The following is a 72,089-nucleotide window of genomic DNA, read 5'->3' as shown; positions in this document are numbered from 1 at the left end:
ATGCAGAGTACATCATGAGAAACGCTGGGCTGGAGGAAGCACAAGCTTGAATCAAGATTGCTGGGAGAAATATCAATAACCTCAGATATGCAGATGACATCACCCTTATGGCAGAAAGTGAAGAAGAATGAAAGAACCTCTTGATGAAAGTGAAAAAGTAGAGTGAAAAAGTTGGCTTAAAGCTCAACATTCAGAAAACTAAGATCATGGCATCCGGTCCCATCACTTCATGGCAAATAGATGGGGAAACAGTGGAAACAGTGGCTGACTTTGTTTTTGGACTACAACATCACTGCAGATGGTGATTGGAGCCATGAAATTAAAAGACGCTTACTCCTTGGAAGGAAAGTTATAACCAACCTAGACAGCATGTTAAAAAACAAAGACATTACTTTGCCAACAAAGGTCCATCTAGTCAAGGCTATGGTTTTCCCAGTAGTCATGTATGGATGTGAGAGTTGGACTATAAAGAAAGCTGAGTGCTGAAGAATTGATGGTTTTGAACTGTGGTGCTGGAGAAGACTCTTGAGAGTCCCTTGGACTGCAAGGAGATCCAACCAGTCCATCCTAAAGGAAATCAGTCCTGAATATTCATTGGAAGGACTGATGTTGAAGCTGAAACCAATACTTTGGCCACCTGATGTGAAGAGCCGACTCATTTGAAAAGACCCTGATGCTGGGAAAGATTGAGGGTAGGAGGAGAAGGGGATGACAGAGGATGAGATGGTTGGATGGCATCACTGACTCAATGGACATGGGTTTGGGTAGACTCCAGGATTTGTTGATGGACAGGGAGGCCTGGAGTGCTGCAGTCCATGGGGTCCCAGAGAGTCAGACACGACTGAGCGACTGAATTGAACTGAACTGAACTGGGTTGATTGTATACAAGAGAAGTGAATTTTACCTGCATATGCTTTAGTGACCTTATGTACCTTTATGCTTTTATAACATGTGTTCATAAATAATCTCTTAGGACTGTTGTAAATGATTTCTGTAAATCATTTAGAAATCTTTAGGAGTCAGTAAATTATTTCTAAAGATATTATCTCTCACTTTGCAATATCTTTGTCTAATAACAGTTGTCAGGGCACACATTTTGTGGGAGAGATGATGAAATTTGAAAACCTTGAGATTCACTGCCTTTAGATTCAATGATTTCACTGCCCACCTCTCCAGAACAAAAAGAGGGCAATAAAACATCAATATAGAACTTAAAAAAACAAAATGGCCCAGGGTTGTGTCAGTTTATTTATCCAAAGCACAGTGGCCAGATGTTCTGTCCATAACTTTAATGAACCTGAATGTTATATAGCAAATAGAAAGCTAGAACTCTTCCCAAATGAAATACCAATGGGTAGGCCCATGACAGGTCTGGTCACTCATGGCCACAACTGGCCATATATGATGGATAATGTGGCATTAAATTATTATAAGGTGTTAAGGCCAATTCATTCACAGGTTTAAGAAGCCCTGACTCAATAGGTTCAGATCAAGTTGCATTTTCAGAGGACATTGCTTGAACGTTGCAGAGAGCTTTCAACTTTAAAAAAATTATGGATTTATTTATGGCTACATTGGGTCTTCATTGCTATTCGAGATCTTTCTCTAGTTGTGGTGAGCAAAGGGTACTCTCTAGTTGGAGTATGTGTGCTCCTCATTGTGGTGGCTTCTCTTGTTGCAGAGCATGGGTTCTAGGATATGCAGGCTTCACTGGTTGGGGTAGGTGGGCTTAGTTGCCCTGTGGCATGTGGAATCTTAGTTCCTGGACCCTATGGTTTATTGAACCCATGTCCCCTGCATTGGCAGGTGGGTTCTGGGTCACACCAGGGGAACACCAGGGAAGTTCCTCTACTTTTCTTTTGTTGGAAGTCTCATTTTTGACTTCATTTATTTGTTCCTAAAGTGTAATCTAGATTGTAACTAGATTCATTTATTTATTCTTAACTAGACTGTGTACCTATTTCTGCCCTTGAACAACATTTGTACCACTATCCTCCACTCGAAAGTTAATTGTTGTTGCTGTTCAGTTGATCAGTCATGTCCGACTCTTTGCGACCCCATGGACCACAGCATACCAGGCTTCCCTGTCCTTCACCATCTCCCGGAGCTTGCTCAAACTCATGTCCATTGAGTCAGTGATGCCATCCAACCATCTTGTCCTCTGTCGTCCCCTTCTCCTCCTGCCTTCTATCTTTCCCAGCATCAGGGTCTTTTCTAATGAGTTGGCTCTTTGCATCAGGTGGCCAAAGTATTGGAGTTTCAGTTTCAACATCAATCCTTCTAATGAATATTCAGGATTGATTTCCTTTAGGATTGAGTGGTTTGATCTCCTTGCAGTCCAAGGGACTCTCAAGGGTCTTCTCTAACACAGCAGTTAAAAAGCATCAATTCTTCGGTGCTCAGCATTCTTTATGGTCCAACTCTCACATCCATACACGACTGCTGGAAAAACCATAGCTTTGACTTATACAGCAAAGTAATGTCTCTGCTTTTTAATATGTTGTCTAGATTTGTCATAGCTTTTCTTCCAAGGAGAAAGTCTCCTTTAATTTTATGGCTGCAGTCACCATCTGCAGTGATTTTGGAGCCCAAGAAAACAAAGTCTGTCACCGTTTCCATTGTTTTCCCATCTATCTGGCACGCAGTGATGGGACTGGATGTCATGATCTTAGTTTTTTAAATGCTGAGTTTTAAGCCAGTTTTTTCCACTCTCCTCTTTCACCTTCATCAAGAGACTCTTTAGTTTCTCTTCACTTTCTGTCATAAGGGTGGTCATCTGCATATCTGAGGTTACTGACATTTCTCCCTGCAATCCTGATTCTGGCTTGTGCTTCATCTAGCCTGGCATTTCGCATAATGTACTTTGTATATAAGTTAAATAAGCATGGTGAGAATATACAGCCTTGACATACTCCTTTCCCAATTTGGAACTAGTCTGTTGTTCCATGTCTGGTTTTAACTGTTGCTTCTTGACCTTGCCACAAACTTAGTACCACTATCCTCCACTCAAATGTTAATACTTTATTGTTTATCCTTCCAATCTTTTTGTATGTCTAGGAAATACATTTGTATTTTCTTCTCTGCCCACTTTTCATACAGATGATAATCTACTGTATCTAAAATGCTTTTTATCCTGTGTGAAGACACAAAACAGATAAGCTGTATGATAAATTTCACTGCATTAAAATAAAACACCTTTTGTTTGTCAAAAAAATTCCTTGAAGAGAGTTAAAATGATGTGTCATAGATTAGGAGTTCTATTTGCAAGTGTATACTTGTGTTATATAAGGGATATATATGTATATAAAAAGTGAAAGTGTTCATCACTCAGTTGTGTCTGCCTCTTTGTAGACCCCATGCACTGTAGCCCTCCAGGCTCCTCTGTCCCTGGAATTCTCCAGGCAAGAATGCTGGAGAGGGTTTGCCATTCCCCTCTCCAGGGGATCTTCCCAACGCAGAGATCAAATCTCGGTCGCCCACATAGCAGGCAGGTTCTTTACTGTGTGAGCCGTCTGTGAAGCCCATATACATATGTGTGAGTGTTAGTCACTCAGCTGTGCCTGACTGTGTGACCTCATGGACTGCAGCCTGCCAAACTCCTCTGTCCATGGAATTCTCCAGGCAAGAATGCTGCAGAGGGTTGTCATTCTCCTCTCCAGTTATATGTATATATGTATATAAATCTCTTATGAGTCGAGAGAAAGAAACAATTTATTTAATTAATATTGGGCTGAAAAGTTGACTGGAAATTCATAGAAGAGGGACTTTAAATGCCCAATAAACTATTAAAAGATCAGAGAAATACAAACTAAAATTGCAATGTGAATTAAAGACTCATTTCACACTCATCAGCAAAAACGGAAGTCTGACAATGTACTGGTTATTAGTGTCTAGCCAATACTGGTTAGAGATGAGGCAACAGGAATGAGAATTGCTTCAGTTATTTGGAGAACAATTTCATAATATTTGATAATCCTGTTGAGGTCCCCACATGATAATCTTGTAATTCTGCAGTTAGTAAGAGGGCCTAGAGAAACTCTAAATGTGTACACAAAGAGACATGTGCAGTTTCAGTCTTCTTTTAAATAGAAAAGCAAAGCAAAGGGGGAAAAAACCCCTTAATTAAGTATCCAGTTATGACCAACCTAGACAGCATATTAAAAAGCAGAGACATCACTTTGCCAACAAAGGTCCATCTAGTCAAGGCTATGGTTTTTCCAGTAGTCGCGTGTGGATGTGAGAGTTGGACTATAAAGAAAGCTGAGTGCTGAAGAATTGATGGTTTTGAACTGTGGTGTTGGAGAAGACTCTTGAGAGTCCCTTGTACTGTGAGGAGATCCAACCAGTCCATCCTAAAGGAGGTCAGTCCTGGGTGTTCATTGGAAGGACTGATGCTGAAGCTGAAACTCCAATACTTTGGCCACCTCATGCAAAGAGCTGACTCATTTGAAAAGACCCTGATTCTGGGAAAGATTGAGGGCAGGAGGAGAAGGGGACGGCAGAGGATGAGATGGTTGGATGGCATCACTGACTCAGTGGACATGAGTTTGAGTAAACTCTGGGAGCTGGTGATGGACAGGGAGGCCTGGCATGCTGCAGTCCTTGGGGTCGCAAAGAGTTGGACACGACTGAGCGACTGAACTGAACTGAACTGATTGTGGTTTATTCATATAGTGAAATACTACACAGCAGTGAAAACAAACTACAGCATCATGAATAAACATGAATGAAATTTTCAAACACAATATTGTTAAAAAAAGAAAGTTATAGAAGAATATATGTGGTATACTACTTGAAAACATGGATCATAACAGTTTTTTGAAAGGTATTATGTAGTGAAAATATTTTAAAAATGCACAGGTATAATAAGCACCAGTAAATCTGGCAAGTATACTTTACATTTTTAAGAAAAGGTGATTTATATGGTAATTTTAATTTATTAAACTAGGTGTTGATTACTTAGATGTTTATTACTATCCCTTAAAGTTTTCATTTGTCTGAAATGTTGAAAAATAAAATTTGTGGTTCTGTGTAGTGTTGTTAATTTTGTTGAGATCCAAATGTTATAATATTCAAATATTCATGCTAATTGAATGTTTGAATAGCACTTTAAAATTTCCAAAGCATTTTCTTATTTTATTTAACCCACACGTAATTTTTGATCCTTGGTGGTAAAGAAATCTGCTAACTCATGTAATTTTAGCAGAGTTAAAAAGAAGTTTGCCAATGTAGGGAGATTCTACGTGAGCTATGGAGCCTGAGCCCAGGCACCAGCTTTCCCACATGCATCCTTCTTTGTTCCCCATTTGCCTTACCCATGGGTGCTTTTCATTTATGTTTTTATGACCCAAAAGTGGACTCACAAATTTCCACTCACTTCCTCAGAGTATGGCCAAGACCTTCCCTTCAGGCAAAACTTGACTCTTGCCCAAAAGGGTGAGGTGTTTCCTTGGTCCCTCAGCAGGCCCATAAGTGCAATGTGTCACAGACAAAAGAGCTGGAGGGGTTGACATATATTTAGCAAATTAATGGATAAATACCTTACTTATCTCTGTGGCCCTCATCCACTGCAAGCTAAAGACTAGCCCAAAATAACAGTGCATATTTCTATGGGACCCCTGAAGTGGTCTGAAGGAGGGTAGCTGTCACCAAAATTTGCCAGATTTCCCATCACTTGCAACATGTCATTCTAAGCTCAGCAGTTGGACACCCATCAAGTGATTAATGGGATAATACCTCAATTTTAGCTTCATGATTACTATCTTGGACTGGAATAAGAATTTAATAGACAGACAAGAATCTTCTTCATATGCTGCTATGTCTGTAGCTGGACCATAGTATTCACTCAGTGTTAAACACTGGAGTTGGTCTATGTGAGTAACAGCAGAATTGGACCAACGTGAGTCTTGGCCAGTGCAACTGAGGAGCGAAGGCCTTTTTCATACAGGCTCTAGGACTGAGAAGAATCCCTACAACACTTTCATACTGATTACCTTTGTAGGTGGTCCTCACAAGGTAACTCACCACACAGCAGCAAAATCATCCACAAGTGTTCACTTCGGGCCATGCTTGGTGGGGTTTGCCAGCTTCACATGAAGTAAGTAATCATTGATGGCTGGTTTCACCACCGCAACTCAAGTCACACATACCCACACAGGTTTCCTTGAGAAGGGCATCTTCTGAGTAAAAGGTAGTGTAAGCTAAATGTGGGAAGAGTAATATGCATGTTCAGTGTAAGTATTTATTTTCATTTTGAATTAAAAAAATTAATGTTTAGGTTTCTTTAGAGTTTCTGAAATAGTATTGGGCCATAATTTATAGTGGGGGTTACCAAGGGGACTTTTTGTATTATTAAATGATTAACTCAAGAACACAGAGGCCCAGAGATTAGATGTTAGATATCTGTGACACCACAGGCTGAGGATATCTTAGGAATTTTTTAAAGGATGAAGCTGGGCACTTGGCTCTAAATTTTGGGAAGCCCGTTGTTTTGTCTTAATTTAAAAAAAATTATTTATTTATTTCTTGGCTGTGCTGAGTCTTTGCTGTTGTGTGGGCTTTTCTATAGTTGTGGTGAGCGGGGGCTGTTCTGCAGTAGTGATGTGCAGGCTTCTCACTGTGTGGCTTCTCTTGTGGAGCGCAGGCTCTTGGCTCATGGGCTTCAGCAGTTGCTGCACATGGGCTCAGTAGTTACAGTTCCGGGGCTCTCAGGCAGGGCACAGGCTCAGTAGTTGTGGCATACAAGCTTAGTTGCTTCGGGCGATGTGGGATCTTCCCTGACTAGGGATGAAACCTGTGCCTCCTGCCTTGGCAGGCGGATTCTTTACCACTTAGCCACCAGGGGAGGCCCCTTTGCTTTGTCTTAATTCACTTGTGAGTACCAACCAAACTCTAAGTTAAACTTGATGTCCTTTCCTGAAGTTTGAAAAAGAGAGCTACACTATGTTTACACTTCTGTATAACCGGACTTCTTTCCATGTGCTTTTTTGTTTTAAACAGCTGGTTGAAACAGAATATAAAATAAGCCAGAGATTTTAAGCTTTCTTCTGGTTCCAGATTTCAACTGAACTTCCAGTCTTTGGTGCCTCTTGATGATGGGGAGTGGGGTGGGGTAACTTATGAAGATGGAATGTGGACCATTGGCAAGGTCCATCCTGTTTTTGCAGTGGCTACCTCCCACTTCCTATTTATTTTTTAATGTTCTATACAGAATAGCACAAATCCAAAAAAAAAAAAAAGAGTTTCAGAGTAGAAAAACCAAGCCACCTGCTGACTCTGATGAGGCAGAGATCCACCGTGGTCCGAACAGCCTGTGGCTCTGTTTGAAAAGGGACCCTGGGCTCCCGCGCTGCTCCCCTGGAACTCTCGGCTGACCAAGCCTCAATGGCACAGCTGGGTCTCCTGGAAAGATAGGTTGGCATTTGTTGTAGATTCCTTTCTGGGCTTTGGTTTTTTGTGAATTGAAGGGATTCGACTGGTTGACTTCTAGGTGACTTTTTGAAGCGTCTTGTTCTATTGAGTTCAAGGATCTCGATTTTGCACTAGGACATTGGGGTTAGGAAGAATATGATTTAATTCTCTCTTGAGAAACTCCAGTGGTGTGTTCACATTTACCGTGAAGGCAGCGGTGGCCCTGTCCTAACTCCTAGTGGCTGCTCTGCCTTCAGTGCCGTCACGGTGATCAACGATAACGGACTAAGGTGGGCATGCATTGGAAATGTGCTCTTTAAAACATGTTCACATAATTTTTTGTAATGTTTCTGAAATTTTCTGAAGAAATATGAGGAAAGAGAAAGGGATTCAATAATATGACTAACATCAGTTATTTCCAAAGTGCCAGGCATTGTGTTAAGCTATTTACATACAATGTTAACACCTTCTTCATTTAAATTTATGTATATACTTCATGCTTGTGGCAGTCATCTTGGCTCGTCTCAGGTCAGATTTGGAGAAGGAAATGCAGCCCACTCCAGTATTCTTGCCTGGAGATTCCCATGGACAAAGGATCCTGGCAGGTCATGGTCCATGGGGTCGCAGAGAGTCAGACACGACTGAAGTGACTAAGCACGCACATATACTTCACAACAGCTTTGTGAGATAGGTGCTACTACTACAGCTGTTTTACAGATGAGGGAATCAACACCTTAGTAACTTAGTCAATCAGGCTACAGGGACGCAGCTTGAGAGCAGGCGGAGATTTAAACCTAGGTCTGTCTGACTGCAGAGCCCCAGTGCTTGCCCACTCAGGCTCTAGGGTATGTAGGTTTCTGTGGTTGCGGCACACAGGCTCAATAGTTGCAGCTCCTGGGCTCTGGATCATTGGCTCAATAGCTGTGGTGCATGGGCTTCATTGCTTCGGGGCATGTGGGATCATCCCAGACCAGGGATGGAACCTGAGTCTCCTGCATTGGCCGGCAGATTCTTTATCTCTGAGCCACCAGGGAAGCCCCGCATTGTGTCTTAGCTGGGGCACATGAGAGCCTCGCTGTGTCCTGCAGGATCTTTCATTGCATCGCATAGACTCTCGAGTTGTGGCTTGCAGGCTCAGCAGCTGCAGGGGGCTTAGTTGCTCCGATGCATGTGGGATCGAGCCTGCATCCCCTGCATTGCAAGACAGATTCTCAATCACTGGACCACCAGGGAAATCACTCTTTTTTCATTTTTTATTGTGAAATATATCCTACACAGATTGTATTGCATAAACCATATACATATCTGTATTGATGTACATATGTACATATCGAACCATGTAAAATGTCAATATTTGCTCAGATTTGACAAATAAGTTGGCAATTTCACGATTTAACATACTATATAGTTTTTTAATGAACTAGTTTAAAGTTAAAGCAAATTCTAGCATATACACCATCCAGTTTAAAAAATAAAACATTGTTTTCTGTGTCGCTCCTTGGTACATGCTCCTTCTTCCCCTTTCTAGGTAACACTGTCCTGACTTTACGGCAATCATTTTTTTCCCTTATGGCTTAACAACTTCTAAACTTCAGGGTTGCTGAGTCAGTGAGTCAAAGTGGCTCAGTCGTGTCCAACTCTGCAACACCATGGATTGTAGCCCACCAGACTCCTCTGTCCATGGAATTTCCAGGCAAGAATACTGGAGTGGTTTGCCATTCTGTTCTCCAGGGGATCTTCCTGACCCAGGGATTGAACCCAGGCCTTCTGCATTGCAGGCAAGTTCTTTACCATCTGAGCCACCAGGGAAGCCCTCAGGGTTGTTGGCATCCCTAAAAAATATAGCTTCTTTTTGTTTGGTTATATCTTTATATAAACAGATCATACCACATATGTTATTTTGACTATCTTTTTTCATGCATCACTATGCCGAGATTGAGCTAGATTGATGCCTTCAACTATAGTTTTTTTTAATGTAGTTACTTATTATTATTAATTTTTGTAAATTATTTATTTGGCTGCTTTGGTCTTGTGTCATGTAGGATCTTTTCTTGCAGTGCACGGACTCTCTAGTTGTGGGACAGAGGCTTAGTCGTTGCAGCACACAGGCTTTGTTGCTCCATGGCATATGGGATCTTAATTTCTCGACCAAGGATCAAACTCAAGTCCTCTGCATTGCAAGGGGGATTCTTAACCACTGGACCACCAGGGAAGTCCCCTATAGTTTTTTTTTACTGCTGTTGTATAATATTGTATTATGTGAATAAATCACAGTTTATTTATGCATTTTATTGTTGAAGAGCATTGGGGTTGTTTCTGGGTTTGAGTCAGTAAGCACAATGCTTCTGTGAATATTTTCCAATGTGTCTTCTGGTGCACCTGCCAGGGATTCCTTCAAGTTTAGGTGCACATTTATGAGTAAAATTTCTAAGTGGAAGAAAAGGCAAAACTATTTATACCAAATTTCTCTGCATCCAGCATGTATAACTTTTACCAAGTTTCCACTGCTATGTTCTCTTTTACACTTGATATTATCAGGCTTATATATTTTTGTTATTTGAAGGTGTGTAATGGTACTTCACTGTGGTTTTAATTTGCATTTCTGTGATTATTAAAGAGGTTGGGCAATTTCTCATGTCTTCACTGAACATTTGGTTTTCTCCTTTGCCCTTTGGGAATTGCCTGCTTTTATCTTTTATCTCTTTGTCTTATTGTTTTTCTTTCTCTTTCTTCATAGGAGGTCATTATATATTTCCAGATATTAGTCCTTTGTTAGTTATATATGTTAAAAATATCTGGCCCCAGTTTTTGACTTGGCTTTTTACTTTCTTGGTGATTCCTTTAGGTGAGCAGATTGAAAAAAAATTTTAATGTGTGAGTATGATTAGTGCTTTTCATGTTTTGCTTAAGGAATCCTTTCTTTTGCCAAGATCATCAATATGTTCTCCTGTATTATCTTTGGAAATCTTTATATTTTTGCCTCTGATATTAAGGTCTTTAGTATTCCTGGAGTTATGCTTGTGTATGGTGTCAAATAGGTGGCAAGGGTCTAGTTGTTCCATTGTGATTTATTTAAAAAACTCATCATCCCAGTGATATGCTCCACCAGTTTTCACTACAGGTAATCAATGCCATCCTGTTCCAGACTTGGGAACAATGTAATTATTAACTTTGTAAACCTGCTGTTTCTTCCTCTCACTTTTTTCCCTGGTGTTACTTCACAGGTGTACTATTATGAGAATACTACAGTGTAATCAATTTTTAGTACCTCTTAACTTTGCTGCATTGAGGACTAACACAATCATAACGACCTGTAAATTCCCCTGGATCCTGTCCCCGTCTGTCATCTTGCCCCAAACCACATAGACTGAGATGCTGTGTGGTGACTGTTGTCAGTAGCTGACCCTCAGGTTTACAAAGTAACCAAGCAAAGAGTTTGGGAAGGGAACCAGGGGAGCCAAGTTGCATTCTGGGCCTGGAAGCAAGAAAGCCTGGGTCCCCTCCATAACTGTTTTCTGTGTGACCTTGGGCTGACCTCAATTTTCTTATTTGTTGGGCTACATGAATCACAATGACTGTTTCACTTCTAAAATTCAAATAGACTAAGTCCTATTTGAATTATCTTTCTGTGTGACTATATGTATATATGAGGCTTTCCAGGTGGTGCTAGTGGTAAAGAACCCTCCTGCCAATGCAAGAGACATAAGAGATGTGGCTTTGATCCTTGGGTCAGGAAGATCCCTTGGAGAAGAAAATGACAACCCACTCCAGTATTCTTGCCTGGAGAATCCGATGGGCATAGGAGCCTGGCGGGTTATAGTCCATAGGGTTGCAGTGTTGGACACTACTGTAAAGACTTAGCACACACGCATATGTATATACACATATATAGATTTTAGCTTCTTTTTCTATAGCTCTAGTTTTTCTTGCGTGCTTATTCAGTGTGCGTGTTTAATAAACATCTGATTTCTTACCCATTTGGGGAGAATAGCGCTGGTGTATCCATGGCAGAAATGGAAAGAAGGTGTCCCACATGGTGAGAGATGATCAGAAGTAGGGAAGGCCCACCATTCTGCCCCCTCAATCACTATAAAGCTCTTTAACAAAACATTTGCCTCTTTGAAACTGTTCCCTTCACTTGCAAATGAGAATAACAGTACCAGCTTCATTACTTTATATACTTATTGAGAAGATCAAAGGAGATACTCCAAATGTAAATAATGGTGTATTTTAAAAATGGAAGTAGTTATATACACACTCTCTGGGTACTCTCTCCAATCCTGTAAAAACAATACGTAATCATTCAGTCCTCTGGCGCTCACAATCCACAGACACAACAGGGTATAGTGGCAAAAATACTGTAGAAAAAGAACCCTGCTCCCAGTATCATATATGTTGTGTAACCTTGGACAAATCTTTAACATCCCCAAACCTGATCTCTTTTATCTACAAAATGGGCAGGGAAAGATTAAACCATACAATTGATAACTTTTAAATCCCCTGATTCTGGGCCCTTGGAGAAGCTAAAACTATTCCTCCTCTTTTTTTTTTTTTCCTTCTTAAAAGAAACATTGTGAGGGTCAAGCAAGATGTGCAGAGACTTTGAAATCTTAAGGGCTGTGTGAATGTGATGTGTGGTTATTTCCATCTTCCCCACTTCCTACCCCTGGTGTGTGTGAGTGGGTTTCATGACCAGCTATGTAATTTGCAAGGCCTGTTGTAAGATGAAAGCAGGATCTCTTATTAAAAAGTTATTAAGAATTGCAGGACAGCAACCAAACAAAGGGACCTTCTCGGTACGTGGCCCTGTGACTGTAAAGGCCACAAGCTTGTGAAGCCAGCCCTGGTGGTTTTGTAATTTCCCCAGCATCTAGCTCTCCTAGCCCCTCTTGGTGGATCATGACATATCCACTCATCTTTTTACTCATCAATGTAATACACAAGGACCAATCATACAAGTTATTACTTAGTAGAAAGTGAGGGAAGTAATGGCATGGGGTAATATACCAAAATGTAAATATTCTTAGTTTCATTTAAAATTATACAGTAGTGTTTTTGATCTACTTTACTGACGCATCTCCTTAACTTGGTTGACTTCAAAATTTTGCCTTGAATGGTTTTAAACAATCTCTTGGACTTTTCCTTTGGTGTCACCTAACTTATTCAAATAATTAAGATCATGGCATCCGGTCCCATCACTTCATGACAAACAGATGAGAAAACAACGGAAACAGTTACAGACTTTATTTTCTCGGGCTCCAAAATCACTGCAGATGGTGACTGCAGCCATGAAATTAAAAGATGCTTGCTCCTTGGAAGAAAAGCTATGACAAACTTAGACAGCATATTAAAAAGCAGAGACATTACTTTGTCAACAAAGGTCTGTCTAGTCAAGGCTATGGTTTTTCCATAGTCATGTATGGATGTGAGAGTTGGACTATAAAGAAAGCTGAGCACCGAAGAATTGATGTTTTTGTACTGTGGTGTTGGAAAAGACTCTTGAGAGTCCCTTGGACTGCAAGGAGATCCAACCAGTTCATCCTGGGTGTTCATTGAAAGGACTGATGTTGAAGCTGAAACTCCAATACTTTGGCCACCTGATGCGAAGGGCTGACTCATTTGAAAAGACCCTGATGCTGGGAAAGATTGAGGGCAGGCAGAGAAGGGGATGACAGAGGATGAGATGGTTGGATGGCATCACTGACTCAATGGATATGAGTTTGGGTGAACTCCGGGAGTTGATGATGGACAGCGAGGCCTGGCGTGCTGCAGTCCATGGGGTCGCAGAGAGTTGGACACAACTGAGCGACTAAAGTGAAATGACTGAAACCTTCCCTGGTTTTTCCCTTGGATACTAGTTTAATGCTCAGCTCCACAGATCCCAAACTTTTTCCTAGAATAGAGATAGTTTTGATTTTTACAGTCTTAAGTTTTCTGGAGTTAGGACTTATTGAGGTTTTTGAGCTGAGGGTTGGGGCTTATGGGAGGCAGCCCATGTGAAGCTTCAAAGCTTTAAAGAATAACTGCAATAAATCAACTTGCCCAAGAATGAAATGGGTTGTTAAGTAAGACAACCACTTCTCACTGAAGGTTGTCCAACTAGGCTCAGTATCTATAGAGGCATTTGAGCATGTGCGGGAAGTGTGAGCAAGATGGACTTAAGAGCTTTACAGTGCTGAGAGCCTGGTGATTCTGTGTTAGCAAAGTCGTTATCAGGTTGACTCCTCCTCCTCTACTTTTTTGAAAATGCCTTAAACTGCAAATGGCATAAGGGATCTTTTTGGGACAGTGGAATGTTTTAAAATTAGATTATAGTGATGATTGCACAAGTTTGTAAATTTACAAAAAATTATTGAAGTGTATACACTTGAAACAGATGGATCTATGATGTGTAACTTACCTCAATAAATCTGTTTTTTAAAAGTTTCTTGAGAACATACACTGTCATATTTTAAAAACAATGTATTTATTTTACATTACACATTATATATGTTTGATATATTTAAGAGACTAGATTTTCAAATAAGAAGTTAAATCTAATACCTGGAAAGTTACCTGGAATATGTTAAAATGATGCAAACTTTAAAAGAAAGAATGTGAATCACCACTGAAATTATTCACTCATTCTTTAAATAATTATTTAATTAGTTTTAAATTTACATATGGTAAAAATCAATCTTTGTGATATATACGTCTGTGGGTCTTCTCAAATGCATATAGTCATATAACCACTACCACACTCAAGATATGAAACAGTTCCATCACACTCAAAAATCCCCTTGTGCTGCTCATATGTAGTCAGCCTGTCTCCCACTCTCAAACCCTGGCAACCACTGAGCGGTTCTGTCTCTGTTTTGCCTTTTCAAGGATATTAAATGATATATAAAATTTGAAAAGATTTTCAAACTTAACAATTACTAATTTTAATTTTTAACTGAGACATAACTGACATATAACATTATATTAGTTCCAGGTGTACAAAACAATGATTCAATATTTGTTTGCATTGTGAAATGATCACTACAATATGTCTAGTTAACATTTGTCACCATACAAAAAAAAATAGTTTTTTTTTCTCATGATGAGAACTTTTAAGAACTACAGTTTTAGCAATTTTCAAATATACAATAAAGTATTATGAATTATAGCCACCATGCTGTATATTGCCTCCTGACGACTTATTTATTTTACAACTGGAAGTGTTTATTTTTTGACCCCCTTTCATCTGTTTTGTAGCACTCCCATCAAATGACACCACCACATCTCTGTTCTGTATCTGTAAGCCTGTTTTTTGCTTTCGTTCTTTGGAGGGGGGTGAGGGGAAAGTTTAGATTCCACATGTAAGTGAGATCATGTGATATTTGTCTGATTTATTTCACTCAGCATAGAGCCCTTAAGGTCCATCTAGGTTGGTAAATTTTAATTTTTGAATTAAAAAAATAATGGCTATTTTGGGGTTGTGGGAATTTCCCTGCTGATAACGAGTCAGACTGAGAAGGCCGAGATGGTCACAGACAGGATGAGGTTAGCCTGAATTCAGCTGTATGCATAGATTCACATGCAGTTAGAACTGGAAGGAGTTTTAGAGACATTTAGCCAAAATCCTAATTTTAAATGTGAAGAAACTGAGATCCAGAGAAAAAAGGTTTCAAGTTTATGTAACTAGCTGTAACATCAGCCTGGCAGTCAGTTTCTTTCTTTTTTAAAAATTTAATTTTAAAAATTGAAGTATAGCTGACTTACAGAGTTTCAAATGTACAGCAAAGCTATGTATATGTATATAATTCAGATTCTCTTCCATCATAGGTTACTACAAGAAATGGAATATAATTCCCTGAGCTCTTCAGTAGATCCTTTCTGGTTACTTATTTTATATAGAATGTATCTGCTGATACCAAATTCCTAATTTATCCCTCCCCACTTCATAATCATAAGTTTGTTTTTATGTCTGTGAGTATATTTCTGCTTTGTAAATAAGTTCATTTATATAATTTTTTTTAGATTCCACATATAAATCACAGCATATGGTATCTGTCTTTCTCTGACTTCTCTTAGTATAATAATCTCTAGGTTCATTCATGTTGCTACAAATGACATTATTTCATTCCTTTTAATGGCTGAGTCGTATTCCATTGTATGACTATACCACATCTTTATCCATTCGTCTGCTGGTGAATATTTATGTTGCTTCCATGTCTTGCCTATTGTAAATAGTTCTGCTATGAACATTCAGAATATCTTCTTGAATTAGTGTTTTCATCTTTTCTAGATATATGCCCAGGAGTGGGATTGCTGGATCATATGGTTACTCTATTTTTAGTTTTTTAAGGAAGCTCCATACTGTTTTCCCTAGTGGTTGCACCAATTTGCATTCCCACCAACAGTGTAGGACAGTTTGCTCTTCTTTATACCCTCTTCAGCATTTATTATTTGTTGACTTTTTAATGATGGCCATTCTGACTGCTGTGAGGTGATATCTCATTGTAGTTTTGACTTGCATTTCTCTAGCAATTAGCAATGTTGAACATCATTTCATGTGCCTGTTAGCTATCTGTATGTTCTTCTTTGGAGAAATGTCTGTTTAACTCTTTTGCTTATATTTTTTTTTCTCTTGATACTGAACTATGTGGGCTGCTTGTATATTTTGGAAATTAAACCCTTGTCATTGTATTATTTGCAAATATTTTCTCCCATTCTGTAGGTCGTCTTTGTTTTGGTTATGGTTTCCTTTGCTGTGAAAACCTTTTAGGTTTAATTAGGTCCCATTTGTTTATTTTTGCTTTTGTTTCCATTTCTCTAGGGCGAGTGTGTGTGCTAAGTTGTTTCAGTCGGGTCTGACTCTTTGAGACCCTATGGACTGTAGCCTGCCAGGCTCCTCTCTCAACGGGGAATACTCCAGGAAAGAATACTGAAGGGGGTTGTCACGCCTTCCTCCAGGGGATCTTCCCAAGAAGGGGATTGAACCAGTGTCTCTTATGTCTCCTGCATTGGCTGATGGGTCCTTTACAGTAGCACCACCTGGGAAGCTCATTTCTATAAGAAAGTGAAAGTGTTAGCCACTCAGTCCTATTGACTCTTTGCAAACCCATGGTCTGTAGCCCACAGGCTCCTCTGTTCTTGGGATTTTAAAAAATTATTTTTTATTGGAGTATAACCAATTAACAGTGTTGTGATAGTTTCAGGTGCATAGCAAAGTGACTCAGCCATTCATATGCGTGTATCCATTCTCCCCCAAAGTTTCCTCCCATCCAGGCTGCCACATAACATTGAGCAGAGTTCCCTGTGCTATACAGAAGGTCCTTGTTGGTTATCCATTTAAATATAGCAGTGTGTACATGTCCATCCCAAACTCCCTAACTGCCACTTCCCCCATCCCTTCCCCAAGGACACTCTAATTTTATTCTTTTAAATGTAGCTGTCCAGTTTTACCATCACCACTTATTGAAGAAACTTGCCTCCTTTGTTGCAAGTTAACTGGCTCTAAGTGTGTGAGTTTATTTCTAGGCTTTCTATCCTATTCCATTGACCTATGTGTCTATTTTTGTGCCAGTACCGTACGTACTGTTTTGATTATTGTATGCTGAAGTCAGAAAGCATGAATCCTCCAGCATCATTCTTCTTTCTCAAGAGTGTTTTGACTATTTGGAATCTTTTGTGTTTCCACATAAATTTTAAAAATTGTATTCTAGTTGTGTGAAAAATGCCATTGGTAATTTGATAGGAATTGCATTGACTCTGCATATTAGCACTCAGTTTCTTAAGAGTCAGATCTCAGTATGCTTTTATCTGTTACATAACATGGTTTTTACTATTGGTGTTGTCTGACTTCCAGTTCTAGCACAAATTCTGCCTCTTTGTAGTTCCTCTGCCATATTCCCCATTGCTGATGATCAAAACAATACTTGGTATATATCTCTAATGCTGGAAAAGGATGATTTTAGACTACTATCTCATTGCTAATTCCTGACTCTTTGCATTGTAAAACTGCATTTCGGTAACTCACTCACTAAAAAACATAAATATTTATTTATATTATCTGATGGTTGTTCATTCTGCTTGTAGGAAAAGTGCCCAAGCGAAAACACAATCCAGAATCAAGTCACGTTAAGTGGTAAGGACTAGAAAGACCTTTCTATATCGCTTGCGGTGGTACTGAGGCATTGTTCGGCATCTCTCGAGTCCCCACCTGGAGCACCTTAATAAAGGGATAAAGAGGGGGACTGAGTGGTAACTGTGCTCCCTCCTCTGATTAAACCATTTGGTATCACTGTCATTGTTCCTGAAAGGCTTTCTTTAACATGTCTTGTGGTGCCAGTCTGCTGGTAATGAACCAGCTTTTGTATGTCTGAAGAAGTCTTTATTTCAACTTTGTTTCTGAAGGCTATTTTCACTGGATATAGAATTTTAGGTTGATGGTTTTTTTCCTTTAAATTATTTGTGTATTTTTGGTTATGCTGGTCTTTATTGCTGGGCTTTCTTTAGTTGTGGTGAGCAGGGGCTATGGCTTACTGTGGCGGCTTCTCTTGTTGTGGAGCATGGGCTCTAGAGTGCATGGGTTTCAATACTTGTTGTGTGTGGGTTCAGTGATCGTGGCACGGAGGCTCAGTTGCCCCGAGGCATGCGGAACCCTCCCAGGCCAAGGATCAAGGCTGTGTCCCCTGCGTTGGCAGGTGAATTCTCAGCCACCGGGCCACCAGGGGGGTCCACTGGGTTGGCAGTTTCTGTCTCTCATGCTCAAGGTGTTGTACCACCACCTCTGTCCTGCATTCTTTTCAGTGAGAAGTCTGCTTTTGTTCTTATCTTTGCTCCTGTGCACATGATATGTCCCTTTTCCTTTGGCTACTTCTAAGCTCCTTTCTTTATAGCAGTGGTTTTAAACAATTTGATTGATATATCTTGGCAGAGTTTTCTTAAGTCTTTTTTGTATTTGGAATTTATTGACTGTCTTGAACCTATGAGTTTATAGTTTAATCAAACTTCAAAAATTTTACTGCTATTTCTTCAAACTTTTTGCTCCTTCCATTTTCCTGGACTCAAATTACCTGTATGCTAGTCAATTTGAAATTGCCCTAAATGTCAATAATTCTTGATTATTTTGTTTTTAGCCTTTTTTCTATGTTTCATTTTGATAGTTTCTGTTGCTACGTCTTTAAGTACCCTGGTCTTTTTTAAATGCAGAGTTTAATAAGTTCTTAATTTCAATCAGTGAATGTTTTCATATCAGATATTGCACTTTTTCATATTTAGAAGTTCAATTTGGGCCTGTTTTATATCTTCCAGGTCTCTCTTTTTTTGGCTATGCCACATGACTCACAGGATCTTAGTTCTCTGACCAGGGATTGAACCCAGGTCATGGCAGTGAAGGGCCTCCCTGATGGTGCTAGTGGTAAAGAAACTGCCTGCCAATGAAAGTGATGTGAGAGACTTGGGTTCGATCCTTGGGTAGGGAAGACCCCTTGGAGGAGTGCATGTCTACCACTTCAGTATTCTTGCCTGGAGAATCCTTTAGATGGAGAAGCATGGGGGCTACAGTCCATAGGGTCCCAGAGTTGAACATGACTGAAGTGACTTAGCACATACACACATGGAAGTGAAACTGCTGTGTCCTAACATGGAATTCCTTTCCATGTGTCTCCTTAATATACTCATGCTTTTTTCTACCTTCTTGGACATGTACAATATAACGGCTGTTTGAATTTCCTTTTCTATTGTTTTAATGATCTGTGTCATTTTTTGTATCTGTTATTTTTTTGTCCTCATAATAGGTCATATCATTGCATGCCTGATAATCTTTTCTATTGGATGTCACATACTGTGAATTTTAGGTTATTGGAAGTTTTTGTATTTAAAAAAAAATAATTCTAAGTTGTGTGTGCTATTAATTTACTTGGAAACAGTTTAATATTTTGAGTTTTGCTTTTGAGCTTTGTTAGGCAAGATCAGAGCCTGTTCACTTTATTCCTTAGTATGTACCCAAATTTCCATCTAAAATCTTTAAGTTTTAGCCTTAAGAACTGCTTTTGAAATTTCTTGTAGTGTAGGTCTTCAGGCTGTGAATCTTATCCTTTTTTTTTTTCTTAAAACTCTATTTTCTAGGCCTTCTTTTTTTTTTTTTTTTTCAATTTATCCTTTATTTATTTATTTATTTTTCCAGTGGGTTTTGTCATACATTGATATGAATCAGCCTAGGCCTTCTTTTCTGAAAGACATTTTCTCTGGATAGAATTCTAGATTTAGTGTTTTTTCTTTCAACACTTTTAAAGATGTTGTTTGCTTGCTTGCAATTTCTTTTTAAGAGACATCTGCAATAGTTTTTATCTTTCTTCCCCTGTATGTAGAGCTCCTTTTCCCATGGCTGCTTCTAAGATTTTCTTTCTTATCACTGGTTTTCAACAATTTGGTTATGATATCACTTTTTGTGGTTTTCATGTGTATCTTGCTTGAGGATGACGGAACTTCTTGGCTCTGTAAGTTTATATCAATAGTTTTATCAGATTTGGAATATCTTTGTCCATTATTCCTTGAAATAGTTCTTTGCCCCTCCCTTCTTGGGTGTCTGATTACATTTATGTTATTCTGCTTAATGGTGCCATACTTCACTGAAGTACTGTCTTTGTCTCTTTCTTAAAGTATTTCTTCTCTCTAATAATAAATTTGGATGGTTTTTATTACTATGTCATCAAGTTCACTGATCATTTATTTTGTAATTGTTAAGCCCAACAAGAGAAGTGTCATATCAGATCTTGTATTTTTCAACACTACAACTTCCATTTGATTGTTTCCTGTGTCTTTCATTTTTCCCCACATGAACACTATAAGAATAGAAGTGGAAGATAGAGAAAAGAACCAAATGCAGCATCAGTTTAAAACAAAAAAATGAGGTAGTCATGAAAGTATGCCACTGAGATCTTTTGTTGCAGGAAGGTTAACAGATGGATAGCTCTAGCAGCATGCTCTGAATCCAACATTGTGCTTACACTGGAGTCATGGTTTTCATGGACTGCTCTTTTTCAATGATTGAGTGTGGTATGAATACTAATGCAGGCTTTTTCTTGCAAGATGCAGACTCCTATGTTGGGTGACTTTAACTTGAGGATTCATCAGCCTAGCTGAGACTATCTTAGAACTGCATGGCAGTCAGAAACTCTACCCATACAATTCTTTTTCCTTTCCTCTCTCTTTTCCTAAGGGTCAAATCTACAACGTGGTCTGAAGAGTTTCCCTCTTTCTCCAGTTCTTTCTCTTTGTCTCATAGAAATCTGCCCCAATAAATCTCTGACATCTTGTTCCTTGGAGGATCTGAACTAATGTATTTATTATTATTTTATTTTTGTTTTCTGTCAGTGTAAAATTTCATTTAAATAAAAGATTCCAGATCTAAAAGTTTTTGAGATCTAGTGATCTGTTTTATGTCACTTATAGTTTAGATACTGGAGCTTAGAGGTTCCTTCTGAAAACTGAGTTTGCAAACCTAAACCAACCTATGTTATGGAAATAGGTCATAAAGACTTTTGCTCTTATCTGGTGATCTGAGGTCCTGGACAAAGAATCAGGAGCCCTGACACACTACTAACTATTTTTAGGACCTAACAAGCTACTCAACTTCTCTAAGCTTATTAAATGGTTTGGGCTAGCTCACCTATATAGACCCCTTAACTCTAAAATGTAATTTTATACCTGAGAAACCTTAAATAATTTACCTGTTCAATTATCCAAAATGTTGCTAAGGAATATCTGGAAAGAAAAGATATACCCATCTGAATGCAGAGTTCCAAAGAATAGCAAGGAGAGATAAGAAAGCCTTCATCATGATCAGTGCAAAGAAACAGAGGAAAACAACAGAATGGGAAAGACTAGAGATTTCTTCAAGAAAATTAGAGATACCAAGGGAATATTTTATGCAAAGATGGGCTCAATAAAGGACAGAAATGGTATGGATCTAACAGAAGCAGAAGATATTAAGAAGAGGTGGCAAGAATACACAGAAGAACTATACAAAAAAGATCTTCATGACCCAGATAACCGTGATGGTGTGATCACTCACCTAGAGTCAGATATCCTGAAATGCAAAGTCAAGTGGGCCTTAGAAAGCGTCACTATGAACAAAGCTAGTGGAGGTGATGGAATTCCAGTTGAGCTATTTCAAATCCTAAAAGATGATGTTGTGAAAGTGCTGCACTCACGATGCCAGCAAATTTGGAAAACTCAGCAGTGGCCACAGGACTGGAAAAGTTCGCTTTTCATCCCAATCCCAAAGAAAGGCAATGCCAAAGAATGTTTAAACTACCACACAATTGCACTCATCTCACACACTAGCAAAGTAATGCTCAAAATTCTCCAAGCCAGGCTTCAACAATACATGAACTATGAGCTTCCAGAAGTTCAAGCTGGTTTTAGAAAAGGCAGAGGAACCAGAGATCAGATTGCCAACATCTGCTGGATCATCAAAAAAGCAACAGAATACCAGGAAAACATCTATTTCTGCTCTATTGACTATGCCAAAGACTTTGACTGTGTGGATCACAACAAATTGTGGAAAAATTTTCAAGAGATGGGAATACCAGACCACCTTACCTGCTTCCTGAGAAATCTGTATGCAAGTCAAGAAGCAACAGTTAGAACTGGACATGGAACAACAGATTGGTTCCAAATCAGGAAAGTAGTCTGTCAAGGCTGTATATTGTCACCCTGCTTATTTAACTTATATGCAGAGTACATCATGTGAAATGCCGGGTTGGATGAAGTACAAGCTAGAATCAAGATTTCTGGGAGAAATATCAATAACCTCAGATACGCAGATGATACCACCCTTATGGCAGAAAGTGAAGAACTAAAAAGTCTCTTGATGAAAGTGAAAGAGGAGAGTGAAAAAGTTGTCTTAAAACTCAGCATTCAAAAAACTAAGATCATGGCATCTGGTCCCATCACTTCATGGCAAATAGACGGGGAAACAGTGAGAAACTTTATTTTCTTGGGCTCTCAAATCACTGCAGATGGTGACCGAAGCCATGAAATTAAAAGACACTTGCTTCTTGGAAGAAAAGCTGTGACAATCCTAGACAGCATATTAAAAAGCAGAGACATTACTTTGCCAACAAAGGTCCATCTATCAAAGCTATGGTTTTTCCAGTAGTCATGTGTGGATGTGATAGTTGGACTATAATGAAAGCTGAGAACTGAAGAATTGATGTTTTTGCACTGTGGTGTTGGAGAAGACACTTGAGAGTCCCTTGGACTGCAAAGAGATTCAAATGAATCCTGAAGGAAGTCAGTCCTGAATATTCATTGGAAGGACTGATGCTGAAACTGAAACTCCAATACTTTGGCCACCTGATTCGAAGTGACTCATTGGAAAAGACCCTGATGCTGGGAAAGACTGAGGGCAGGAGGAGAAGGGGTTAACAGAGGATGAGATGATTGGATGGCATCACCGACTCAATGGACATGAGTTTGAGCAAGCTCCGGGAGTTGGTGATGGACAGGGAAGACTGGCGTGCTACAGTTCATGGGGTCGCAAAGAGTCAGACACAACTGAATGACTAAACTGAACTGATCTGGATTGGACTTTTTCCCCAACAGTCAACAAATGGCACAAGACTTTTCTTGTATTGAACTGTCTTTAGAAAAATACCTTGATAAACCACTTGTGGTTAAGGATGTAACCTGAGGAAATGGATTTGGGGCTAATATAATGAAAGAAGTGGCCAAACTATTGTGAATAAAAAAAGGAAGACATTTAATTTTGATTCTAGGAGTGAACAGAAAAGAGAAGAAAGAAGCAAGGAAAAAGTGTGAAGCTAACAAAAGAGTAAGAAGCTATAGAGGTACTTGGGGTGAACTTTCCTGGGGGTAAAATGGGGAAGGGGCTTTTTATTCTTTTCTTTCTTTTTCTTTTTTTTAAACTATGAAAGTATGATCCCACATTTACAGGAGACTTGGAAAATACAGAACAAAGTTACACATAGTTCCACTATATATTGCAATCATTTTTAAGTAGATAAAATGAGATTTTTAGTTGGAGTTTCTACCTCAAACTCTCAAAAATTAATAAAATTAGTATGCAGAAAAGTAGAAGCATATAGTAGACCTGAAAAGCACTATAAACCCATTCAACATAATCAAGATTTACAGAATTTTCACATAACAGTAGGATACAAATTCTATTCAAGTTCCCATGGACTATAAATGAGGAGACACTGGATCATATACAGGGACATAAAACAAGGTGCAAAAATTTCATGGTCTAAAGGCACTGAAATCATAGAGTCTGTTCTCTTATGAATGTGGAATTATGTTAGAAATCAGTATCAAAAGATATTTGAAAATAACCCACATATCTTCAAATGCAATGTGGCATTTATCAAGAGAGATCTTTGACTTAGCCATTGAAAGTCTCAATAAAGTTAGAACACTGAAAAAACACAGAGGGTGATTGCAGAGAAGAAAGCATTTAAATGAGAAGTTAATATCAAAATGAGAAATTAATATCAAAGATACTTTAAAAACTCTATGTATTTAGAGATTAAATGTCCACTTTTAAATGATGGGTATCTAAGAAGCCTTAACAAGGATAATTAGAAAGTATTTATGACAGAATAAAAATGAAAAGAGGATTTACCAAAGTTTGTTTCATGCAGCTGAAGCTGCTGGGAAAGGGCTTTTACGGCTAGAGAGGTGGTTTTTTTTGGGAGGTTTTTTAAAAATTTTGTATGAATTAGGCTTCCTGTGTTTGAAAGTAGCACAAATCCAAATCAAAGAAGTTTCAATAAAAAAATCTTAGTGGCTCACAAAGTTTGGAAAGATTCCAGGAGAGTCTGTAGCATCTATGGAAGAGTTATGGAAACCAGAGCTGCAGGAACTGGAACCAGAAACTTGAATGAACATTGCCAGATCTCTCTCTATCTTTACCTTCTTCTCTCCTTCCTTCTCCTGTCTTGCTAATCTCTGCTTGACCCTTTCTTTCTCCGCGTGGGTCTTACCCTTCTCTACTGCAAACAGGACTTTGCCATGTGGTAAGAGATGTGACTACTATCAGACACATCTCAGAGACCACAGAGAGTTTTTTCTGGGTACTAGTATGCATGTAATGGGGCTTCCCAGGTGGCTCTAGTGGTAAGGAACTAGCCTGCCAATGTAAGAGACCAGGGTTTGATGGAAGAGGGCATGGCAACCCACTCTAGTATTCTTGCTTAGAGAATCTCATGGACAGAGGAGCCTGGCTGGCTACAGTCCATAGGGCTGTAAAGAGCTGGACATAACTGAAGAGACTTAGCACACACACACATATATATATAACAATCTTAGGGATCTTCTCTAATTAGCCTTGCTTGGATTACATGTCCATCCCTGTATCAATCATCAGTGCCAGTGACATAGGGCACAATGATTGTCCTACACAAATCATGTGACTATATTTTGGCCTAGAGAGGAAGGGTCTGTTACCAGAAGAATGGAGATGGAAATATTTACTGGGAAGATAAAAATGATAGTGGAATCTTTGTGTTGCTTAAACCACAATCTTTTTTCCAGCAACAGGTTTGTGTAAGTGGAATTTTTTTAGCTAGAAATTTTGGAAGGGATCTTAGGCCTTCCAAAGTTCTGGTTTAAGGTAGTAAAGAATAGGGAAATACACATAGGTATCAAATGATCCATAAACTGAACTAATTTAGCAGAAGCAGGATTTTTAAACTGAACTAATTTAGCGGAAGCAGGAATTTGGAGCCATAAGTGACTATGAGAATAATGCTATGAAAGAGGGTGTTGGATTGCAAAATATGTAGAGTGGAGATTTGAGCCCATCTTATGTATCTCTGTTACCTGGAAAGGGGCAGATTAATGTTGTTGGCTTATTACAATGGGGTGTTGTAGGTTCTTCCAAGTTTCTTCTGATGGGACTCTAACTGTAATTCCTGTCATGTGGGTGATGCTTCTTATCCGACTTGCTGGTTTTTAACTTCATCTCCCAGGAATGAGCCTCCTGTAGTCAACATAGGGTACATCTATGGCATCATGAACTTTCAAACTGGCTCCAGGTGAACTCCATTTTAGAAAGCCTATGTCTGGTATGAGGAAATATTCTTATTTCTGTTCTGCCATCTGTGGATGGTCAGCCTTCTTTTTTCTCTGCTCTGTGGCCCCAGGCCTGTCTATCCCCAAACTCCAGAGGACACAGATCAGGCCGAATGATCTACTGCTTATGATTCTATTGAAGCCCTTCCAGTCAGTTTAAGGGGATGGAAAATTCCCCTTCCCCGCACTGTGAACATAGCATTTACACAACTCTTCTAAAGAAATTCTGTGCTTCCTCTTCTCTTCAACTTTAAATCTTGATTACAGGGAATGTGCTAAGGGTCACAAAGCCTTTTTTTGATTATCTCCTTTGTAAACTCCTGAAAAAAGGGCAAGCTTGGTAATGTGAGGAAAGCTTGGCATCTACTGTTTTATTTTTGGTTTTGTAGACTTAGCCCAGATTCACAAAGAAAGTATACTGTTTCAAGCTCTTTTTAACAAGCATTGGGCTTTCCTGGTGGCTCAGACAGTAAAGAATCTGAGGGATCGGGTGGAGAGGGAGGTGGGAGGGGGGATGGGGATGGGGAATACATGTAACTCCATGGCTGATTCATGTCAATGTATGACAAAAACCACTACAATGTTGTAAAGTAATTAGCCTCCAACTAATAAAAATAAATGGAAAAAAAAAAAAGAATCTGCTTGCCCTGTGGGAGACCTGGGTTTGATCCCTGGGTGGGGAAGATCCCCTGGAAAAGGGAATGGCAACCTGCTCTAGTATTCTTGCCTAGAGAATTCCATGGACAGAGGAGCCTAGGGGGCTAGAGTCCATGGGATTGCAAAGAGTCAGACATGGCTGAGGGACTAACAGACACACACACGTACAAGCATTACCTCACTTACATTTTGGTATATTGGTCCCATTTTGCACATGAGAAAATAGGTTTAGAAAGGTTAAATGACTATTTGAGATCATACAGATAGTAAGTGGCAGGGATAGAATCTGAACCCAGATCTTTCTGACTCCCAAATCTTGATGTGTCTTCAACTTTAAAAGTGTTAACTGATTACCAGGGAGGCCTAGAGTCTTGTGGTTAATGCTCTGAATCAGATGTGAGGAGCCTTGATCAAATGCTGGTGCCTCTGATTCATTATGGTGTTGGTCCATTCACCTTTGTGTCTCACTTTTCCTTTCTGTGAGCTGTGGAACATAAAAGTAATACTTCTATTTTATTTTTTTCTATTCCTTCCTGGTTGGTGTTGGTGAGGAGGTTTAGGGGTTGGTGGGTAGGAAAAAGAACTGGTAGAATTAAAGTTTATTGAACATCCACTACCATGTTCCAGGCTTGCTCTGTGAGAGGCTCTTTACTATTTAATGTAACTGGTATTGACTGAAATCATTTAGCAACAAGTATAGCACAGTCAATGGCCAATTAGGATAATACTGGCCATTAATAGTCAGTAGGCTGCACCCTTGAGATCTGCCTGAGTGTGGGCCTCAAAGAAACAGGCTTCCAGAGCAGCTCACACAGGTCAAACAACAAGTGAGGAGGGGCCTGGACAACTTCCTGGGCTGACTCACGACAAAGTCCACACTCTTTCCAGCTATTTGATGAATACTTCAGGAGAAAGCATCCACAGGAGTTGAGCTATTATTATTCTCAGATGTAGGTACTCTGATGTTACTTAGGAAAGGTAAACAAGGCTAAGGGCTTTTATTTTTATGGTTCTCCTTTCAAAGGAACACTGTTTTGCTCCTTTCTCTTATCTATCTTTTTCTCATGCCTCTGGTGAAATAACAGCAGTTCAGTTACAAGCCTCAAAACCTTATGTTCAGAATTGTACTTCCTCCTGTTGTGGCAGGACTCCCCAATCAAGATACATGTACACGACCAAGAACAACGCAAGAGAAAAAAGAAAGAAGGACAGAGGGGGAACAGATCAGAAAGAAAAGGTGACAAAGACACAGAGGGAAGGAAGGAAAGATGGAAGAAAAAGAGCAAACAAACAAAGATGCGATCAGACCACGGCTAGTTCCGGAGCTTGTTTCTACAGATTAATGAATGGAAAGTTTGCAAATTTGTAAGTCATTTCTGACTCCCTAGCAGCTTTCAACATCAAAGTGCTTCAGAGTCCCCAGTGTATTCACTTAACACCAGGGCTCCGGTAATGCCCACCTGGGAGGGGAGGTAAGAAAGGTACAGACTCAACTGTTACTTGTGGAAAAACCAAGGCCAAACAGGAAGAATTAAAACAGGAAATGACTCATAAACTGTAGAAGGGGCACTGCCTTTACTTTGATCATTCCTCTCACAGAAAGAAGCATTTCCATTGCTTTGTTTTTAGGAGCTTTCCCTCAACAACTCAGCCTCTCCTCACTCCCTCCTATGAGGCCAGGTCAGTTTTTCCAAAGAAGTCATGACAAACTTCCCTGGCCTCTTCTTTCACTCTGACTTCTCTTGAGTTGAATACTTGTGTTGAATACTTGCTATTGAAGATAAAGGAATAGTTGCCAATTTGTAAATACATTGCTTATAAAAAGCCACAGCAGCAGCTGCAAATTTTATGGGCCTGGTAAAATCCTTCAGAGAAGTGATAGGTTTAGAAAAGCTCCTTAACAGGCCTTTTCTTGGTTCAGATGCTCTTCAGATCCCCTTCTGAAAAAGGAACTACCGTGACAGTTGAAATTGGTCTGCATAATAGAGTAACAGTTGTATTTCAGTTTTCCCCTTGGGTGTGCTACCAAACGTTTAAAAACCACTTCTCTAATAAAAACAACAACAAGCAAACAAAAACCCACAAAACCCTGATTGGAAGCACTTGTCTATTCTGTGGTAGCGTTTGCATAAAAATGTGTACCATTATGTAGTATTTCTACTTTACCTGTACAATACATGTAAATAGTCTCAAGAGCATAGAATAGTAAAGTGTAATAAAATAATTGGGAAGTGAGTACTTATTATCTTTTAAAAATGTGTTTTATTTAAATGTAACCTTATATAACTTCACTTTTAATAACGGCTGTGATTAACAACAGGCTTGTGAAATTTCCGAAATTTTAACAATGGATGTAAGTGAACCTGTATGCAGTGATGGGCATACCACTAGCTTTTGGGGCCCTGAAAATTTGAGAGGAGGAGAAAGAGAGCGAGAATGGGCTCTCAGGAAGTGTACATGCCAAAATGACAGCAAAATGATGCCCAATGAGAAACTCTCTCTGCATAGACACCAATGGACTTTGAGGACAGTGATTTAAATAAAGTAATTTAAATTTGTTCTCTATTCCAGCCTTTTCCCTCAAATCTTAGGCCTGTTAAACAATGATTAAAGAAGACAATTTAGGTGATACAAGCAATCTTTACTTAACATTTTATAAAGTAGACAATCTCCATTTGGACAATTGCAAAATGAGGCAGAAGGCAGGAGCTTTTCTATTTTTTCTGTTTCTCTTTTTCTTGAAGTGTAGTTGATTTATAATGTTGTGTTAGTTTCAGGTGTATGGCAATGCCTTTCATATACATACACACACATATACATTGCTGTATATGTATATGTATTGTGTATATGTATATGTATGTGTGTGTATATATGTGCATATAACAGCATATAAACTAATGCTACACACACATACACACACACTTTTTCAGATTCTTTTTGGCAGGAGCTTTTATATGATAAAGAATAAGGCAAAAGCAAGGAAGTATAGAGCCCAGAGTTGGCTTGCATATTCTACACTCAAGCAAGCAGAATGTAGGTGAGCGAAATGTGCCACCCCAAAATATCTCTTTGGCATGAGAATTATTTTGAGCTGAAAACAAGCAAGTCCCAAAAGACTCAGGAAGAAGCTTTGACCTTCCACCTAAATGCCTGGAAGAATTCAGATAGAGGGCTTTTTCTGGAATAGAGCTATCACCAGAGATATCTGCAAAGACTATGGGCCAGGAGTGGTGGGGAAACTCAAATGGGCCTAGCGATCAGGATCCACTCTGTGTCCCGTAGTTTCTGCCTGGCCCGGAAAACATTTGTTTACCAAACATTTGCTTTCCCATCCCGGTGTGAATTGCCCTCTTCTGCCTTGAAATCCCAAACCACTACCCCCAACATCCTCTTTGTCTTCAGCTAAATATGGTATATAAGGTTAGAGTTTGGACTATTTTGCAAGTTACTCAGTTTTCCTGTGTCTTTCCCAGGTATGCATGCAGTTAAACTTTTATTTTTCTTCTGATCATCTCTCTCATGCTGATTTAATTCTTGGATTAGCCAGAAGGACCTAGAAGGAAAATTTCTATTGGCTGTCTTGGGTCTTCCTGCCTGCATGAGCTTTTTTCTAGTGAGAGGGGGCTACTCTCTAGTTGTGGTATGTGGGCTTTTCATTGCGGTGGCTTCTTTTGTTGCAGAGCATGGGCTCTAGCGTGTGTGGGCTTCAGCAGTTGTGGTTTCCGGGCTTTAGAGCACAGGGTCAATAGTTGTGGTACATGGGCTTAGTTGCTCCAAGGCATGTGGGATCTTCCCAGACCAGCGATTGAACAAATGTCTCCTGCATTGGCAGGAAGATTCTTTACCACTGAGACACCAGGGAAGCCATTCCAGAAACTTCAGACATTCAGATTACCTGACCAGGAGGAATAGTATATAAAGAAGAGCTAAGCTAGTAAAATGGCTACCACTATGCCTTTGTTTATGGCTTTGTAGGAGAGGCCCTTGGATCATCTTTCAGAGTCTACCAAATCTTAATTCACATGGAATCAATAGCAATTGTATTTCTCAGGCCACAGCAAAAGTGAAACATCAGGTTAGAAGGTACTGGGTTATAAGAGACAGTTTCTACGATAAAGGAAGTAACTATTGTTCTCCTGATATAGTAGGAGACTTTAGGAGAACATGACTGTTGTTGTTCAGTTGCTCAGTTGTGTCCAACTCTTTGTGACCCCATGGACTGTAGCATGCCAGACTTCCCTGTCCATCACCATCTCCCAGAGCTTGCTCAAACTCACGTCCATTGGGTTGATGATGCCATCCAACCATCTCATCCTCTGTCATCCCCTTCTCCTTCTCCTCCTGCCTTCAATCTTCCCCAGCTTTAGGGTCTTTTCTAATGAGTCAACTCTTTGCATCAGGTGGCCAAAGTACTGGAGCTTCAGCTTTAGCATCAGTCCTTCCAATGACTATTCAGGATTGATTTCCTTTACAATTGACTGGCTTGATCTCCTTGAAATCCAAGGGACTCTCAAGAGTCTTCTCCAGCAGCACAGTTCAAAAACATCAATTCTTCAGTGCTCATCTTTGTTATGGCCCAACTCTCACATTCTACTGGAAAACCATAGCTTTGGCCATATGGACCTTTGTTGGCAATGTGATGTCTTGCAAAATTCAGGAAAACTTGGTAGAGTTCAGTAATTAATAGTTATATTGACATACATGATTAATCAAGAAATGGCAAAATAATAGTTTCTATCTTCTGTTTAAGAAAGAGGCTGCTAATTAACTATTCTAGACAGATTTCTATAAATGTTTATAATACAAAAAAATTGCTTAAACAATTTTAAGCAATTGTTCCTGAACAAGTTGTGTTAATACAAATCACATTGTTTCTTAAAGATCCTGGTGCATGCAGATTTATTATCTAACTTTCACATTTGAGTTTTTTTTTTTTTTTAGATTTTATTATTTATTTATTTATTCTTTTGCCACACTGCCTGGCATGTGGGATCTTAGCTTCCCACCCAGGGGTCAAATCTGTGTCCTCTGCAGTGGAAGCAAGTCTTAAGCACTGGACTGCCAGAGAAGTCCCTCCGTTTGAAGTTTTTTTTTTTTTTTTTAATACTATAACCAGTTTCCTAATTTGTCAGAGTCATTTGTTTGAATATTAACAAGAAGTCTAAATTATGCCTCTGGCCACACTTTTCCATCTGATGTTCTGCTTTCAATCTCATTCTCGATTTATTTACAAGCAGACTCATAACTCTTCCTATGAAACAGTATAAAAAAAAATTCCTCTTTCCCCAGTTCATGGCACAGAGCTCTCAAAACCCTAGCAATTTCTTAATTCTTAAGGGCACTAGGAATATCTTTTGTTCTAATATTTGGTTTTTGATTTCAGCTTCTGACACAGAGCAACTAAATATCTTGGAATTCAAGAAATTCACATGGCAGAAATGTTTTTCGTTCTAATGACTCTTGGTGGGATCCTGGATAGTTCAGGTTGGGGACTGGTCACCAGAAAGACCAAAGTATGATTAGAAGTGTGGAACTTTCAGCTCCATCTCCCATTCTCCAGAAAGAAGAGAAGGCTGGAGACTGAATTAATGATCTATCATCTCCGTGTGATGACAACTCCATAAAAATCCCCCAAATATCGGGGTTTAGAGAGCTTCTGGGTTGCTGAACACATGGAAGTACTGGAAAGAGAGCATGCCTAGTGAGGGTGTGAACACTTTGAGCCCTTTTCCCCATTCTTTGCCTTATACAACTCCTCCTTCTGGATATTCATCTGTATCCCTTAACATGTCCTTTTATAAGGAATGAATAAATATAAGTAAGTGTTTCCTGGGTTCTGTGAAACATTTTAGTAAATTATGGGACCCAAGGAAGGAGTTGTGGGAACCTTGATTTACATCCAGTTTGGGCAGAAGTTCAAATAACAATTGAGGACTTGTGACTGGCATCTGAAATAAGAGCTGGGGTACAGTTTCATCCTACTGAGCCCTTAACCTGTTGACTGTTGTTCAGTTGTGTCTGACTATTTGTGACCCCATGGACTGCAGGCTTTGCCAGGCTTCCTGTCCTTCACCATCTCCTGGAACTTGCTCAAACTCAAGTCCCTTGAATCGGTGATGCCATCCACCCATCTCATCCTCTGTCGTCCCATTCTCCTGGCTTGAATCTTTCCCAGCATCAGGTCTTTTCTAATGAGTCAGCTCTTCACATCAGGTGGCTGAAGTATTGGAACTTCAGCTTCAGCATCAGTCCTTCCAATGAATATTCAGGACTGATTTCCTTTAGTATTGACTGGCTGGATCTCCTTGCAGTCCAAGGGACTCTCAAAAGTCTTCTCCAACACCACAGTTCAGAAACATCAATTCTTCGGCACTCAGCTTTCTTTATAGTCCAACTCTCACATCCATACATGACTACTGGAAAAACCATAGCTTTGACTATATGGACCTTTGTTGACAAAGTAATGTCTCTGCTTTATAATATGCTGTCTAGGTTCGTCATAGCTTTTCTTCCAAGGATCAAGCATCCTTTAATTTCATGGCTGCAGTCACCATCTGCAGTGATTTTGGAGACCAAGAAAATAAAGTCTGTCTCTGTTTCTATTACTTTCCCATCTATTTGCCTTGAATTGACGGGAACTGTCAGATCTAACACTAGCTTCAGGTATTAATAGAGAGCATCAGAACTGAATTGAATTGTAAGACACCCAGCTGATAATGGAGAATTTCTTGCTGTGTAGAATACCACATATTGATATCAAACACATTGTGAATAGGATGGTATACTTTCTGTGTCTATGATTTTGATGACTCTAGATACTTCTTGTAACTGGGGTCATGAAGTGTTTGTTCTTTTGTGTCTGGCTTATCTCACTCAGCGTGTCTTTAAGATGCATCCATGTTGAAGCATATAAGAGGGTTTCCTTCTTTTTTAAGGCTGAATATCTATTGAACTTTCAACTTCAGTGATTACATGCTTCATTTCTAGAAATTAATTTTATAAATCTTGCTTTTTGTTTTACTTTATGTCTTTAATAATTTTAAACATTAATCCTTAGTTCTTGTCAACCTACTATTTTATGTGCTTGAGAGCTCTAATTTTAATTTTCCTTTTTTTATGTGCAGATTTTAACTTATAATGAACTGTTTCCTTGTGTGCTTTACACGTTTTAATGGGTGCTCACAGATTTTTGTTAGATAACTAATTCAGGTACCACAAATGGTTTTCCTAAGTTTATTGTTTTACTAGGTTATGACCTTAAATCTATCACTAATAATCTTAACCTAGTATTTTAATCTTCTTGACTCAGATCTTTATTTTTATCACCCTCTTCTATATCCACAAACTAGATCTTGCTAAATGCCATCTAGAATGGTTCTACCCGTCTGGAATATTAAACTTCTATATTCTACCTTTTGACAGCTTTTAATTTTGCTAGCTTTTGTGTCATTTCTCTGCACAAATTACAAAAGCTTCATCAGTATCTCTAGTTCAATGACCAACTCTTTTTTCCCTAAATTCATTTGTCTTCTCTCTAGCCTCACTTTGATTCTCCGTACGCTGAACACCCATATCTTTTGGAAACTCCTTTTCTTTCCTTCTACATGGTATTGATAGGGCTGCTGGTCACATGTTTCACGTGCTCTAGCCATCCTTATCATAGATGTGTGCCCCTGACCCAGGCTGTCTGGGCAATCCTCATTAGGGATTGATATGTACACAATGAGAGCAACAATCAGGGTCAGCCTGTGAGGTCATGAGCTCTAAAGAATAAATAAAAGTTGAGCTTCTGGAGGTTGTCCTGCCAAGCGTACTTGGAGAGATTTGGGAGAGAATGAAGTCAAACAGAAGCAAACAGAGCTGAGTGATGAGAACAAAATCCTTTCTTCTCATTTACCAGCGTTCACTCCCATTTAACATCTAAATCTTCTCTTTCTCTATTGAACTAAGCTTCTCAAAAATAGTAATTTCCAATTTCAGTCTCTACTTCCATATCTTCCAGCCATTTTCTCAATTCATTGTTTACCAGCTTCAACAAACCATGTCAGTGAGGCTGTCTTTGCTAAGGTTCCTTGTAACTTCCTACTTATCAAACTCACATATTATGTAAGTGTACTGCAGAATTTACATATATCCTGTTTCTTAAAAAATTCCCTTTCCTTGAATTTTTGCAACAGTAGGATTTTCTGGTTTTTCTAAACTCTCTTTCGATTCCTTTTTCTTCTTCAGGTGGGAGTCTCTTCATCAACCATATTACCTAGGGCTCTGTGTAGGTAATCATCTTTTTTTTCATGTCTTTCCTTTTCATACATATATACACACTCCTTGGGTGACCTTACCAATATTATAACTTCAGCTGTCACCCAGATGCAATTGTTCCCAAATCTATATCTCCAGCTTCAACCATTCTCTTTTGTTCAGACCAAAGAAAATGACAATTAAGCAAAGACCGGAAGGAGATGAGGGAGTGAACCATGTAAATATCTGGAAGACTATCATTCCAGAGTGTGGAAATAGCAGGTATAAAGGCCCTGAGGTGGGAGTGTACTCGGCATGTCCAAAGAATGACTGAGAGTGAGGGGAAAATTAATAGAAAATAAGGTCAGAGAAGTAATGGGTGGGAGAAGGTCGTGTCTTGTAAGATCTTATTATAGATCATTTTAATGACCCAAACTTCTGCTCAGAGTGAGATGAAAAGTCAGTGGAGAGATTTTAGCAGAGGAGTGATGTGTCCTGCCTGATGTTTTAAAAAGGATCATTCTGTGTTGAGAAGAGACTGAAAGAGTAAGATACGAAGCCGGGCTAACTGATAAGGAGGCTACTGCAGTAACTTAGAAGACAGATGTTGGTGATCTGGACCAGGGTAGTAGCAGTGAGGGAGCTGATTATGGATCTGTTTTAAAGGGAGAACCAATAGTATATGATGACAGATTGGATGTGGAGTCTGAGATCAAAGGAGTATTCAAAGATTATTGTACCAAGTAACTGGAAGGATGGGGTCACAACTTACTGAGGTGGGGAATATTGTAGGAAAAGAAGGTTGTGGGAACCAATTATATATGAGATACCTATGAGACATTCAAGTGTAGAAGTCTTGAGGCATCTGGATAAAGGATGGAGTTTAGTGCTTAAATGGATTAGAGATATTAATTTGGCAGTTATCTTCCATAAATAACATTTAAACTTATGACAGTAGATGAGATCATCACTGGAATGAGAATAAATAGAAAAGTTAAATACTCTAAGAACTGAGCTTTGGAGTAATCTACTGTTAAAAGGCAAGGAAGATGAGAAAACTAGCAAAAGAAACTAAGGAGTAGCCAATATAGGGGAAGAAAATCAAAAGAGTTTGATCTCCTGGAAGATAATTGAAGAAATGTTTCAAGAAGAAAGGAGGGACTGACCATCAAATGTGGCTAATAGGTCAATTAAACTGAGAACAGAGTATTTCAATGGGTTAATAAAAACAGAGATTTCACTGAAAAAAGAAGGAGTAGCTGGAGAGGGAAGTAGGATCAAGAGAGTTTCCTTTTGTTTATGTTTGTAATCTGTTAGGGATGATCCGGTAGTAAGAGAATTTGTTAGAGCAAGAAGAGAAGTGGGAGAATTGCTGGAGCAATGTCCTTGAGTAGGTGAGAGGAGATGGGTTCTGGTGCATAAGGAAAAGCACAGTCCTTTTCCTGACACCGTTAAATTTGTCTATAGTAACAGGAGAGGAGACAGAGCAGGGTACAGACATAGGTAAGTAGATAGTTACAGTGGTAGCAGATGGAAATACTCTTCTGCTTTCTATTTTTCTCAATAAGGGAAATGAGAGTGAGAGGATCAGTGAAGAAGAATTGAACAAGTGATGCCCTTTATTACTTCCCTGCCCTTATCGTCTAGTTGTTTAGGAGAATGAGAGAATGCACTAGGGAAATAAAATACAATTGCCTGGCAGCATGGGCTTCCCTGGTAGCTCAGCTGGTAAAGAATCTGCTTGCAGTGCAGGAAACCCTGGTTCAGTTCATGGGTTGGGAAGATCCCCTGGAGAAGGCATAGGCTACCCACTCTAGTATTCTTTGCCTGGAGAATCCCCATGGACAGAGGAGCCTGGTGGGCCACATTCCATGGAGTCACAAAGAGTCAGACATGACTGAGTGACTAAACACACATGTTGAAGTCAGGGATCATAAATGTAAGGGAGACTAGTCATAGCATAGTTATATGCCTTTCTCCATCTACCTTTAGTTGTGCAAATTCAAGCATGAAAGAACCCAACCACTGGATTTAATCAGTATTGATTTTTTGATTTTTTTTGTTAGGCAAGTACAACCCCAAATGGAACAAGGTAGTTGAGGGTGTAAGGGAGGGAGTGGGGATGATAACCAAACATGGAATTTAAACTGGGTAAGGGGAAAAGTGATAACACAAGGGACATGATGGATCATGAATAGTGGTTGGATTAATGGACCATAGATCAGAGGATGGAGCTTAAAGGATGATTGGTATTGGGGAAAAATAGGGAGTGAGATGGAAAAAAGAAAGGTGGTGGTTAGAGAGAGTGGAGTGCTTGGAATTAAATTATAGAAGAACTGTAACTTTTGGTACTAGTGCATGGCTATAGGAGGTAACCAGTCAGTGAAATCTAGGGAGACAAGTCTATGATGGTACAAGAATCGGAAGAGAAATCAAGCCAAGGAGTGGTAAGGAGGAGCTAGAAAGACAGAGGAATATACTAGGATGTTCAAGAGGAGAGGAGTGATAGCAGTAGTGTTGAAGGATGTGAGCTAGCTAGAAGCTAAACTTTTCAGGAAATGGGGGGCAGTGACCTGAGGCTAGCAGATGACTGTAACAAGGCAGTGGTGTTATAGCCTTAAAACACAAGGCTAGAAGCTAAAATTGCTCATCTTGTGGTCATGCATGACATCGTACTTACAAAAAAATTTTGTCTTAAGTTTTCTGCAGAATTTGTCATACTTCCACTTTCTTGAACTTCTCTTTTCTTTAAACCATATGACCTTGAGATCACTTGGTTCTCCCACCTCTCTGTCAGTTCTGTTTCTTGTCATCTCTTAGATTCTCCTTCTCACGAGTGTTATCCCTGACTCCCTACATGTTCTTTTCTCATCTCACTATACGCACACTCCCGGAGTGATCTCACCAATCTCATGGCTTTAGCTGTAACACAAATGCATGTGGCTCTTAAATCTGTAGCTCCAGCCACAGCTATGCTCCCTTGCTCTAGACCTGTATTTCTGATTGCTTACTGAATAGCGTTAGGATGGGTTTTCCAGGTGGTGCAGTGGTAAAGAATCTATCTGCTAATGCCAGAAACAAAGAGACACAAGTTTGATCGCTGGGTCAGGAAGATAACTTGGAGTAATAAATGGCAAACCATTCTAGTATTCTTGCCTGAAAAATTCCTGGACAGAAGAGCCTGATGGGATACAGTTCATGGTGTCACAAAGAACTGGACATGACTGAGAGATAGCATGCACATACATGCTTCAGACAGCTTAAATTCATTCAAGACTGAATTAATTATCTTCTTCTTTAAACTTTTCTTCATCTTTGAATTTCAGTCACTAAGATGACTCATCATAATTCAATTCCTCTTTCTCACCTCCCAAATATAGTCAAGTTATGAATTTCTGTGAATTCCATTTCTCAGCTGAATTCTATTTCTGAATTGTCAACACTGATTAAATCCAACTCTTTGACTTCTTCAAGCTCATATCTGTATAACAAAAATTTGGTGAAGAAAAACACAAAAGACATTGCCCTAGTCTCATGGAAGTATAGAAAATATAGTTTATCAAATGTTCTATTTTCTATAGCACAGGAAAGCACTTGGAAGGAAGATGGAAAGGATGTTGAACGTCTACTGATTACCCTGACATATCAGTTATGGGGTATGGGGTTTCCCAAAGAGGAAGAGAATTTTTCTTTTTTTTGTGTGTGTTTATATACACCAGGTAAGAAGTTTTCATTGCATTTTGATACTTGTAAATTAAAAAACAAAAATGAAAAAGTCACTACTTCAGAGAAGCCTTGTTTGATCACCCTATCTAGGTAGGCTTTTCCCTATTATTCTCTAATAGGGAGAGAATTCTCTGTTCCTTTATCGATTTATCAAATACATGAAGTACCTATTTTGCATCAGGCACTATTCAGTGGTAGGAATATAGTGAAGAAAAGGGACAATATCCATACCTTCATTGATCTTGAGACTGGTGGGGGAGTCAGACAAGAAACCTGTATGGAAAAGAAAAGTAAATCTGTATGGAAATACATAGTGTATTTTTGAATAGTGATTGTGCTATGAGAAAATAAAGGATAACAGAACAGAATAAATGGTGGGGAGGCTGGGAGCAATTTTAAGTAGGAAAATTAAGGAAAGCCTGATCTTTGAGAAGATGAGGTTTTAGTGTAGATATGAATGATGAGAAGAAGGTAGCTAGACAAGGACCTCGGGAAAGAGATCTCCACAAAGAGAGAGTGGTGATTGTAAAGACCCTGAGGTGTATGAGGTTGGCATGTTCAAAGATGCTGTCAATATCTCTGAAGCCCTCCTTCAAATCACTTACCACAGGCTGTAATAACATGTTTATTTTTGTTTACCTCTTTGGATCTATATATATCTATTATCTTTTATTTGTTCATTGTCTTTTATTCCCATGATTCCTGAGGACCAAGGCTATGCTTATCTTGTTAAAGATCCATACTTAGCACCTGGCACACAGTGAGTAGTTCAGTGTTTATTGAATAAATAAATAACAGCTATTTAGTAAAAAATTTTATTTGTAGTCATTGAAATGGTACTTTTTGTCTTCTAATTGTAGAATTATAATTTTTACTATGCTTTTTCAAACTACATATCCTGTCCACTGTAGTAAATAGGCTCTTTTCCTGTGCTCTTCCTCCCTTGAAAATATCTATTCTAAGAAGGTTAATGTTAAAGTTTCTTTTCCCTTTGTCTTCAATTGTTCTGAATTCACCCTGTGATTTGGATTGTTATCAGACCCCAAGAAGGGCTTTCATAGAGATGCTCTCCTTTTCTTGGGTCACTATAAGCATTAATTAAGGTTAGTCTATAGAAACTAATAAAGGGAGAAAGAAAAGTAGAACTTAAGGTGATTATGGGACATTCAGGAGATATCCAATCAACAGAGTCTAGGGAGACAAGTCTGTTTATGGAACAGGAATCATAAGAGAAGCCAAGTTAAGGAGAGGTAAGGAAGAGCCAGGAAGATGGAAAAGAAAACTAGGATGGTGCAACTGAAAGGGGGAAACTTACGGGTGGGGAGGATTCTGTGAGGTCAAATGCTGCAGCGAGCGCCAGGGTACAGAGTAAACACCTCTGTGTCTAGACATTGGCACTTATGACTACAGCTTCAGGACAGTTGTGAGGCTAGATGTGAGGAAGTGAAAGCTTTTACATTTGCCATTCATTCCGGAGCTCTGATAGTAAAAGATCAGTGATTTTGTTCCTCTCCATCTTTCACACAGGGATTATCTATAGCCCATCTCCAGGAAGAGGAAAGTCAGGGGTCATGCTCGCTTCCTCTCTCATTGACAAGTCACTTCTCAACCCATTGTCATCACCTTGAAATTCAGGATGAAATGTCTGTCTAGCGACTCTGGAACAGGGTTCCCTTCTCTCTGTCCCACATCCATCTGCAGCAGTCTTCTCATACACTGGACCCTGAGGGAGAGGTTGGGTGTTTCTTTACTAAAAACTTCAGGTAAACATTCTAAAGCCACATAGGGTCCAAGCGTTGTTTTGAGGGTGAATTGGGGAGTGGGTAAGGAAAATCAGGCATTGTTATCTTGGGTCTGGCTAATTTGCCCCTTTTACCAACAAGATGTGGGGCAAAGCTTCATGGTTTAGTCCAAGAGCTGAAAACTTAAACATTTACCAGGCAGATATAATAAATGAAAGAAATAGGCAAGCCAGGCCAGGGATGAAGTGTAGAGTACAAGTCCCATTTAGAATAGGATTAATACTACTTCCCAATGACACTCAGCACCAGATAATTGTTTCCCTGTAGAAACGTGGTTCCACTGTGGTCAGATATCTGGAAAACATTAAAAAAAAAAAAAAATTCAGGATCTTTAAGTGAATTGTTCTAATTTCTCATGTTACTATTTTGCTTTTGCCTTTCCTTATAAATTTTATTTTCATGTTACTGATTTTTAAAAAAGCACTGTGGGAGCCAAACACCTGTGGATAGAATCCTGGTCTCCAGCTTCCAATTTGTGATTTTTTTTTTTTATTTGTTGCTGCACAGTTTGCAGAATCTTACCTCCCCAACCAGGGATTGAACCTGGGCCCTTGGCAATGATAGCAAAGAGTCCTAACCACTAAAGTGCCAGGGAATTCTTAGTTTGTGATTTCTGGTTTAGAACATAAGAAAGTATGCCAAGAAAATATTTCAGTCCTTCCTTAATTCATACTGGCCACTCCCCACCTCTACAATACTTCATGGTGTCCTGGGCCCCTTTTTCTAAAGCACTCACTGATTGATTCCGAGTTATTTTTCCTCCATCTTTATCTGTTGGCCCCAAGGGAAATAGAAGGATGGGCAATACCCAAAAGATAAGAATGAGGAAAAGACTGTGTAGCTTTTCCAACTCTTTTAGTTTCTCAAATTCACAAGATGGCTATTGGTTTTCTCTTACAGTACCTGAGATACCATGTGAGGTTCTGGAGAATTTTCTATCTTCTTGGAATTTTAAGTCCAGTGGAGATGTATGTCTAGATATATGGACATATCAATCATAAAATTACATAAAAGCTTATAAAATTATAAGCTTTATAAATAATTTGGAAAATACAGGAAGCTGTGAAATCATATAACAGACAGTTGACTTAACTGGGTATGAGGATGAATGAGTCAAAGAAGACTTCTCTGGAGAAATGATGTAGAAGCTAGGTCTGGAAGACTAAATAAGAATTAGCTAACCTGCTGTGTGTGCTGTGTGTGTTTGTGTGTATGTGTGTAGAAGGTATTGCAGAGGGAACTCATTATGTTAAACCACAGAAGCAAGAGAGTTTGGATAATTCTAGGAGCTGAATTAAGACCAGTGTGATTGGGATGCTGTGAAAGAAAGAGTGACAAGGGAGTAGGGGTCTTGGAGGCCATGCCAAAGGTTTGGAACTGCCAGTTGGTGTGACTGGGGTCTGCTTAAAAGGGAAAAGGACTTTTCTTCCTTTTTATTACTTTTCCAGGACAGCCAATCACAATTTTCTTACCTCAATCAAAGCCGTTTAGTGGTGATGCATTTTCCTCCATTTTATTAAAGAACAAGCTTATTTTCTGGACAAAGAAAAAAATCTTTGGTAGAAATTTTGTAGGTATTGCATGTTTTCTTCCCTGATTACAAAATTTATCTTTTGGGAAAGGAGCACGCAGGTCTTCATGGGTTTGCCTACAGAATAGTAGATTAGTTACAGTTGGTTAATTCCTTTTGTCTCCCGCAAGAAAGAAAAAGGTAATTAATTACATGGTGAGTGTTGGGTGGTCTTCAGGCCTAGAGAGAGCTCTGACTGAGAATGTCCCATAGTACTGGTGCCATTTACTCTAATGAGAAACAGTAGCAGAAGGAAAGGCTTGGAGAGGGAAGTCCAGAGATTTTAAATCTAGAGATTTTTTTTTTTACCCCTCCTTTCTGACATCTTAAATTTGATATGTGAATTAGGGGTGGAGTGGAGATTCCAAATAGACAGTCTGTGAGATAAGGCCAGAGGTTAGGGTTAAGATATAAATTTGGGAACCATTAGCTTATAAATTGTATTAAGGCAATTAGAATGACTGATGTGATATAAGAAGAAAATGTAGGTAGAGAAGTAAAAGGGGTCCATGTCTGAGCCTTAGTTCCAGTCCTTACTGGTCCTGCATAGGTGAAGGGCGTTCAGAAGGAGACTGAGAAGCAGCTAATAAGGAAGGAGGAAAGCTAGGGGAATCTGGTGTCATAGATTCCCAAGGAAAAGAGTGTGTCATTGGTAATACATGTGGAGGAAGTTTAAAAGGTTCAAGGAAATATAAGAATCAAGAAGTCTATCTTTTATTACCTGGTCTATACTGAAATGTAAGCTTAGTTTTTCTTATAAGCTCTTTTCTTATTTATCTCTTAGGTATTCACAGACACATTTCTAGTTCTTGTTTTAGTAGTGATTCCCTAGAGCTATCCAGACTTAAGGTGAATTCTGGTAGACTTCCTGCTCTTGATAATTTAGCAGTCCCTCCCATGCCATGATTTCTAATTGTTTTTGCTGTTTTTGGGTATCCTAGATGTTGAAAACACTTCTCTACCTGCCCTGACTTCCACATTATTCTCATTTTTTCCCCTTTGAAAAACCTTGGAAATCTTATTTTTTTCTTGATTTCCTTGAGAAAAAGACACTCTCTACCAAAAGAAATTTCCCCCAAGAGAATTCAACCCTGAGAAAAAGGAGGATTATTTCTCAGATGAGGTAAATGAATGGAATTAGAAAATTTGAGCAGAGACAGGATAGGAAATAATGTGGAAGTGGTATACACAGACAGTGTATCATTTTTCCTTTCTTATTGTGCTGAAGGCCTGTAAGAAGATTATACTAGTTCAAGTGAGAAACCTGTATGCAGGACAGGAAGCAACAGTTAGAATTGGGCATGGAACAATAGACTGGTTCCAAATAGGAAAAGGAGTACGTCAAGGCTGTAGATTGTCACCCTGCTTATTTAACTTCTATGCAGAGTACACCATGAGAAACGCTGGGCTGGAGGAAGCACAGGCTGGAATCAAGATTGCCGGGAGAAATATCAATAACCTCAGATATGCAGATGACACCACCCTTATGGCAGAAAGTGAAGAAGAACTAAAGAGCCTCTTGATGAAAGTGAAAGAGGAGAGTGAAAAAGTTGGCTTAAAGCTCAACATTCAGAAAACTAAGATCACGGCATCCGGTCCCATCACTTCATGGCAAATAGATGGGGAAACAGTGGAAACAGTGGCTGACTTAATTTTTCTGGGCTCCAAAATCACTGCAGATGGTGATTGCAGCCCTGAAATTAAAAGACGTTTACTCCTTGGAAGGAAAGTTATGACCAACCTAGATAGCATATTAAAAAGCAGAGACATTACTTTGCCAACAAAGGTCCATCTAGTCAAGGCTATGGTTTTTTCAGTGGTTATGTATGGATGTGAGCTGCTGCTGCTGCTGCTGCTAAGTCGCTTCAGTCCTGTCCAACTCTGTGCGACCCCATAGATGGCAGCCCACCGGGCTCCCCCGTCCCTGGGATTCTCCAGGCAAGAACACTGGAGTGGGTTGCCATTTCCTTTTCCAATGCATGAAAGTGAAAAGTGAAAGTGAAGTTGCTCAGTCTTGTGAGAGTTGGACTATAAAGAAAGCTGAGCGCCGAAGAACTGATGCTTTTGAACTGTGGTGTTGGAGAAGACTCTTGAGAGACCCTTGGACTGCAAGGAGATCCAACCAGTCCATCCTAAAGGAGATCAGTCCTGGGTGTTCATTGGAGGGGCTGATGTTGAAGCTGAAACTCCAATACTTTGGCCACCTGATGTAGAGAGCTGACTCATTTGAAAAGACTCTGATGCTGGGAAAGATTGAGGGCAGGACAATAAGGGGACAACAGAAGATGAGGTGGTTGGATGGCATCACCGACACAATGGACATGGGTTTGGGTAGACTCCGGGAGTTGGTGATGGACAGGGAGGCCTGGTGTTCTGCGGTTCATGGGGTTGCAAAGAGTCAGACACAACTGAGCAACTGAACTGAACTGACTGAATAATAACAACAGTAAAAATACAACAATAATGATGACTGGCTCTCAATTGATTGAGCTCTTTTATTTGCTAACCATAATGCTAACAGTTTCAGGTGAATTGTTTTACTCAATTCTCACAAAACTCCATTACTTCATAAACTCCATTTTATTTATTTATTAAGAATATTTATTGAACGTTTGCTATGTGCTAGAGATATGGTGATAAACAAAATTGTCATGGTCCCTATTCTTGAAGAGCTTATGGTATAGTAGGAAAAACAGACATGAAACAAATGAAAATAAATATTTAATGACACATAATAAATGACATAGAAGGTGTGATAGAATAATAGGGGGATGTATTTCAGATAAAAGGGCCTGGGAAGGTCTCTCTTGGAATGCGACATAGGTAAACTGACACCTAAAAATAAGGAGGACCCAGACACGCAGAGGAAGGGCCTTGAGGCAGAAGTAAATAGCTCTATTAACATAGATCATTCTTTCCTCTAATAAGGGAGCTAAAAGAAGATCTCAAGCTAAATAAAGATAGTGGAGGAAGAACGATGCTAGTTGAGGGTGGGATGGACCAGACTGTCTAAAGCCATGTATACTCAACTTTTATCCTGAGTGCATTAGGAAGTCTTGAAGGATTTTAAGCAGATTATATGAAGCAGAATCTGAATTATAATCTCTTTGCTTAGTTATCTAAGAGAAAGTCAATAACTAGACTCGTTTTTTTTTTTTTTTAACCCTTTCCCCCAGTAACCGTAAGTTCATTCTTTAAGTCTATGAATCTGTTTCTGCTTTGTAAATAAGTTCATTTGTACCAATTTTTAAAAAGATCTGCATATCACTTAGTATAATAATCTCCAGGTCCACCCATGTTGCTGCAAATGGCATTATTTCGTTCTTTTTGATGGCTGAGTAATATTCCATTGTATAAGTGTACCACACCTTCATTATCTATTCTTCTATTGACGTACACTTAGGTTGCTTCCGTGTCTTGGCTATTGTAAATCATGCTGCAATGAATGTTGGAGTGCATATATTCTTTTGAACTATGTTTTTCTTCAGATATATGCCCAATAGTGGAATTGCTGAATCTCATGGTAGCTCTATTTTTAGTTTTTTAAAGGAAACTGCTTACTCCATTGTGGCTGTATGAATTTATATTCCCACCAACAGTGTAGGAGGGTTCCCTTTTCTCCACATCCTCTCCAGTATTTATTGTTTGCAGATTTCTTTGGCTATACAGGGTCTTTTGTGTCTTCATACAAATTTTAAGATTTTTTGTTCTAGTTCTGTGAAAAATGCCATTGGTAATTTGACAGAGATTTCATTGAATCTGTAGATTGCCCTGGGTAATATAGTCATTTTGACAATGTTGATTCATCCGATCCAAGAACACAGTATATGTTTCCATCTGCCTGTGTGGTCTTTGGTTTCTTTCATCAGTGTATTATAGTTTTTGAAGTACAGGTTTTTGTTTCCATAGGTAGGTTTATGCCTAAGTATTTTATTCTTTTTGATGCTGTGGTAGATGGGATTATTTCTTGAATTTTTTTTTCTGATCTTTTGTTGTTGATTTTGTTGATTTCTCTGCATTAATATTGTATCTTGCAAATTTACCAAATTCATTGATGAGCTCTAGTAGTTTTCTGGTTGCATCTTTAGAATATTCTATGTGTAGTATCATGTCATCTGCAAACAGTGATAATTTTACTTTTCCAATTTGGATTCCTTTTCTTTTCTTTTCTTCTCTGATTGCCATGGCTAGTTCTTCCAAAACTATTTTTTTTTCCTGTTGATTTTTATTAGTTGGAGGCTATTTTGAATAAAAGTGGCGAGAGTGGACATCCTTGTCTTATTCCTGATCTTAGAAGAAATGGTTTCAGCTTAACTGTTGAGTATGATGTTAGTTGCAGGTTTGTCACATGGTAAGTCACTTCAGTTGTGTCCAACTCTGTGCGACCCCATGGACAGCAGTCCACCAGGCTCCTCTGTCCACAGGATTCTCTAGGCAAGAATACTGGAGTGGGTTGCCATTTCCTTCTCCAAGGCTTGTCATATATAGCCTTTATTATGTTAGGGTAGTTTCCCTCTATGACCACTTTATGGAGAGGTTTTTTTTTTTTTCAGTTTTATTTATTTTTAAAAATTTATTTATTTTAATTGGAGGCTAATTATGTTACAATATTGTAGTGGTTTTTGCCATACATTAACATGAATCAGCCATGGGTGTACATATGTTCCCCATACTGAACCCCCCTCCCACCACCCTTCCCAAGAGTTTTTTTAAAAATCATAAAAGGGTATTGAATTTTGCCAAAAGCTTATTCTACGTCTATTGAGATGATCATATAATTTTTATCCTTCAATTTGTTGATGTAGTGTATCACACTGACTGATGTGCAGATATTGAAAATCCTTGCATTCCTGGGACAAATCCCACTTGATCATGGTGTATGATCCTTTCAGTGTATTGTTGAGTTCAGATTGGTAGTATCTTGTTGAGAATTTTTGCAGGCATATTATCTGATGTATATTTTGGCCTGGAGCCGATTAGAAAATGTTATTTGGGTCACATTCTGGAAATGATGTTATTCCTTAAATGTTTGACCTGGGTAAGCAGATTCAAGTCTGATAATCCTAGATATTCAAATTATGTGGTCAGTCAGAAGCCAAGCTCTGTTCTTTCTCGTGGGATCAGGAGCAGATATGTAATTCTGAAATTCCTTTGAAGTCTTTCAGAAACTTACATGACGTTGTTATGGGCAGTTGTCCTGGAATAAATGGGCTTTCTCTAATAGGAAAAAGAGAAAAATAAAGAAGGTCAACAGAAACCAGAGTGTCAGGCCATTCCTCGTGGTTATAGAGGTGTCTGGAAGTCACCATGGGCAGATAGGGATATTCATAGCCTAAGGTAAGATTAAATTAAAAGAAAAATAAGTAGCTTACATCACTTTGCTATACAGCAGATATTGGCATAACATTGTAAACCAACCGTACTTCAAATAAAAATAAACAAACATGTATATTTTTAAAAAGTAGGTTAAAAACTCAGTTAAGTGTGGTGATCCTAATATTAATACAAGATAACTTCCTGGATGTGTTTTAGGTATGTCCTGAGACTTTCTGTATCCTGTATTTCTGGCATCTGTAAAATGGTCCCTTTACTATTGCTACATTTGCGAAATCTTAGGTGTGAGAAGAGAGGTAAGAATGTAAGAACAGCTGGAAATTATGGGCTTACCTCTTGGGGATGATGAACTTCAGAATAAATTGTGTTGGAGTCATTGTTTTTCACAACTTTTGAGATTTCTGCTTCCTGTAGAACACAATCATATTGATTTGGCTTACATAAAGAGATATGTACTCATGTACACATATATTCACATAAAGAGATATAAACTCATGCAAACAGATATATTCTTGGGAAAGGCAGTGTGACAAACGAGGGATGATGTCAAAACTCTTCAGGACGAAGGCTACGGAGTGTTTAGCAAGAGGAACTAGAAACCAAGCACCACTAGCTCTCAAATTTGTGAAGGATTTCCTTCACCTTTCCTGAGCCCCAGACTGAAACACGCCAGCAAACCAGTGGGCTCATGAACCCGAGAAAGACGGAAGGGTGACCTTGTTGGCAGGTGGTGTGAAGAAAAGAAAGCATTCTTGTCCTGCATTCAAGTCTACTCTCTTTCCTCCATTTTTAAGAACTAACCTACAAGGACTTCCCTTGTGGTCCACCTGTTAAGAACCTTCCTGCCAAGGCAGGGGACGTGAGTTTGATCTCTGGTTTGGGAGGATCCCACCTGCCATGGGGCAACTAAGCTCATGTGCCACAACTACTGAAGTCTGTGCACCCTAGAGCCCATGCTCTGCAAGAAGAGGATTCACTGCAAAATGAGAAGCCCACACACTGCAACTAGAGAGAGTAACCCCTGCTCACTGCAACTAGAGAAAGACTGTGAGCAGCAACAAATACCTAGTGCAGTCAGAAAAAAAAAAACTAACCTACACTGCCACATGGTTATTGTAGTACATCTTCGGTCTCAGATCTTTACTACCTATAACTGGAGGTATTGCCTGCTCTATTTTGCCCCTGTGATTCTAATAGCCTGGCCATCATGTCATTGGGGTCTCCTTGAATATGCAGAACTGTTAGAATAGGAATACCTTGTCTTAAGAATGACTCTGCTTGGAATAAAAAGCCTGATGATAACAGAAGTCCCCCATGCTCATAGTTTTTGGCATTTTAAATGAATTAGGGTATATCTAGGGTGTTATTAAAACCTCTGAAACTCTCCAAAGTACCATGTTTTGCTAAAGAAAAAGTTAACAAATTTGTTGGAGATTAGATTCTTGGTTTGTTGCGAGTGATTCATCTTGTCATCAAGAGAAAATTGGAAAGGCAATTGAAATATCTGAGGTGAGAGCATCTCTTGTTTGCTGTCTTTAAAGAGCCTACTTTGCAAACATCTGTAAAGGGCTTTGTGAGGGGAGATTGGCTGTGGAATCCAAGATTTCTAGCTAGACTACTGCTTCCATCATTGAAGAATGCTGGCTCTCTCGGCTTATTTTTCATTAGATGTGGAAATTGGTCTCCCAGGATGTGTAGTGTTATTTAGAAATGTACCCTCTGCCGGTGCTTTATTTTGGGGCTGATGAAGAATTACTGATGCATGATGGGGAGTTCCTGGTGTCTGACCAAGGGCATCCTGTTATGTTGCTAGAAGGGAGGGGACGATTGAGGGCTGCTCATGCTTTTAGTGTCTTTCACAGTTGAGGGGTTGCCAATTCTTGTCACTCTTTCTCTCTTAAGAGACTCTTCTGAGCCCTGCTATTTCCCCTACAAAAAGATGAAAAGCCCACTGATACAGAATTGTGTCCTTTGGGAACTCTCAAACTTAACAACTTTATCCACCCAGCAGATATTTACTGGGCTTCATGCTAAGACACAGGGGAAGAGAGAGGAAGACATAATTTTCACTTCCAGGCAGCCTGTAAGTAAGCTGAAGGGACATGACTTACTGATGCATCACATAGTTAGATCAAGCAATGTAAAGCAAGGTATGACTAAACATTCCACTGGCATGAGAGCAAAAGTGTGTAGAAAGGTCCCACACATAACTCTTGTTACTGCCTTCACTTCACCTCAGCGGTGTACATCATTTGGATTTAGTCAGATAATTGCAACAAGTTCATTAATAATGACTGTAAAAATAATGACCATGATGGAGTATAAACCCGAAAGTACTCACCCTGTTTGAATGGGTGACCTGAACATACACAGTGTTCCCTGAAGAGAAGGAAGCGTATTCTAAGTTACTCACAGTTTCTGCTGTTGACACAGGAAGACACAGTCAATGACTGAAGGACTCTGGTCTGCCCTCCCAGGACCTCATCAACCCCACATCACTCTCTGGCCCCAAAGAGGTAGTTGTTTGAAACATTGCCCTTCCTTAGGGTACATTCATTTTCCCAGTCTTGGGAGTTCAGGGTTGAACCAGAACCTTTTCAGCTATTCGATCTATTTCTGACCTCATCTCCTGGGGGAACGTAGTCTTGAGCTACCCTAAAGCCTCAGAGTCTCTCTGGATTCACAGGAAGGGAAGCTTCTGGGACAAAACAGCACTGGCTCCACAGGAGCTAGAGAATCTCATTGGTGAGCATAATGGAGCCAGATTGTCTCGCATTTATAATACTATCCAACTTCTCAGAGCTCCTTAGAGTGGGTTTGATTATATTAGAGATGAGAAACTGGAGGCTCAGAAAGTTTTACTGCCTTGGTGCAAATTTACACAGGAAATGATCAAATAAGAATTTGAATGCATGCCTTCTGACTCATAGCTCAGTTGGTAAAGAATCCACCTGCAATGCAGGAGACCTGGGTTCGATCCTTGGGTTGGGAAGATCCTCTGGGAAGGGAATGGCTATCCACTCCAGTATTCTGGCCTGGAGAATTCCATGGACTGAACAGTCCGTGGGGTCACAAAGAGTCAGACACGACTGAGTGACTTTCACTTCAAACTCAATACCCAAACTCTGGCTGAATAGAGTGATGGGGTCAGGCAGTCATCTCTGGGCATTTGATGCTCTAGTCCTATCTTTACACTGCGCCTGCTGTTGACAATGGACAGGCCACGAGCCCTTTCACTGGCGCTTAGTCTCTCCATTGATAGGATGGGGAATGGCCCTAATCCCATCCCAAGAAATTGCCTGAGTGACCAGTTTGCATTCTTGTAAGGGACCCCGTAGGTCCCACAAGGGACAGACTTGCACAATTCCAGGTCTTCTTCCCTTGCACCATCTGGTCCATCTGAATAATGACATTCTGACCTCCTCTTCTCTTATTATCTAGCCCTCTGATCACCCCACTTCATTTTCCATTTGGCTCTTGCCATCTGTTTAGTGACTGGGAACCAAGAGTCTGGAAGCTCACCAGGACACTGGGTTTGCTGAGTAGAGAATTGAAAGAAACCTGAAAAATAAAGTCAGGGAAATTGAAATCTGTGACTGTAGTGAGATAAGCCTCCCACCCTCTACCCTGTAGGTGTCTCTCTAGAGTAACAGTCCCCAACGCTTTTGGTGCCAGGGACGGTTGGTGGAGGGGGTAGTTTCAGGATGGTTCTAACACATTATATTTTTGTGCAATTTATTTCTATTTTGTGGCCATCTCAAGATATACTGCCTTGACTTTAGGTTAGATGTCTCATTCCTATAAGAATCTAATGCCACCCCTGATATACAGGAGGTGGGGCTTAGGTGATGTGAGCGATGGGGAGGGGCTGGAAATACAGATGAAGCTTCATTCGCTTGCTCACTGCTCACCTCTGCTATGTGAACTTGTTCCTAAGAGGCCACCGACTGGTACCAGCCTGGGGCCTGGGTGTCAGGGACCCCTGCTCTAGAGGATGTGGTGGGAAAGGGGCCCAGAAGGGAGGGCAGGCAGGCCCCAAGGCTGGGTCCTGCATTTTCTAGTAGGACACTTTCCTTAAGAGATTAGCGCATGTGTATTCACAGCCCAGGTGTCGTCCCAGTGGACTGACTGAGCCAGGTTTGCATCCTCCCCCGCCCCCTTTATCTGTCTTCTACAAGACAGAGTCTTGTAACAACCCCAGACTCTAAGTCTCTGAAGCCTGGGAGAAGTAACAATAAGAAGAAAGGAAAACCTGCTACTTTTTTCCTCTGAACAAATATTAATATCAATGCAATGAAGAATATACATGTCAAAACAACCACAATGATAATCCATCTGATATCCAGGTATTCATTTTTCCCATTAATAACACCTGAAAAGAAAAGAAAAAAAAAGAAGCTGCATTTGAGACACATCGAGCGAGGCCCAGAGTGGTATTTTAGAGCCTCCATTGCATCTCTTCTAGACCGTCTTTGGGGGTTGGGTGGGTTCATCTATACACAGAGGTTCTGGGGGTCTGGGCAGGATTTCTGCAAGTGGGAGTCTCATTTAGGCTGACAGGGCAGGGTGGAGCCTGGTAGAGACAGAGAGAAGAAGCAATCTTGCCCTCCTAAGGACTTTGCTCTTGGGCTCTGGGAGGCTTAGAGAAATGGTTGGTGGAGGGGGAGGGAAAAGGAGGGCACTCTAGAAGAGTAAGAGACCCAGAGTTCCAGGGGGTGTCTGTCCTCTCACAGCATCACTCAGCCGTCTCCCATGGGGCCACTATTATAGGAATCATAAAGGGCATGAGGGACACCCCACACCCCACAACACTCAAGGCCCTCAGAGAGACCCGAGACGGACTTACCTTTACAGACACTCTTGTCAGAGACAGAGGAGGATAAATTGCTGACAGGATTCTCAGCTATGCAGGTGTAGGTCACTTCACTGAGGCTGTTGGGGTTCCAGGATACAGAAAGATTTGCTTCACTATGAAATGGATTTCCTGCTACCTCCCACCTGAACGAGACGTTATCATTTGGATTCTCCACAGAGCAGACCAGCTGGATCTCACAGGTACTATTTTCAGACAGTTTGGTGTGATGGGCAACTTGTAAGTTGCGCAGTCGTCCTGTGTGCAGAGAAGAGGCCTGGATGAAGGACAAATGGCTTGGCTCAGCCTTCTGTGAAAAATCTCTATCACCCCCATGTTTCCATGTATCCCACCTGACACTGCTGTATACTCTGTAAATAACTCTGCGTGTGCTGCCTGACTGATGGGGTTGAGGCCTGTGGTGACCAAATGGTGAGGGACGTCAGCATGAGACAGAGTAGGCAGGGAAGAGAAGGAAGGGGGAGACTGGAGTTTCTGCCAGCTAGTCAGGTGATTTTGAGCTGATCACTTTAATTTTTGGAGCTCCAGTTTATTACTGGGGTCCTTCTTGCCCTTGTTCACTGCCCCTTGTGTAAAGATAATTTGGAGACTATGCAGCCCAGCCTTAGTTCAGAAACCAGAGGAGCAGATGCATGAGCCCTGTTTCCTCCATTATCAGAATTTTCCTAGCTGGGATGGAAGATAAAAGCTTAACTTACTTGGAGAGCCAAATTTCCCACAACTTTGTTGGGATATTGGTTCTCATTGGATCTGGTGCTGCCTCAAATGATAATAAAGAGATCTTGATGCAGAGTGTCAGCAAGTCAGAAAGGGGTGTGTTGAGAACTAAAGAATTAGGGAAGGAAGGAGTGCAGAAACAGAGCAAGCAAGCAGTTCATGGGAAGGAAGAAGTGCAATATATTTGGGCGTTTGAGAATACACATGATGCAGATACTTCTGAGAGCGGAGACCAGAAAATATTACCTAAGATTGTGTCAGCAGCTGTGAATCAGCGTGAACATGGAGGCGGTACAGGAAAACCTTCTGACCTGGACTTGGCCCAAGGGTTGAAATAAAGATGACCCAGTAAAAACTGGAATGACTCCAACTATCTCATTAGAAGAGATTAGGCAAAGCATTAAGTTTAGCTAACTGAGTAAGGGTTGTGGAACATACCTTGTTCAAACAGAATTTTCATGTCATGGCAAGAGTGGATTTGGAGTTTGGAAGACCTAGGTTAGAATCACGGCTTTGTCATTTACTGGCTACATGACCATGGACAAATTTTAGTCTCTGCTTGCCCCAATTTCTTCATCTGTAAAACTGGGCAATAATACCTACTTCTTGGAATTATGAGAATTAAATGAGATAGCACATAGCACAGCAATGGCAAATGTTTGGCTTGAATATTTACCTCCTTCAACCAATGTCCATTGCTGACCTCAAAAACCTATATTGATATCTTACTCCACTTGATGAATATATAATTACGCACTTGACATTTCCACCTGAACATAATGTATACCCCCAAGTCAACATGTGCAAGAATATCCTCTAATTGTTCTCCACCCCCCAAGAGTAGAAGCCAAAGTCCTTGTGATGGCTCCCAGAGCCTTAGATGATGTGGCTCCCTATTCCCTTACTGACCTCATTTCCTGTTACTCTCTTTACTCTGCTCCTTGATGTTTGAGCCTGTCAGACGCAGGGAGGGCCTGTGCTGGACAGCTCTTCCCTCAGATATCTGCATGGCTCACTCTTTCACCTGCAACTGGCCTTGGCTCTAATGTCATCTTCTCAATGAGGCCTATTATGACCCCTCCATTTAAAACAGACTGCTGTGCTTTCTGGCATTTCTGGTGGTCCTTATGCTGTTCTAATCTCTTTTTCCATGAGTTTCTCTCATGGCTTACTTACTGTGTTCTTTGTTCATATATTATGTGTATTTTTATTATTGCCCCCATATCCTCTACCCAAAATGTCAGCTCCATGAGGTCAGGGATCTTTGTTTTGCTCACTGATGTATCTCAAGGGCCTAAAACAGAGTCTCAAACATCATTCATGGTTAACAAATACTGTTGACTCAGTGAATAAACTTAACATGACTCATATTTTTCTTAACGCTGAATCTTACTCCCAATTAATTGATAGTGGCCCATAAGAGCAAATCTTTGCTATTTCTGGCCTCGTACACATAGATTAATTGGTCAATGTTTTAAAAAGCTGATAATTTTTATCTTAAAATTCCTTGGCACAATTGTAAAACATGTTGGTGTACCTTACGTCTGTTTTTGCATATGTGCTTTTAAAGGAGAGGTACTCCAAAATGCCCTGGGAATGTACTGGCATTCAGTCTCAGGAGTGTGGTTGTTGCAGAAGTTGTACTTGGTCTTCTAAATAGTCACAGAAGAAACTTGTCTCAACAAGTATAATGGAGCCTGGTACAGGGTCAAGGAGTCATAAGATTTCGGTTCTAATCTCGGCTCTGTCACTAACTGCTGTGCAATGTCATTGAATTGTTTTGTTTCTGGACCTCAGTCTAGCTCCAAATGCCATACTTTTTACCACAAGTCTATAGTGCATGTTTGCAGTCACATATAATTGAAATATGTACTATTTTTTAGTCCATACAAAATTAAGCTCGAGTTTTGACTCACTGAAGATCTGCAGGTTATAATCGGTGTACAGAGAGGAGGTTGATGTGGTTATCTGGGCACGGTAATGTCCCGCGTCTGCCATTGTCAGATTGTTGAGCTGCAAGGAGTAGGACTCGATGATATTCAGTCGATCTTTCCGTGTTGGATCAGTCACCTGTATTTTTGCTTCTTTCGGCCATATGAAGATGACAGAGTTTCCCTTGTGAAGCCAGGTGATGGACGAGATATTCTCTTTCACAGGAAAATTTGAGGGGAGAGTTACAGACTCCCACAGGACCCCGTTCACAACCAGTGGGGTTGAGCTGGCTTCTGAAACTGAGTTCCCTGTGAACACAGAAAGCAAACTGTTGTAACTCTCCCTTCCCTCCCCCTACTTCCCACGCCCTTTCTCCTTGCTGCCAGTCTGTTAGAGCTCACTAATGCTGAAGTCCAAAGATAAGATGAAGAGGAAAAGAGCTGGGAGGAGTGCTGAAGTAGACAGTCACAGAGGCTCCACCAACAAAATGCCTGGCACCCTTGGTTGATGAGTAGTTGGTCCCAGCCAGTCTACCTTCCCACACCAGCTGGTCACACCTGGGCCGTAGCCATACTATCCGACCCCAGCCTCTGAGTTATCTGGGCATGAGACAGAGAGGGACTACTGTATCCAATCCCTGGCACAGATTTCAGAAACTGCAACTCTTTACTGATGAAATATAATTAAAACTTTAGTAAATACCTGCTGTGTTCAACATAGTAGGCTTGTGAGATTTAAAGGACTAATAACAGGAATTTACAGCTCTTATACATTATTTCATCTGATGCTGACAACAATTCTGACAGGTAGGATGAATATTATCATATCCATTTACAGAAAAGGTTCTGAGGCACAGAGTAGTTAGCTAATTTTCCTAAGGTTACCCAGCTAAAGAATAACAGAGTTGGGATTCAGATCCAACTCCTTTGACAATGTTTTGTGCTCCTTGAATGATACCAGAAGATATCTTTTCTGCTCCCAAAAGATAATTGTCTAGGAGTTGAGAAGATAAAAACTGGTAAGTATAAAATTAATACATATAACTTCAAAGTAACATGTAATGGCTACACTGTCATGAGCCAATCTCAGAGCCATTAATGTTTGAGCAAAAAAGGTGAAATGGTTACAATCATTTTTAAAGAAGATTCTTCCTTAACATCTTTTGCCAAATTCCTAGCATTTATCATACCATTTTGTAGCCCTCTGTTCTCTTGTTAACTTAATCATCTTATTTAATAGTTATCTTAATTATCTTTATATCTGAGCACAGAGCCTGATTCAAAGTAGGATCTGGAAATGTTTGAGTGAATCAATGAATAAGTAACCACTACCACAAGGATTCAGCAATATGTGAACTGAGAACTTCCAGGTGTTCAAGCTGGATTTAGAAAAGGTAGAAGAACCAGAGATCGAATTGCCAACATCTGCTGGATCACAGAGAAAGCAAGAGAATGCCAGAAAAACATCTACTTCTGCTTCATTGACTATGCTAAAGACTTTGGCTGTGTGGATCACAACAAACTGTGGAAAATTCTTAAGGAGATGGGAATATCAGACCACCTTATCTGTCTCCTGAGAAAGTTACATGCAAGACAAGATGCAACAGGTAAAACTGGACATAGAACAACAGATTGGACAAAATTGGGGAAGAAATATGTCAAGCCTGTATATTGTCACCCTGATTACTTAACTTATATGCAGACTACATCATGTGAAATGCCAGGGTGGAGGAATTACAACTTGGAATCAAGATTGCCCAGAAAAATATCAGCAACCTCAGATATGCAGCTGATACCACTCTAATGGCAGAAAGTGAAGAGGAACTAAAGAGCCTCTTGATGAGAGTGAAAGAGGAGAGTGAAAAAGCTGGCTTGAAGCTCAACAATAAAAAAAAGAGCTAAGATCATGGCATCTGCTCCCATCACTTCATGGCAAATAGATGGGGAAAAAGTGGAAGCAGTGACAGATTTTATTTTCTTGGACTCCAAAATCACTGCACAGAGTGACTGCAGCCATGAAGTTAAAAGATGCTTGCTCCTTGGAAGAAAAGCTATGACAAACCTAGACAGCATATTAAAAAGCAGAAACATCACTTTACCGACGAAGGTCCTTATAGTCAGAGCTATGGTTTTTCCAGTAGTCATGTACGGATGTGAGAATTGGACCATAAAGCAGGTTGAGTGCTGAAAAATCGATAATTTTGAATAATCTATACTTTTGAGAAGACTCCTGAGAGTCCCTTGGACAGGCAAGGAGATCAAACTAGTTCATCCTAAAGGGAGTCAACCCTGAATATTCATTGGAAGGACTGATGCTGAAGCTGAAGCTCCAATACTTTGACCACCTGATGCGAAGAGCCAACTCATTGGAAAAGTCCCTGATGCTGGAAAGATTGATAGCAGGAGGAGATGGGGGCAACAGAGGATGAGATGGTTGGATGGCATCATCAACACAATGAATATGAGTTTAAGAAAGCTCTGGGAGATGGTGAAGGATAGGGAAGCCTGGCGTGGTGCAGTCCATAAGGCCGCAGAGTTGGATGTGATTTAGAGACTCAACAGTAACAACTGTTATCACAACCTCAAGTTTCTTAAGACCCCTTAGTTCTCAGGAGAGAATCTGAGTAGGGGAGGAAATGTCTCTTAGGAATTTTGTGCTCAACTTCTGGGTGAGCTCACACTTCCTCTCTCAAATTGTCATATGCATGCCTGTCATATAAACACTGCCATAAACTTCACCCCTTACTACATTTTTCCATCAGCATTGTAACATGCTGTTGTTTGTCATTTGACCATTCTTCCCTCTTGGAATCACATGCACGAATATCACAAGGAAAATCTTGAGTGAAAAAGGAAAATTCAGATACAAATAGAATACACTGACATGCTTCCATTTATTTAAATTTTAAAAACAAGCAAAATAAGTCTATTCTTTTAAAAGCTGGGATAAGGTTACCTTTGAGGAGGAGGGAGGGAGAGCTAGTAGGAGGGAGCATAGCGGGGGTTTTCTGGGCTGCTGGTTATGTGCCATTTCTTAACCTACGTCTGGATACACAGATTTGTTCATTTTATGATTATTCATTGAGCTGACACTTAGGATTTGCAGTTTCCTCTATTCCAGTAAAAGAGGTTAAACAACAAAAAGCAAAACAAAATAATTGCAATGGCCTATGCGGGACAAGGGCTTCCCTGGTGGCTCAGATGGTAAAGAGTCTGCCTGCAGTGTGGGAGACCTGGGTTCGATCCCTGGGTCAGGAAGATCCCCTAGAGAGGGAAATGGCAACCCACTCCAGTACTCTTGCCTGGAAAATCCCATGGATGGAGGAGCCTGGCAGGCTACAGTCCATGGGGTCACAAAGAGTCGGACACGACTGAGCGACATCACTTTCTATGAGGGACAGAGTGATCTGATTCTTTTTCTCTCTGGCCTAATTTCCTATAACTCTCCACCTTCTTCCCTTCCCAGCTCACATTATGCTGGCCTGGTTCTTCCTGAAAGGCCAGGGTTGTACACTTGTAATTGCCTCTGCCTGGAATGCCCTTCCCCCAGGTGTCCACACGGCTCCCTCTTTCATCTCTATGAGGGCTTTAACTCAAACTTGCCCTCTCAAGGAGGTCTTCTATGACCACACTTTCTGCACTACCAGTCCTCACTGCTTACACTCACTGCCTTTGAATTTGTTTTTCTCTGTGTTACTGTCTACCACACTTTGTAACTCGCACATTTGTTTTACTGCTCTTTTCCCCTTCCACTAGAACATAAGCTCCATGAAAGCAAGGATTTTTATCTGGCTCGTTCGCTGTGGTGGACGCTCTTGAACAGTGCTTGGCACCTAGTAGGCCCTGGTCGTTCAGGGAAAAGAATCTGCCTGCGATGCAAGGGACGCAGGAGATGTGGGTTCAGTCCCTGGGTTGGGAAGATTCCCTAGAGGAAGGCATGGCAGTCCATTCCAGCATTCTTGCCTGAGAAATCCCACTAACAGATGCACCTGGAAGTCTGCAGCCCACGGGGTTGCAGAGTCAGACATGACTGAGCACGAGAATGAATCCTGTTAAGTGAATGAGTGCGTCGCCACTCCTCATCTTGGAGTTTCTGTGCCAGGATGTTTAGGTCCAGTTCCTCTTTGTAGAGAATCTTGGCATATCCTGTGGCCCCAGGACTCTTTAGGAACTGTTCTTCTTTGTCTAGTACAGACTTTTAAGCTTCCTTTGTTTTTACAGATTGAAATCCTTCGTTTATTTAGCAATCATTTTACTATTTGCTCAGCTTGATGCCAATTCGAACTTCCCTTATGGCTTAGCTGGTAAAGAATCTGCCTGCAGTGTGGGAGACCTGGGTTTGATCTCTGGATTGGGAAGATCCCCTGGAGAAGGGAAAGGCCGCCCACTCCAGTATTCTGGCCTGGAGAATTCCATAGTCCATGGGGTTGCAAAGAGTCGGACCCAACAGAGCGACTTTCACTTTCACTTGACTCCCCTGGTGGTCCAGTGCCTAAGACTGAGCTCTCAATGCTGGGGCCCTGGGTTTGATCTCTGATTGGGGAACTAGATACAACATGTCACAACTAAATAAATAAATAAAAATAAATATTCCGGAGAAGGAAATGGCAACCCACTCTAGTACTCTTGCCTGGAAAATCCCATGGACGGAGGAGCCTGGTAGGCTACAGTCCATGGGGTTGCAAACAGTCGGACATGACTTCACTTTCACTTTCACTTCCATGCCAATTCAGTGAGTAAAAGTCTTAGAAATCATGGCATTGAGAGCATATTTATTAGATTCCTTTCATATACCAGTTTCTGGGCTGATGACTGTGAATACAAATATGAATAAGACCCTGTCTGTCCTCTGGGCTCACTTTGTGGTAGAGAAGCCTGACCGGTAAACATGCAGCTATGGTGTGGCGAGTTAGGCATCGACCTAGGATAGAGTTTGCTTCCGTACTGCCCTCCCATCACTGATTTCACCCTGCACGCTCAGTATCAAGTGTTTCTTTCTCTTAGCCATAATTACAAGGTTGCTTTCCTCTATTTTCCATACTCTTGAGTGTAGGGATTATGCTTATTATCTCTGCAACCCTAGCTTTTAGCACAATTTTGAGCCCAATAAATGTTGAGTTGATAAGAGGTATATGCTCTATGGGAGTGCAAATAGTGAAAATGATGGGGCAGGAAGGGTTGGAGGTTGTCAGGAAACACATCACAGGGAAGATACCATTGTAGTATGGCTTTGAATAAAAACAAGAGGTCCTTCACTGCTTGATTATTTCAAGAATGCCCAGCTCTTTATTTGCTCTGCTGTTCCCTTTGACTGAAACACCTTGCCCACATTTTCCCCTCGGGTGAGCTCCTATTTATCCTCTAAGGGTAAGTTCAAATTGCTTATATTTGTGGGGTTTTGCATCAGTCCAGGAGAGTAGAAAGCAGTTTGTAGTGGGAGAAGAGGAAAAGGTGTAGGAGGAGAAGGGGTTGGTAGGAGTAGTTCCCTGCAGGTCTAAGAATAAGATTTAAACCGCTGTGCTTAAGGAAGGTGAAGGTCAGAAACTGCTTTTGAAAAAGATCAAAATTACTTTTGAAAAAGTTCAAAAGCTCCTCTGAAAGACTTGGACTGAAGGAGAACTGTTTTGGGGTCCAGATGATGGAGTATGGCCCAGAGAGCACAAGAAGGTATTTTTCTCTACTCTACCTGGAATCAGCACTGATACTTTGGGAATGTCCTAGTTCTGTATCCTTGGCATGAACATTGATGTTCTCTGCAGAACATTGAGGTCTCCCCTAAGTGGTTCAGCTGATAGCAGATTTAATTAGGACTAGAAACAGAAGAGGCTAAGAATTGGGAAGATGCCTCATGACTGCAACAGAAGGCTGCTTTGGGGATCCATGGGAAGTTCTCTTATTAGTCACTGGGGGCCACTTGGAGCATGGGGTTGGTGCTGAGGTCTTGCTCATCCTCTGGTGTGGATGTTGAGTCAGCAGAAATTTGGGGTATGTTTGTTTACAAGTTTCACTCACTCTGGGAACATGAGTATGTTTCTTCGTCAGCTCATTAAGCCCTCAGAATCTGGCCCAGGGAAACTGGAATACTGCATAGGTTGAGATTAGAATGTGAAGTGTCTTAAAAGATTATCTGAATGATTTTTTTTTTTTGAATGTAGGAAGAAAAATGGAGTATTTCTGAGAAATGAGAAGGAATAAAGAAAGCAGGTAAGACTGAGCTGATTCTGAAAAAATGTCAGAGAAACTTTGGGTCATGTAAGCTAGGGGACTGGCTCAGGCCTATCTAAAGGAAAGAGAGATATAGTGGGCTGTTTCAGCTCAGCATGAAACACATTCAGAAGGAGGGTAGAAAATATATGAATAGCCAATAAGCACACGAAAAGATGCTCAATATCATTAATTGTGAGGGAAATGCAAATCAAAATCTCTATGAAATGTCTTTACATCCACTAAGATGGTGACTAATAATAATAACAACAATAAAAATAATTGGAAAATAAGTGTTGGTAAGGATGTGGAGAAATTAGAACACATTGCTGGTGGGAATGCAAACTGGTACAGCCACTGTGGAAAAACTATTTAGTGATCCCTCAAAAAATTAAGTACAGCATTATCATATGATCCAGCAGTTTCATCCCCAGAAGAACTGAAAACAAAAACTTGTACAAAAGTCATCATAATATAACTATTTGAAAAAGCCAAAAGCTGGAAACAGCACAGATGTCCATCAGTTGGTGTGTGGATAAATAAGTTATGGTACACACATACAATGGAATAGCATTCAGCAATAAAAAGGAATGAAGTATCGCTACATGATACAATAGGAATAAACCTTGAATACATTTTACCAAGAGAAAGAAGTTAGACATAAAAATTCACAGATTACATGATTTCATTTATATGAAATATCCAGAATAGGTGAACTTATTGAGACAGAAAGCAGATAAATGTTTGAAGGGGAATAGTTGGGGAGAGAAATGAGAAGGGATTGCTTAATGAGTACAAGGTTTTCTTTTGGGGTGATGAAATGTTCTGGAGCAATAGAAGTGGTAGTTGCCCAATGCTGTGAATTCACTAAATGTCACTGAATTTGTACACTTTAATATTATTATTTTATGTTTTGTGAATTGCACCTTAATGAGAAAAAAAAAAAAAAAAAAAGGGAGAAGGACAACAGTCTGTGCATGGAGACCCAACTGAGGCTGGATCTGGAGTGAGGCCGAACACTGGGAGGTGTGAAAGGCTGGCAGTCCAGTGGGCACTGGCTGCAGACTCTGAGAGGTGGAAAGACCCAGCTGTTCTTGATGATAATCACAAAATGTAAAACAACTCTCTGCCTGTCGTGAGCAACAATAAACACTGATAGGTGCGGATGGTTGGTAAGAAGTAGATAATGCTGCTCAGGGGAAGGGAAGTCATTGAATTATAGTCTCTGAGCAGGAAAACCTGCAAAGTTTTTGGCTCAAAACCTCAGAATCAATGGTTGGCTCATGTGTATTGGTTGTACCATATATTTCCTACTACTGTTCTCTCTTGAACATCAGAATTCCTGTATCTGCTTCTTGCAAACACACTCAAAGAACTAGTTCTTGTTTCTCCATCCTTCCATCCCCATTGTGGCTAAAGTCTCATGTGTGGTCCATGGAACAGCACTGGTGTTGCTTTCCCAAGCATAACTTGTCATAAATGCAGAGACTTAGTCTCCTTTCCAGAATCAGCATTATAATAAGATCCCCTAATACTTTGTATGCATATTAACATTTAATAAGTTCCTACCTAGAAAGAATTAAATGTAGAAGCAAGTGAGATTCATTTTCTCCAGGGCATGATGATGTTTGATCTCAATTATATCTATTGGAATTATTTCTTAACACGGTTTATCTTTACAGCTAAATTTCCTAAAAGGAGCAAGTTATGGTGTCTGGCCCCTTGAAAGAATGTAGGCTAGCATGAGTCATCTTCCTTCATGCTTGCTTCAAGATTGATTTTATTTGTACCATACTCTTCTCACAGTGGCTTTCTTTCCCTTCCTTAATCATTCTAAACTCTTCCCTGCACCAGGGCCTTTGCACATGTAATGTCCACTGCTTTGAAAGCTTCTTCATTAGACTCCTCCCTTGTTTGACTTCTCTTTAGATATCAGTTGAGATGCTTTCCAGAAAATCCTTTCCACACCACCTCCATCTAAAGCAGGTCCTCTAGTTTTTCTATCCCATGGTCCTGAAACCAAGCAGGACCCTGTGGGGCTCATGGACACCAAAGCCTTTCTGTCCTGCATATCTTGCTTGTAGGGAATAGACTCCAGCACTCATGACCTTCACATCTTCCCTGGTGGCTCAGACGGTAAAGCATCTGCCTACAATGCGGGAGACCTGGATTCAATCCCTGGGTCGGGAAGATCTCCTGGAGAAGGAAATGGCAACCCACTCCAGACTGAGCAACTTCCCTTTCACTTTAATGACCTTCCCTGAGTTCCTAAGGGCAGATTATAACAATTGCTAATCTGGAAAGGGAAGGGATGCAGACACAAGGGAGGAGCAGTAAAAACAATGGTGTAGCCTTGGGGAAGGGTCCTGGTTCTGCCTTAAGCATGCACAACAATATCTTTGAGCTCTTTATACTAATAGAACTAACACTCCCAACAAATGGAAGATGCCAGCACTCTTCATTCCAGATTAAAGGAACTAGAGATGCTCTTCTAGAAGACCACCTCAGGCCAGATTAAAGGAACCATAGAAACTCATCAAATTATCTGAGAAGAGATTAAAATAGTACAGGCCCTGCACACACCCTAATCTTATTAGCAACCCTACCCTTGAATGGTTGCTATAAAACTCCTGCCAAATCCTCCCAGGTTGGAACACATGGTTTTTGAGAGCAGAAGCCTGCTGTGTCTCCCTTTTCCTGGCAAACCAATAAAACTATTCTTTTCTACTTCACCCAAAACTCTGTCTCTGAGATTTGATTCAGCAGCAATGCACAGGGGCCAAGTTTTCAGCATCAGTACCCTGCTTATTATCTCCTTAGTATCACAGTTTATAATTACAAATACATTTATGTGAATATATAGCTGTTTGTAAACTATGCAGCATAGTAAAATGGTTATGAATAGACTCTGGAGTCAGTCTCCCTAAATTATAACCCCACAAATTACTGCTTTCTTCCTGGACCTCAGAACACCTGCAAACACATTCAAGTATATTTCATTTCCTATATCAGCCTCACTTCCCCCACAACAGTGTGACATTAAGCAAATTGTTCAAGTGTTGTATGCCTCATTCCTCTTCCTTAAAGTGGGGATAGGAATAGTGTATATTTCATAGGGCCCTTATGAGAAATATTCATGGGAATGGGGAGAAAAATGGGAATTTTAACCTGAGGACAATCAGAATATTGAATTCTAGAGATGAGTTCAATTTTGCAAGGAGGCAAAGACAGGGATCTCTTGTCTTTGCCTCCATGGCTCCTGGGCAGGGAGTAGCTCTTGAATGTATAATTTTTTTCTCTTTCTGCTCTTGTACATATTCCCCAAGTTTCTGTCCTCCTTACAATTTTCTCCTTAGCTTTATTTATTATTTCTATGCTGTGAGTTCAAAGCCTCCAGCCTCAGCTCTACCTCTGGTCCTAAATTTCCAGCTACTTCCAGGAAATCTTCTCACGAATATCACACTAACATCTTAAAATTAGTAGGTCCAAAGTTGAAATCATCTTCTCATCATGGCTGCTCCCTCCCCCATCCCGACTTTGTAAACTTTCTGGCTGTTCTGTCTGAAATGTCACTGCCCCCAATATTTAATTTCTCCTTCCTTTGCTTGATTTATTTCCTCCTTGTCTTTTATCACTATCCAATATACTTATTTATTTTGTTTCACCTGTTTATTTTGTTTCTAGTTTGTTTCCTCTGCTAAAATGTTAACTCTGTGAGGGCAGAAATGTTTTTCTGCTTCATTCATGGTGTGCACTCAGAACCTAGAACAGTGCCAGGCATCCAGTAGGTGCTCAATGATTGCTTATTGGATGACAATGAATTCCCTGCCACCCTCATTCCCATTGCCAGGTAATTAGCTAATTCTACATCTGTGGCGATTCTTGCTTCTGTCCTTTCTCTTGTGTTGCTGCCATTTTGATTCAACCATCACTGTTCCTCAGAACTATCACAAGACCTTGCCACCTACTGGCTAATGAAGTCTGTGCAAGTTATTTCAAAAGGGGATAATAATAGCACAGGCTCCTAGAACTGTCAAAAACGTTACGTCTATGATGTAAGTATAGCATTTGACCCAGTGCCTGGAACAGTACGAGCCCACAGTGAATAGTAACTATTTTTACCTGCTACCCTGGGCTAGTTCTGGGATAGCTTTCTTGTCTTGTCTCCTGCCCCTTCCTGCACTTTGGCCCCAGCGGACCACTTGTGTTTCCCCAAAACCTGACATGAACCTTCAAGTTTTCCACATAACGGACAGCAGGGAATGAGAGGCATGTAGGATCTGAGAATTCCTGTCTGGCAGATTAGGTATTGCTGGTCTAGCTAGTCCCTGATTTGCATCAAAGGAGAGGAAAGCTGGAGAGTAGTTTTTTCAAAGTATGCAAAAACCGAGAACACTATCTCAAGTGTTTTAGTTGGGTTCGGAAATTTCAGCTAAGCAGAACCATAGATTTTCAATATTTTCAATGAGGCTAAGAAGGAACATGTCGCCTACTTGTGATCCCACAGTAAGACAGTAGCTACTCTGGTGAGAAGGCTTCTTTTCTTAACCTTAGCTCTCTTTATACCACAACATGCTGGTTGTAAACCCCCGTCGTGTCTTAGAAAAGCTCATTTCCCATGCCCCAGCATATAATTCATTTAAATGCAGACACAGTTGAAGCTGTTAACTCTAAATGATCTCAGGCTGTAAGCTTTTAAGTTGAGAAGCAATGGCAGTTTATCAGGCATCTCTGTGAGCCCCACCAGATCCCTTAGTAGAGATACAGACAGACACCTACATGTAGGTGATTTAGATCGAGCAAACTGCACAAAACCAGGAGTCAAACATGACTACATGGGTATACTTCAGCATTTACCTGGGCCAAGGAAGGAGACAAGCGTGAGAGACTGGATCAGCCGTATCATGCTCTTAGCAGTGGAGAATGGTGTTGGAGACTTCAAGACTGTCAGCGTTCTTGCCATTCTCTCATAAACTGAAAGTGCTTCTTATCGACACTGCCTGTTTCCTCTCAGAGGCGTGGCAAGACCTTCTTCCCCCACACTAAAAGTCCCAATCTTATTTTGTAAATTTGTTTACTTTTTTCTGAGCTAAGTGCAAAAATCATGTGTGATGTGAATTGGAACCTTCACTACTGTCAACTTAAAAAAGAGTTACAACCTAAAAGTTGAGAGTTATGTTTTATTTGGCAGAAATTTTTAGGACTTCAGACCTGGGAGACAGCATCTCAAGAAACCCCAAGAGAGCTGTTCTGAGGAGGTGGTGGGGAGGAATTAGTCTATACAGAAGTTTACATCAAGGGGCAGGTAGTTCGAACATCAAAAGATTACTGTTAAATAAAGAAATATCTCAAGTTAAAGAATTTAGCACTTTTCTATGTATGGAATATGCAAGAGTCTGGGCTTATAGAAATCATTCCATTCATATGCATCTCAGCTACCTGGGGCCAGCATCCTGCATTTTTTTACATCCTTGGTTCCTTGAAGTGAGTGGAGGCAGCATGATAGCTGTTGGATCTCAGGTATTCTTCTCTTTCATGGTTGCCCTGGAGGACTGGAATCACTGATGACTGTGACATTCTTGTTTAAGTACTCCATTTCTTACTATCTATATCCTTTCTTCTTTTGTTTTGATTTTTTTTTAATCGTGTTTAAACAACTGTCAACTACAAATTGGCACTTGCCATGGGCACTTGCTGTCTTCCTTTACAATGGTTAAATCATGTGTTGCTGCAGCTGCTGGTCTTCAACAGCTCCTGAAAGAAGTTCAGGGTGGAGAGCAAAAATGAGGCACTTCTGTGTTCTGGGAAAAACTGGCAGGACAGGTCTTCAAATAGTTAGGTTGCAAGAAGGGGGACCCCTTCCAGGGCTTGAAAGTGGACTCTTGCCTAACACTCAGAAATGAACTGTCTGAGGAGACACATGTGCTGACAAAGGAGTCTTTACTGGGAAGTGGTACCCAGGCAGAGAGCAGGAGGGTGAGGGGACCTGAGAGGACAGCTCTGCCATGTGGTTTGTAGTCCTGGGTTTTATGGTGATGGGGTGAGTTTCTGGGTTGTTTCTAGCCAATCACTCTGATTCAGGGTCCATCCTGGTGGCACACATGTTATGCGGCCAAGAAGGAGGTCAGTGAGAAGGATTCTGGGAGGTGGTGGGACACATGGCATCTCCTTTTGACCTTTGCCAAACTCTTCTGGTTGGTGGTGGCTTACTAGTTCTGTATTCCTTGCCAAGACCTCCTGTTGTAAAATAACTCATGCAAATGGTTACTATGGTGCCTGGCCAGGGTGGGTGGTTTCAGTCAGCGTGTTTACTCTAACAGTTAGATATTTTCAGGAGTCAGTTTTATGAGCCCGATTCTTCTATCTCCTTATATCTAGAAAAACACTAAAATCCTTCCTGGTGACAACTGTTCCTTGATGTCAATCCAGGATTTTGGACTGACTCATTGGATTGACAAATCCAGTTAGCAGAAAGTTTCACCAGACTAGCAGAAACCTTCTGGGAAAATACATGCTTGATTGCATGTATTTCTCCTTCACCAAAACCACATGCATACCTTCTTCCCCTGCCTCTTTGGAACAGTTTCTCAGAGCTATCTGAGGTGCTGTCTCCTGGGCTGCAGTCCTCATTTTTGCACCAAATAAAACTTAACTTGCAACTCTCATGTTCTGCATTTTTTTAAGTCGATTCAACCGAGATTGTATATTGTGGTTATGTAATCCAAAACTTACTGTTTTAACTGTCTCAGTAACATAAAAAAAAAAACAAAAACGTGTTTTGCAACTTCCAACATTATACATTTCCAAAATGTTTAATTGCCTTCAATATTGTGATTCAACTGTATCATTCAGATGACCAAATATATGTGAGATGTATCTATTTCACATATATTCGGTCTTGGTCCACAATTCCTGGCTCACAGCTCTCAAAATCTTCGGAATTTCCTGAGCTATTAGAATAATGCAAACATCTTTTGCTATACTATTTGATCCCTTGTCTTCAATTTCTGAAATCACTTTTGTTGTTCAGTCGTTAAGTCATATCCGAGCCTGTGTGACCCCATGGACTAGAGCACTCTAGGCTTCCCTGTCCTTCAGTATTTTCTGGAGTTTGCCCAAACTCATGTCCATTAAGTCAGAGATGCCATCTAACCATCTCATCCTCTGTCAACCCCTTTTCCTCCTGCCCTCAAGTTTTTCCAGCATCAAGGTCTTTCCTGATGAATTGACTCTTTGCATCAGGTGGCCAAAGCCTGAGGAAGTGTTCATTGGAAACTCTGATATGTAGCTGGTAGGTCAAAAGCCCAAGTGACACCCTGCACTTGTGACTGGCATCTGAGGTGGTGGTGTGGGGTGGGGGCAGTCTTGTGGGACTGAACCTGTAACCAAGCAAGACCCTATGGAGCCTTCCCCAGACTCACCCTCCCATCCCATGGCTTCTGCCTGCCTCTTTTTTTTTTGTAGAAAAGTTTAATTCTCCAAGGTCTCCCCTGAGTCACAAAAGATGAGCTCAAGAATTGATTGAATTGATGTGAACATGAAGTAACAACAACAACAAAGATTTGGGCCAGGAAAACTGGTAATGAATCAAACCGAATCAGCCACAAAGCAATCGCAGAATGTTGAGCTCTTCCCTGAAGGACATAGATAGTGTCTGATGCACATTCCCCAGTTGTCTGACAGATATAAAACCCTCACCAAACTGAAGAAGCTAACTAGATAATGACAATGAGCCCCCAGACTGGCTGGAGTCTGAGGACTTATGATGTTAACACCGGTGACACCCTATTATTCACCATTAACCAGTCAGAATTGTGCATGAGGTGATCATACAACCTGTGACTCCCTTCCATCACTCTGCCCTTTAAAAAGGTTCCCTGAGAGCCATGAGGGACTTCAGGTTTTCTGAGCATCAGTTGTCTGCACTCCTTGTTTGGCAGCTACAAAAAACACTGTACTTTCCTTCAGCATAGCCCAGTATCAGTAGGCTGGTTTACTTTGCACAGGCGAGTGGACTGAAGTTTGGTTCAGTAACAAACCCTTAACCTACGGAACCTGATGTTATTTCTAGGCAGAGAGTGTCCAAATTGGGTTGTATTATAGGCTACCACTAATGGAATTCTCCATTCAGTTCAGTTCAGTCGCTCAGTCGTGTCCGACTCTTTGAGACTCCATGGACTGCAGCACGCCAGGCCTCACTGTCCATCACCAACTCCCGGAGTTTACTCAAACTCAACTCCACTGAGTCGGTGATGCCACCCAACTGTCTCATCGTCTATCATCCCCTTCTCCTCCACCTTCAATCTTTCCCAGCATCAGGGTCTTTTCCAGTGAGTCAGATCTTCGAACCTGGTGGCCAAAGTATTGGAGTTTCAGCTTCAACATCAGTCCTTCCAATGAACACCCAGGACTGATTTCTTTTAGGATGAACTGGTTGGATCTCCTTGCAGTCCAGGGGACTCACAAAAGTCTTCTCCAACATCATAGTTCAAAAGCATCAATTCTTCGGCGCTCAGCTTTCTTTATAGCCCAACTCTCACATCAATATATGACTGCTGGAAAAACCTTGACTAGATGGATCTTTGTTGGCAAAGTAATGTCTCTGCTTTTTAATATGCTGTCTAGGTTGATCATAACTTTCCTTCCAAGGAGTAAGCGTCTTTTAATTTCATGGCTGCAGTCACCATCTGCAGTGACATTGGAGCCCCCCAAAATAAAGTCTGCCACTGTTTCCCCATCTATTTGCCAAGAAGTGATGGGACTGGATGCCATGATCTTAGTTTTATGAACGTTGAGCTTTAAGCCAGCTTTTTCACTCTCCTCTTTCACTTTCATCAAGAGGCTCTTTAGTTCTTCTTCACTTTCTGCCATAAGGGTGGTATCATCTGCATATCTGAGGTTATTGATATTTCTCCCGGCAATCTTGATTCCAGCTTGTGCTTCATCCAGTCCACTGTTTCTCATGATGTACTCTGCATATAAGTTAAATAAGCATGGTAACAATATACAGCCTTGAAGTACTCCTTTTCCTATTTGGAACCAGTCTATTGTTCCATGTCCAGTTCTAACTATTGCTTCTTGATCTGCATACAGATTTCTCAAGAGGTAGGTCAGGTGGTCTGGTATTCCCATCTCTTAAAGAATTTTCCACAGTTCGTTGTGATCCACACAGTCAAAGGCTTTGGCATAGTCAATAAAGCAGAAATAGATATTTTTCTGGAACTCTATTGCTTTTTTAATGATCCATCAGATGTTGGCAATTTGATCTCTGGTTCCTCTGCCTTTTCTAAAACCAGCTTGAACTTCTGGAATTTCACGGTTCACATATTGTTGAAGCCTGGCTTGGAGAATTTTTTGTTTTTTTTAAAATTTATTTATTTATTTTTTCAGTGGGTTTTGTCATACATTGACATGAATCAGCAATAGATTTACACGTATTCCCCATCCCGATCCCCCCTCCCCCCTCCCTCTCCACCCGATTCCTCTGGGTCTTCCCAGTGCACCAGGTTCGAGCACTTGTCTCATGCATCCCACCTGGGCTGATGACCTGTTTCACCATAGATAATATACATGCTGTTCTTTCACAACATCCCACCCTCACCTTCTCCCACAGAGTTCAAAAGTCTGTTCTGTACTTCTGTGTCTCTTTTTCTGTTTTGCATATAGGGTTGTCGTTACCATCTTTCTAAATTCCATATATATGCGTTAGTATGCTGTAATGTTCTTTATCTTTCTGGCTTACTTCACTCTGTATAAGGGGCTCCAGTTTCATCCATCTCATTAGAACTGGTTCAAATGAATTCTTTTTAACGGCTGAGTAATATTCCATGGTGTATATGTACCATCGCTTCCTTATCCATTCATCTGCTGATGGGCATCTAGGTTGCTTCCATGTCCTGGCTATTATAAATAGTGCTGCGATGAACATTGGGGTGCACGTGTCTCTTTCAGATCTGGTTTCCTCAGTGTGTATGCCCAGGAGTGGTATTGCTGGGTCATATGGCAGTTCTATTTCCAGTTTTTTAAGAAATCTCCACACTGTTTTCCATAGTGGCTGTACTAGTTTGCATTCCCACCAACAGTGTAAGAGGGTTCCCTTTTCTCCACACCCTCTCCAGCATTTATTGCTTGTTGGCTTGGAGAATTTTGAGCATTAATTTACTAGTGTGTGAGATGAGTGCAATTGTGTGGTAGTTTGAGCATTCTTTGGCATTGACTTTCTTTGGGATTGGGATGAAAATTGACCTTTTCCAGTCCTGTGGCCACTGCTGAATTTTCCAAATTTGCTGGCATACTGAGTGCAGCACCTTCACAGCATCATCTTTCAGGATTTGAAGTAGCTCAACTGGAATTCCATCACCTCCACTAGCTTTGTTCATAGTGATGCTTTCTAAGGCCCACTTGACTTCACATTCCAGGATGTCTGGCTCTAGGTGAGTGGGAGTGATCACACCATTGTGATTATCTGGGTCTTGAAGATCTTTTTTGTACAGTTCTTCTGTGTATTTTTGCCCCCTCTTCTTAATATCTTCTGTTTCTGTTAGATCCATACTATTTCTGTCCTTTATTGTGCCCATCTTTGCATGAAATGTTCCCTTGGTATCTCTAATTTTCTTGAAGAGATCTCTAGTCATTCCCATTCTATTGTTTTCCTCTATTTCTTTACACTGATCACTGAGGAAGGCTTTCTTATCTCTCCTTGCTATTCTTTGGAACTCTGCATTCAAATAGGGATATCTTTCCTTTTCTCCTTTGCTTTTTGCTTCTCTTCTTTTCACAGCTATTTGTAAGGCCTCCTCAGACAGCCATTTTGCTTTTTTGCTTTTCTTTTTCTTGGGGATGGTCTTGATCCCTGTCTCCTGTACAATGTCATGAACCTCTGTCCATAGTTCATCAAGCACTCTGTCTATCAGATCTAGTCCCTTAAATCTATTTTTCACTTCCACTGTATGATTGTAAGGGATTTGATTTAGGTCACACCTGAATGGTCTAGTGGTTTTCCCACTTTCTTCCATTTAAGTCTGAATTTGGTAATAAGGAGTTCATGATCTGAGCCACAGTCAGTCCCAGTCTTGTTTTTGCTGATTGTATAGAGTTTCCCCATCTTTGGCTGCAAAGAATATAATCAATCTGATTTTGGTGTTGACCATCTGGTGATGTCCACGTGTAGAGTCTTCTCTTGTGTTGTTGGAAGAGGGTGTTTGCTATGACGAGTGTGTTCTCCTGGCCTTTGCCCTGCTTCATTCCGTACTCCAAGGCCAAATTTGCCTGTTACTCAAGGTGTTTCTTGACTTCCTACTTTTGCATTCCAGTCCCCTATAATGAAAAGGACATCTTTGTTGTGTGTTAGTTCTAAAAGGCCTTGTAGGTCTTCTTAGAACTGTTCAACTTCATCTTCTTCAGTATTACTGGGCAGGTAATTACCATGATATTGAATGGTTTGCCTTGAAAACGAACAGAGATCATTCTGTCATTTTTTTTTCTTTTTTTTTTTTCAATTATTTTTATTAGTTGGAGGCTAATTACTTCGCAACATTACAGTGGGTTTTGTCATACAT

General features: G+C 40.3%; 1 protein-coding gene and 1 long non-coding RNA gene across 7 annotated transcripts; both read right to left on the bottom strand.

Annotated features, from left to right (window-relative positions):
- Positions 1 to 38,901: 38,901 nt before the first annotated feature.
- On the bottom strand, positions 38,902 to 42,771 carry LOC122678232. The gene is made up of 2 exons (XR_006336042.1): positions 41,375 to 42,771; positions 38,902 to 40,196 (listed from the first exon to the last, which is right to left on the bottom strand). It is a non-coding gene; the product is annotated as an uncharacterized LOC122678232 (long non-coding RNA).
- A 3,270-nt stretch (positions 42,772 to 46,041) lies between these two features.
- On the bottom strand, positions 46,042 to 65,529 carry SLAMF6 (SLAM family member 6). Of its 6 annotated transcripts, none has more exons than XM_043878264.1 (8): positions 65,389 to 65,529; positions 54,313 to 54,636; positions 51,653 to 51,916; positions 51,059 to 51,178; positions 50,329 to 50,367; positions 49,148 to 49,227; positions 47,140 to 47,214; positions 46,042 to 46,689 (listed from the first exon to the last, which is right to left on the bottom strand). In XM_043878264.1, exons 1-8 carry the CDS (start codon positions 65,492 to 65,494, stop codon positions 46,642 to 46,644), a joined length of 1,056 nt encoding a protein of 351 aa, XP_043734199.1. In that variant the 5' UTR covers positions 65,495 to 65,529; the 3' UTR covers positions 46,042 to 46,641. The 6 variants fall into 6 exon arrangements, with proteins under 6 accessions (XP_043734199.1, XP_043734200.1, XP_043734201.1 ...); XM_043878265.1 differs by having other exon boundaries at positions 49,148 to 49,224; positions 65,389 to 65,509; XM_043878266.1 differs by having other exon boundaries at positions 49,148 to 49,185; positions 65,389 to 65,509.
- Between the last annotated feature and the right edge of the window lie 6,560 nt (positions 65,530 to 72,089).

This window comes from Cervus elaphus, chromosome 20 (assembly GCF_910594005.1).
Source record: "Cervus elaphus chromosome 20, mCerEla1.1, whole genome shotgun sequence".
Classification (NCBI taxonomy): Eukaryota; Metazoa; Chordata; class Mammalia; order Artiodactyla; family Cervidae; genus Cervus; species Cervus elaphus.
The sequence above is the reverse complement of the archived record's forward strand: the minus strand, read 5'-3'. Positions and strand labels throughout refer to the sequence as shown.

Excerpts from the sequence above, each read along its gene's own strand:
- SLAMF6 (XM_043878264.1), bottom strand. The coding sequence starts at position 65,494 with ATGGCAAGAACGCTGACAGTCTTGAAGTCTCCAACACCATTCTCCACT. Across the intron at positions 51,917-54,312 it reads TTATAACCTGCAGATCTTCA|GACGACTGCGCAACTTACAA; the intron begins GTGAGTCAAAAC and ends CTCTGCACACAG. Across the intron at positions 50,368-51,058 it reads TCAGAGGAAAAAAGTAGCAG|GTTTCTTTCAATTCTCTACT; the intron begins GTTTTCCTTTCT and ends TTTATTTTTCAG.